Genomic DNA, 54,134 nt, shown 5'->3' with positions numbered 1-54,134 from the left:
ATCCAAATTGAATACCAATGGAATACCCATTGAATATCCAAATTGAATACCAATGGTGATACCCCTTGAATATCAAAATTGAATACCAATTGAATACCCATTGGATATCCAAATTGAATACCAATGGAATACCCATTGAATATCCAAATTGAATACCAATGGTGATACCCCTTGAATATCAAAATTTAATACCAATTGAATACCCATTGAATTTCCAAATAGAATACCAATTGAATACCCATTGATTATCCAAATTGAATACCAATTGAATACCCATTGAATATCCAAGTTGAATACCACGTGAATACCATTGAATATCCAAGTTGAAAACCACGTGAATACCCATTGAATATCCAAATTGAATACCAATTGACATTGTGTTTCAATTTGGAGTTCATGGAAAGTGAAAGGATGGGTACCCATTGAATATACACAAGATATGATTATAAAGAAGGGGTGGAAGGAAATATAATTCATATATCAGAGAACAACAATGGGGACGAAGAGTATCATGCTCAACATGCTTAGCAGGAATATTTAGATTCCTGAGAGGAAAATATTGACATGTCTAGAAAAAGAATGCGATCTATGCAGGAACAGATCTGTACAGCAAAACATTGCTTGTAAATTTTACACAACGCTTTCACAATCATATAATACAAATCAAACTTTGTTGTTTGGTATTTTAAACACTTGTTAAAACTGTAAGGTTCATAAAGTAAACAAAACGTTGAATCAAAATTTCAAACAGCGTTTTCTTTATAGGACAGAAAGACCCAGAGGAGACGGATAAACATGCTTAGGATTAGAAAAATGATCAGATATCAAGAAATAGAAGGAAGAGAGGGTGCACATAAGAAGGGAAGACAATTATGAATGAACGAACGGGCGACGACTGCCCTCTTATAAAAGGAGAATGATAAACTGTGGCTTGTGTTAAAGCAGAAAATGTAGAATAGTATCAACGAAATATTCAGAAAAAGTGAACAAACAGGAAGAAAATAATGAGTATTTGAATGAAGAGAACACCAGGACAATAATGTCATGGCGATCCTCATATTGCCCATGACTGTTGGCTAAGCGAACAAGACCTGTGATGCCATTTATGTACAGCAATCCCGATTGCAAATCTGAAAACATAACCTACCCCGAAACTTCGCACTTTTTGCTCATTCTAATAGGCAAACAGAGCATCCATGATGATGCCTTGAAACCTGTATATGGCCTCTCATTGTATAAAAACAACATCATTCTGATCTTGCGACAGACTAAATTAAGATAACAGAAAACAATAAATGAAATACGCATTTAAGTAATGGGAAAAGATGACATCGCAGTTCTTGGTTGCCTTGCCAAATGGAGGATCTATACAGCTGCAGCAGTGATCTCAATTATACAAATACTCGGAACTTTCGTATCCTTCATTCAATCTTATGTAAAACCTCATTTGGGCGATTCCATACGTGCCGTACGGGACATTTTGTCAACAATTTCTAGTCTCTTAGCTGATCGCTTGAACAAGGAAAAATTATTTTTGGTCAATAATAAAGTAATAGTGGGTAGTCATGTGAAAAAGTAATTACCAACAAAAAATATTTGATTATGGCTGAATTAAGGGCGAAAATGTTGTGTGTCGTACGGGACTCAGAAATGTCCCGTACAACCGGAACATTTTCACCTCTAATCCACTCATGTACAGCATATTTTTGTTGGATGTCAATTTTTCATATGTCTACCCAGTAGTTCTCTATTATTACCACAAAACAAATTTTCTCTTTTGTTTGTTTGGACAATAGGTTGAAAAAATGTTGCAAAAATAGCTGATTTTCTAGCATCGAATCGCCCATTTGTCTACTTCCTTGGTTTTTCTCTTTTGTTTCAAGTGTTTAATTCTCCTCTAAAGTATTGAGGGAAAATGGGGGTAAAACGGTCACTGAAAAATGAAAGTAGAAATAAAAAGAAAATAACTAATAAACAGTTTGGGCTGGTTCACCATTGCACCGCTCCCTCCTCAGTCCACACACACACCACGCAAAAATTATCCTGGCATTACCACTGGAAATAAAGAGAAAAAACTTAATTCAGATTATTTTGATAAAGATTTTTTTAAAGTAAATTTAGTCTTTCTCCCTGATAATGTAACTTTAAGAGAGATTTCAACCTGGGGAGCGTTTCATGAAAGGACTTGTCGGACGTTTTATCCGACAAGTCCCATTTTATCCGACAGTTACCATAGTAACAGTGCCTCACAGCCAATCAGAGTCAGAGAAAGATGTCAGATCTGACAACTTGTCGGACAAAAATGTTGATGAAACACTCCCCTGGTGCCAAGTTGGAATAACCTTCCCATCTCCCCAAGAATAGAAGAGCAATAATTCATATCAATCCAAAAGACAAACAAGCAATATCGTTTTCAACAAAATTAATGTTTTGATCCATAAAATGCATTGTACAATGTTCTATATTTCCTTTCTTATTTTGGTTATACATTTATCATCTATCTCCATTTTATTACATCTTTTGACTCTATATGTAATGTATTTCAATTTTGTTAGGATTATTTCCTCCCGCCAAAGATATTCGTTAATACCGTGTTCGTTTGTACTTGGGTACTAGATGTGTTTTTATGTTGAATTATGAAATAAATGAATTGAATAAAATGTGCGTGTGTGGGTGGATGTGTGATTAATTTGCCCCTAGTTGATCACGGGCGTCAATACATGCATTACGTTCTAATACGATATATATATATATATACATGTACATATATATATATATATATATATATATATATATATATATATATATATATATATATATATATATATATATATATATATATATATATACACATATATATATATATATATTATATATATACATATATATATATATATGTATGTATATTGCTACTTTCAAAAAAAATATTACTGATACCACCATCGTCCTAACAAAAAGTTAGGCTTATCAAAAAATAAGTCCACTCCAATTCAAAAGTTGATTTTGAATAAAAAGGAGAAAAATCCAACAAGCATAGCACTGAAAATTTAATCAAAATCGGACGTAAATAAGTTATGATATTTTAAAGTTTTGCTTAATCTTACGAAAGAGTTGTATGCACATCCTGGTCAGTATGCAAATGAGCAGACTGATGACGTCATTAACTCACTATTTTTGTATTTTATTATAAGAAATATGAAAATTAAAAGTTTCTCCTCATTGGCATGTGAAAATTGTTTGTATTCCTCCCTGAACGTGTGGATTGTGGAATGACCATTGTTTTAACAGTTTATGATTAAGTCAAGTTGGTACTTATTGTCAAATCTGTAAAAATTGAAACATTGTATAATTCAAACAATAAAAACAAAAGAACTAGGAAGTGAGGGACATCATCGACTCTCTTATTGGCATATCAATGATTCGTGCATACAACTGTTTTGTGAAAAATAAGGGAAACTTAGAAATGTCATAAATGTCTTTTTTTCATCCAATTTTGATTTTTCAGCGTTATGCTTGTTTGATTTTTCTCGTTCATTTCCATTCAACAATTTCCTGGGGTGGACCTGACCTTTAATACAGTAAACAGCTAGTATTCCAAATGCGTTTTCTACTCAATAGCGTGGTTTCCATTGAATACACAAAAAGCATTATGATATCTTCTAGGGACATGAGCTGTCTTTTCCGCCTCCATTCACAAACAGACGTCATAGGCTATTTTAGGTCAAGTGCATGCGATATGTAGACAAAAAAAAATCGAAGCCAACGCGTTATTCACTTGTCTATTCTAAAGCAGAAGTGTGTTCATAACGGATCGGTTTTTTATTGGTAATGGCTGATCAAGGAATGGCAACGACAGCCAAGCCCGGTCGCATAGGATTATGGTGTGTGCCCAGATCTACCTCAACGTTACTGGCGAAATGTCTGAGTGCCATCGAGGGGATCGAAGTCCACTTGGATGTCTACTCGTATGCCTCGACGTTCAGGGGGTTGTATGAGACATCAACGGGAAAGGAGTTACCTTCTGATCTGATTGGCAACGAGTCGGTGTACGAGGAGGCCAATGACGTATGGGAGAAAAACGTTGGCAATAGAGACCTGATCCCGAGAAAGACTTCGTAAGTGCCTTGTAGGAATCTATCCATATAACTGATTTTTTGTTTATGTGTCAATCAAAATACAATATTTTGTATATATAGCCTATAGCTAGGCCCTATTATTAATTCAATAGAAAATTATTTTCAAAGCATACAGCAAACATGAACAGACAAAATTGGTAATTAATTAAACCTATGCTCTGGTGTAGGGCAACCTGTCAATGTCAAGTATAATATAAGTAGAGGGAGGTAAGTGTTTTTATACATAAATATGTATGTATGTGTATGTATGTGTATATATATATATATATATATATATATATACACATACACATGCACCCATACATACACCTATAAACACATACATACATACATACATATTTATGTATACAAACACTCACCTTCCTCTTACATTATATACGACATATGAAGAGCTCACTTGCAAAAGGGGTTAGGTCCATTTTTCATCAAATTAGTTTTTTGTCTCAATGTATAGATAATTAGTAGCTCTATAAGATGATACCAAAGAAAAAAAATGAAATTCTGATTAAAAAATGATCTAAAATGGCAAAGAAAATCGATTTTTTTTCAAGTTGCAAAAGGGGTTAGGTCCACACAATTTTTTGGAAAAGAACATTTTGAAAAATATGAAGACAGATAGATTTCTTTATACCCAATGTTATGTTCTCATGGTTAGGGTAAAAAATTAATTTCACATAAGAATATTTCAATAGGGGAGAATAAAAAAAAAATATTTTCTTGGAGTGGACCTAACCCCTTTAGCAAACAAACTCTTCTGAAGAGCTCATTTGTCAAAGGGGTTAGGTCCATTGTTCATAAATTTTATTGCTTTCTGTCTCAAAACCTCTAAATTTTAAGTCGCTCTGATGAAAACGAAGAAAATTTGAAATTCAAATAAAAACGTGAATAAAAGTGGCAAAGAAAAATCACAATTTTAATAACAATAGATTGGAGTCCTTTCAGTTTACTTGCAAAAGGGGTTAGGTCCACAATGATAATTTTCAATATAATATATGGGGAAAAATAAAGACAGGTAGAATTCTTGTATACCTAATTTTATGTTCACAAGATAGGGTAGTAGATCATGACAATTTAGTTTCTCATAAGAATATTGCAATAAGTGAGAATAAAAAACATGTTTTTTCTCGGAAGGATCCAAAATGGACCTAACCCCTTTTGCAACTAAACTCTTCATATATGGGAAAAAGACGGACAGAGAGGGAAAGGGGAATCGGGAGAGAATCAAAGGGAGAAAAAGAGGAAAGGGAATGGTCGTTTAATTATTGTGTCTTTTCAGCGTTGCCGCACCCAAGTGCACATGAATAGCATGATTGTCCAAGTGAAATAATTTGAATAATCCTGATTATTATTTTTTAATTCATTTTTCATTTACTAATCGTTTCGAGTAAAAAGCTATCTAGCGCCCATTCCACCGGATTGTGTAGACATAATAATGTACGTTATCTCTCTTAGAATAGACTTTCTTTAATAGGGTACTGTACTCCCCGCTCTACTCATGACATTGGCAAAAGATTGTTACACAACTTTATGGCGCAGTCACATTCCCTCCTTCGGCGGCCGTACGACGAGTCGAAAACAGCCAGCTACATACAGGTGGTTTGAACAAAAGGGTCTGTTGTTTTACTCACCGTTTGGCTGCCGTAGGGGAAATGTGACTGCAGCATACCTGCTAGAATTTATCCAAGTATTTTCAGAGCGTCAGGAAAGTCACGTTGAGAATTTCTTGTTGATGTTGGTTAATGTTTGTATTTTATTTGTTATTCATCATTAATTCACCCCTCACACACTTAATATTTACAGATATCAAACTATCAAAGAGGACCTAGAAAAAGCCAGTGCCAAGTATGTTCTCATCAAAGAAATGGGAGTTCTCCCCATTGACCCCAAATTCTACCCAGAAGGCTACAAATTCGCTTTTCTGATCCGGGATCCATCCCGAGTCTACGTTTCGGCTCGTAAATCGATGGGGGCGAAGTATGTCGAAACGGGAATGGTCCCGTCCGAGGCCGATTACGATCTCATCCGAGATGACCAGCTTGATAGTCAACCAATGAAATGGTTCGAAAGGGAGCATGCGCTGTGGAAGCATGTCAAAGCAAACATCGACCCGGATCCGATTATAATCGACACGTCGGATATCATGTCAAGACCGGGACCGACTATCAAAGCATTCTGCGATGCCGTTGGCCTTCCATACAGCGATGGTCTTCTGCAGATGAAGCCACTAACTGAAATGCCCAGTAACTTTGTGACTGCAGCAGAAAATCTATTCACTGATATGTCCGCATTTTATGAGAGAGCCTTCAAGAGTACACAGATTATTCCGCCGAAGGATGTTGGTCCTATACCGCGTGACCAACTTTCCGATGACGTCGGTCGTTGTGTGGACTACTCCATGCCTTTTTACCGTGAAATGTTTGAAAGTAGACTCCACATTCCATAATGACACTGTAAAGGCTCATAATTTGACGTATGATATTGTTATCGATCATTGAATCATTAAGCTTCTTTAGAACGACAACCCGTAACTGTCTTATCATTAATATGCGGCAATGAATGAGCCGAAAAGGGAAAGCAAGGCAAAGATGAAAATGCAAACTAGTAACTATATTATATTCGGAAAATGTTGATCAAGCATGAAGCATTTGATTAATTAACAGAGAAACGAAAAGTAGGTAGAGACGTTAATTCTTTATTTTTAAAACGGTTGGACACTAATCCATGAGTGTGTTTGTTTATTTGATGCAATAAAGGGGAAGTTCACTCTCCTGACCGACAAAATTATTGTACAAATAGCAAAACAAATTGAAAAAAATACTGGTGAAAAATTGAGGAAAATCAATCAAAGATTAAGAAAGTTATCGGAATTTGGAATTTCACGTTCCAATGGCAAGATCTTGGATCCGAGATCTTGCCATCTGGTCATCTCTCCCACAAGATGTAAACATGACGAGATCCAAGATCTTGCCATCTTATCATTTTCCCTAAGAGATGTAGATATAACGAGATCGTTATATGAACATCACGGGCCCGTTTCATAAAGGACTTGTAACTGTTATAAATTTTGACATTATGGCAACTACCATGGAAAGCTTGATTCTGATTGGCTGATGAGCCCTGTTGTCATGGTATTTGCCATTATGGCAAACTTACAACAGTTGCAAGTCCTTCATGAAACGGGCCCCTGGATGGCACTTTTAGGCTTCCATGAAAGCTAACGGAGCTCCGTAACACAAAGGCTTGCAATCAATCGCTAAATACCAATGACCAATCAAGATCATCGTTGCATGCGCAATCAATCAATGCTGTTCTTTCATATTTGGAATTCATCGCAAACCTTTGTATTATTACGGTCTTACGGAGCACATGGGACCGTAACACAAAGCTTAGCAATTATCGTAGAACTTTTCCCTACGATTAATTCCATTGTCTACAATGTACAATCAATCGTAAAAATCAAGCGTACGATTAATCGCTAGTGTGTTACAGGACCCGGATGTTCATTTCTCCTTTCGTCTACCGCAAGCGATCAGGTATTAAAACTTACTATCTGAACCAAAAATCCGATCTATTTATTCATCACTTTTTAATTATGGAATATTTCAAACACCATTACCATCATAGCAATTTTTCGTTCATACTTGGGCGAGAAATCGACGTTTTTGTTGAATGTATGAAAAGACGATTATTTGCCTGAAAATGCAGAAATAAAATGAAAGAAAAAAAACTTCGAGTTAAATTTTCGATCTTTTATTTAGATCATCGATCTGCACTGTAAAAAATATTGGGTAAAGTTTTTACCACCACGTGGGTGTCCAACCAATTTTGGGCAGTATTTACCCAATGCGGGAAGCATATTGTCCAGTAAGGTTTAAAAAAATTGGCAGCAATTACTTAAGAATGGTCAAAATTTTCATTACACTGGATAAATAAAATGCCCACTGAATGAAAAGAAATGCCCAATGTTGGTAGGACACATAATTGCCCCCATGGAGCACTTTTACCTAAGCAGAAACTAAATATGTAAAGAAAACAGGTTGTATAAACCTGTAAACGGGGTTTCAAAAGAAAATGATCACACTTTTACAAAGATATCTAGTGCTGAAACTTATTTCGTCATAATGGAGGCAGATCATTGACACATACATGAAAAAATTTAAAGAAATATGATTTCATGTAAAAACAAGAAAAAGCAGTGGGGATGTGACATCACAGCCCACCTAATGAAAATTCATGACAACGTGCCTATGACTGTTTTCACAAAATATTGCGAAAATTTAAAATACATTAACTTTGTTATCCGATTAAGATGAAATTTTCAGCATTTTTCTCTGTGAATTTTACGTTACTCTTTGAGATATGAATATCCTTTAGCCCAGAGCATCCTGATTTTTGGTGTACAATACTTTCCTGCATCAAACAATAGAGGGCGCGCTAATCCAAATAGTAATTTCTTGCAAGCCTAAAAATTGGAAACAGTGTTTCCACTCTTCCCGAAATTCGGGAAATTTCAGGAAATTTTGACTTTTTCCAGGATAGGTTCGGGGAGTGAAAATATTCCAGGAAATTTCGGGAAATCCAAAAATTACAAGTAAACAATTCAATGTAGAAACTATCAATATTCATGATATTCAGGTTACATTTTAATGTTTTTTTCACAGCCATACGTACATGTAGCTCAAAATTTTCGTGATACGATTGGCTCATTACCATTTATTTCGTATTATTTTATTTGTTTACTTTATCTCAATGATCCCTGAAACGAGAGTGGATTCAGATTAACATGTGATTTTTCTGCGCAAATCGTTTCTGATAGGCCTCAATATTTATTGTAATCTGCCATGCGTGAATGATTTGCTAAGCTGTTGGTCTCAAATTAAAGACGAGATTCCATCCTTACCACAAGTATCGAAATCATAGTAAAAACATGGTTAATAATTTAAGTTGTGAAATCTATGAAAAACGGGTTTCCTTTTCAGTGGAGACACTTTGATATTATATATCTCTTATATAGGCAGAGATTGCAGAGCCCACTCTTTCTTAGGTTAATTGGACTTCTTTTCTAGAAAAGAAAGGATAAAAAAGAAGTTAATACTAGCATATTTTTCCTTAAAACTGGGGATTTTGGAAAGTGTCAATGTATTTTTTTTACTCACATGGTATATAATCATATGAAGACCTATTTTAGACCATTTCAGAACGGATTTAGATTTTTTTATTATGCCCCCTCCCATTTCCCTGCCCTTTTGACTTCAAATAAGTTTGGATTTCAATTTCATGATCAAATACCTAAATGTGCCCTCATTTCTAGCCTGGCTTGTTAAAAGCTCTTTATTGAAGGAAATATTTTCATGTGTGGGTTCGTCTAATATAGTCGAAATTGGACATTTGGTTTCATCTCAAAATCTTGACTTTAAAAAGAACACAAATATTGTTTGATATTTATTCAAATAATTACTTTCATATTTTATTTGCACATATGCAACAAAAAACAATATAATCTGTGAATTCTTCAAACACCTGGGGCCCGTAACACAAAGCTTAGCAATGATCATAGAAACATATTTCTACAATTGATTCCACTGACTACAATACACAATCAATCGTAAAAATCAAGCATATGATACGATTAATCGCTAACCTTTGTGTTACGGGTCATTGAACATCTTTTTTCACAAACTTTCATAAATCTCGAACAAATTTCCATTAAACCTGAACACAATCCTTCTTTATATGGAGTTACATGACAAAGAGAGAGAAACACCGTTTTCAAAGTGTATTTTGATACAAAATACAAACGTTAGGAAATTTGGGATCTTACAGCCTACATGTATTTCCCTGCAATATCCAATATACTATAGAATCAATCTTCCAATTGGATCCGCTGTTGTATTGAGAGACCAAACATTACAATTTACATCATTGTTACAGTGCAAGAATGCCCTTAACACCGCACTATCGCGCATCTTACATGTGCAAAAACGGCCATAGCATCATGCACAAATTGGGGCGTTTCTGCACCGCTGAGGTGAGCAAAAATGTTTGGCTCAGGGCATTCTTACACTGACACAACAACGTGTGACTGGATGTTTATTTTTTTTATAAAAAGCCTTGTCAACAGACGAGTTTGGACATTACATTTGCAGTAAAAGGTCACTTGAGACAATCCACCCCTCCTACAATGTACATTGTGGCATATTCATGAATATGAAGATGTTAGCAAAATTTGATGGTTTGTTCTCAAAAGCTTATATTCAAAATTAACTTTTTATACATTTTAGCTTAAAGTGCAGATTCAAATATATATGTTTCAGTATTGATATACTCAAAACTGGAAAGGGTAGTATTTAAGAGCATGTACTCAAAATAAAAAAAGACCTTTATTGACATGTACTCAAAAGGGAAAAGGGTGGGTGTTTTCCAAGCTCTTAGTTTGCAAATATCTGTTTTTGACATTTTTAAAGTAAACATACTTTTCAAATTGCAAAAAATAGGGGTATTTGGCAAAAAGTGTATCTGGAATGAAAAAAAGGGGTGTTGCTCAGGCCAAATTGTAATATTTACGTGCAAAACAGGACAGTATATAAATAAACCAACAAGCTTTGAGTAACAAATTCTGACCGGCGCGTTCGAGAGATTGCATGATCTGTGACATTACAGAATAGTAAATTTTCTTTATTTGGTGTTTTGTTTCATCAGCATTGCTAGAATATCTTTGGCCACGTGTTGCTATTTGAACAAATACAGGATTTAACCCATGTAGGATATAATGGTAAATATTGCTGAAAATGTATAAGAAACACATCTAACAGTAATACATGTACAGATACATTCCTGGGTAACAGAAAAAACTCTTTCAATACCCTAGACCAAATTATGTATGAATCCTTGTTAGATAATAATTTGTCCTTGCATTTTGCATTGGTTAAAATGACCATTTACAATTTGTGCCATTATAACAAATAGACCAAAATTATCCAGAACTCCCGAGTGTAACGTTATATTTCCTTGCACATTGATATCTACATGCAGACTCTACATGGAAAGTTTGACAATACCCTATCAGTTCCAGATCAATTTTCAATTTAATGTTTTAACTGGATCTGAATTTTAATCAACCAATTCATTCAGTGACTATCATTAATTACTGGTATAATTACAGATATAGAGCCTGTAAACAGGGCTCAACAGCCAATCAGAATCAAGGTATCATGGTATTTAACATCATAGTAAAGTCACCATGAATGTAAATCTCTATGAAACCAACTCATAACGTTGGTGAAGTCTCGTAACTAAATATTCAGCAATTCAGTATAATGTTAGGACAGAGGGGACACTCAACATTTTTAACAGATCAATTCAACATTAGACTGCCTCTTTATCTGCAGAAATCAATTCTCATTAGAGTTGAAGAAGATGTACATTCCAATACAAAAATCACTTCTGTAAATGCTCTTTCCAATCCACAATCAATTCCTGGATCAGCTACAGTGGTTGTTCATATGACCAATATCCCTGACAATCTCTCTTTCAGTACATTGGTCACAGCTCAATTGCGCACTCTGATAACTATCCTGAGGGAAGAAATCCCAAAAGTTCTACGATCTCTGCTGCGTTTCAATCTTTCCAACCTCACCGTTTGCTCATATGAGTGTCGCAGTCTGTTAAACTTGACTTCACTTCCTAGCTTGGACCAGAGATTTTGCAAAGCCACCATTATCTAACAACCTCCGAAGTCCATTTTCTTTAAACGTTGGCTGATGCAATCACAAAGTATTCTCACCCCGAGTCTTGTTTGGCTTTTTTCTTGGCCTTCTTAGTCCTTTCGTATCGTATTGTATCACTTTCAAGTGAGGTAAGCTCTGCAAGTCTTTGGGTAAAGTCAGGGGTGGCCCCCGCTACAGGATCATGAAACTGGTACTGGCTCTCTGTTAAAATGAAATAAAATAATAATAGAAATTCAACACTGATTCCCTCTTGGTGGAACTAGGGTTTGGGGCAAGTGGAGCAGCTGCAGGAATGCACTGTGTCTACTGTCCACTTTTTGAATGAATATGAAATCCTTATTGACGGAGTGCACTAGATAGCTGATAAATCAACTTTTGATTTTTCAAAAAAATAATAACATTTCAAAAAAGATTCTACTGCCACAAAATGTTGGTAAGTTTGGATATTTTGTTGGATGACATTCAGATGTAATTCACAATAAGTCTTTATCAAAGCTTTAGGAAGGCTTTAAGGGTATGCATGCATTGAAAAGAGATCACCAATAAATTATTCTGAAATATAACTAAGTAGACCTTCTACAAATCACTGCAACTTACAGCAGCTACAGGAAGCTTCTAAAATAGAATAAAAGCATTTTATTATGCAATGAGCAAGGTGCATTGCTATGTCCATGCATAAATCATATAATTTGTAAGGAGTACTTGAAGAACCCTACTTCGAAATTCCCAATGTAAAACAGCTTACAAACTGAATTGGTCAGTAAGTTGGATAATCGCCCTTGTCAAACTATTTTTTTTCAGACCAGGGGCCCGCGGCCGCTTCATAAACAGTTCCAACTATGGTAACTTTGCCATTATTGCAATTCCCAGAGTGACATGGCTCAGCAGCCAGTCACTATCAATGTTTCCATAGAATAATGGTAAAGTTACAATGGTTACAAGTCTGTTTAAAACAGTTAAGACTATGTTCGCATCGATTCTGCAGATTTATATTATCAAAGGACTAACTCTGTTTTGGAGACTTTGAATCAGACTTGTTTGAGGCAAGGTTCGAACCTCGGTCAACAGAACAGAGTAAACTCGTAATTGCGCATTGTCTTACCACTCACGCCACACCAGTGGAGCTGACCAAACATTGGATTTTACGCAATGCGGTTGTCCATGAATATTCATGAGGCAGAATCTGACTAATACTGAGTCTGCAAAATCAACACTCATTTAGTCTTAACTGTTTGAAACAGGCCCTTGATTGAGGAAAGCATCTGTCTCTCCCTCGCCTTCCAGTCAGATCTCTCTGGTCCCAAGACATATGGACCACAGACTGATTCACCTTTTAATACTTACGTTTGTATCTATCACTCTGCCCTGCCAAGAAAGATGCCCTTGTTCTCGTCTTCATGTTGCTCGTTCTTCCCTGACTTCCCATGGTGCTTCCATTGAGCCCTCCTCCGCTGCTTTCCCTATACCCGAACCCGATGCTCTGACCCCGTAGCGCCCCTGGAACCCCGGAGGTGGACATCGATGCGGGGGGCCCCGAGTTTGTGATGGATAACGAAGCCATGGGATCAACGGGAGGTGGGGCGTGGCCGTGGCGGTAGGCAGTGAGATGAACGTTGGGTTGGTCTCTCATGAAGGAGTTCTTCGACGTGGGGCGGAACCCATTCCTCCTGAGGTTATTCAGATCGAATTGTGGTCCACTTTCACTAACCACTGCAAGAGTAAAGGAGGCGTATTATCAGCAAATCATATGAAGAAAATAGCCTTTTTAAAAGAAAATTTGAGTACAAGTAGGTGACCAAAGAAAAGGGATACATGTATACTAGTCTAAATCTAAACAACCAACACACTGAAAATCAAAATTAAAAGTAGAGTTTCCAAAATTTGAATTCTTGTATTTTGTTTGTACATGTATCGTTTCACTGTACATGGCACATAAAAATATATCAATCGGATGAGCTCATGTCATATCCGCAACTTTATCTTTTCCATTTACACATTTTCTTTTCATCCTTGTGCATTAACAACAAAAATATTTATCAATTGTAACAAATAATGCAATGCTAATTTATGTAGAAAGAGAGGGATCCAAAGTCCCATGTTAACCCAGCAAGTAAATGTAATTAACAATTGATTTTCAATAGTAACTGGTGCATATTGGTCAATGTCATCAATCGTACAAACATATGACTTATGATCATCGGTTAAGATTTTTGTTACCGGCCACTAGTTGTTCTTTGTTGTGTCATTATATCTTCCTATAAAATGAAAAAAATTTATGCATCATCATCAGCTCCACCAATGAAACATGCAATTCGCATAAATGCATGAAAGGTGTACTGGTAATGCATTAATTAAACAATCTTCAACAGATTCATGTCCTGAATTAGTCTGCAGACTGTGCAGACCCAACTCAAATCATGAATCAAGAGGTGGATCTTGAGACAAGTCTAGCAAATGCTACCTGTCACACCGCAATGCAGAACTCCATTCAGCCACCGTAGTCTTAAAGCTTCAGACCACTTTGTGTTTCAACAATCTGAGGAACTTTGTGGAAGAGCACTCATAGATTCATTACCATTCTAATTAGTTACCAAATGTACTAGTAAACAAAGAGTCTTCAAGAAGGTATCAAATTCATTAGTAAACCAGGAATAGCAAAACACCCTTTAGGGCTGGGACTAAAACCCGGGTACCCGGGTCCCGCCCGGAAGCCTCGGGTACCCGGGTAGAAAAATCAATACCCGATACCCGAAAATTGCTCACCAGTATAACGTACATTTGATTTGTATTGCGTAGTGTAAGACATGATTGTAAACTCATCACAAAAGTACACAAGTCTCATTTTGAATCTCACCAATTACCCTCAGAATAACTAGTTTTTCAAGTGATGATGTGACTGAGATCGTTCAATCGTCGCCATGTTTCTTTTGCAGCGCAGTGACGTCATCCAGCCACTGCGACGCAAGCCAATTTATGAATGAAAATATAGTAAGTATGCGCATTGCAAGCCCCACGCAGTATTCCGTCCAAACAAGTCTGCAATACTCTTTCACCTCGTACCAAAATCGACCTAGAATTCCACTTTCCTTTATTTCATATGAATTATGAAAGGTATTCTCAGAGGATCTATTTTCTCACTGATAGCGCACAGGTAAGCAAATTTTTATTACTTCTTGCTTTTCCGTCAAAATCGTACGAAGTAGCGTTGATATTACATCGTGTTCGTGAGTTTGTAGAATCTATCGCTACGTGAACAAAGTCAATTGATTTCCGGGTTTCGGAGCGTCAAACGCGCCGGCCAATCACGATCGTGTTACCATTTTCGGTTTATGATGGACTGAAAATGGTATCAAGAACGTGATTGGCTGGCGCCTCGTATGCTCCGAAACCCGGAAATCAATTGACTTTGTTCACGTAGCGATAGATTCTACAAACTCACGAACACGATGTAATATCAACGCTACTTCGTACGATTTTGACGGAAAAGCAAGAAGTAATAAAAATTTGCTTACCTGTGCGCTATCGGTGAGAAAATAGATCCTCTGAGAATACCTTTCATAATTCATATAAAATATAGAAAAGTGGAATTCTAGGTCGATTTTGGTACGAGGTGACAGAGTATTGCAGACTTGTTTCGATAATGCGTGGCGCACGGGAGGCTTGCAATGCGCATGCTTACTATATTTTCATTCATAAATTGGCTTGCATCGCATTGGCTTGATGACGTCACCAATGGGGTTTTTCCACCAGTCATATTTCGAGCGACATGATTTTCGGGTACCCGGGTACCCGCCCGAAACCTGCCACGGGTACCCGAAGAGAAAAAAACCCGAAAGTCCCAGGCCTAACACCCTTGAAGAATAGAAAGGAAATATTGATATTATGTCTCCATCCAAGGAAAGCAATCACACTGATAGCATTAGCCATGGGACTATACATTAAAAATTGATTATTATATTGAGTAGGAACACACAACCGAAGGAAATCAACAACCACAAACAGCATTGGAAAAGTCACTTTACAACATCATTGGGATTTTGAAGATCAAAGAAGATTATTTTCCTATAAATGATGCATGTAAATTGTTGGTTTTTATTTTTTTTTTACTATGAACTTTAAACCTGCTATAAAGGTGACAGATCACAAGAGAAAAAAAAGTACAAAGGACAGCAACAAATTTTAAAACAATTTTTAAAAACCCTACAAAGTGCTAGTCTAAGAAGTTAAAACTACAGATTAGATTACAATAACATTTATGTATATTATCATGAGCGAAATTTAATTGGTTGAAAATGGATTAAAAACAAAAAGAAAACTTGTATGACACCTTTAATATCTGTTGTCACTGAAAGATCATAGTTTGCCATTAATATTAACTTCTCAACACATCAGCAAAACATACAGTAGGTCGATTGGTACATGTATCACTGGTCAACATTTGTCAGATTTAACTTTATTAAAGGGGAAGTTCACCCTATAAAAGTTTGTTGTAAAATTAGCAGAAGAAAGTGGTGAAAGATTGAGGAAAATCGATGAAAGGTTAAGAAATTTATTAGAATTTTAAGTTTTGGATTGACGTCAAACAAGCATTTGCCCCATGTTATACGTATGTACATGGATATAAAATGTATAAATTTCAAATTAAGTGATGTCTCATATTTGTTTTCGTTTAAGGAACGGGTGCAAAATGATATGTTTATTGATAAATTACAATAAAAGATATTTTCATTTTTTGAGAAAATCACATTTCATTATTTTTTTCACCATACGATAATCATAAGTAGCCATGAGCACTGCTCGCATACGGCGTTAAAGAGCATGCCCCTACAGAAATTTCCAAGCTTGCGGGAAGCGTGCGACTAGCTTGCGCAAGCTTGCGGCATGCTAGTAACTAGCATGCGGTTAGCTTAATAAGCGTGTGTTATGCGTGCAGAGTAATAGTTAAGCGATCTTTTAGCGAGCAGGGACTGTTCGCTAGCATGCACTCGCTTATTAAGCGAGTGCCCTGCTAGTCGCATGCTAGTTACTAGCAAGCGGCACGCTTAAATTTCGGTAGGGGTGAAATTAAAACTAATAATTTCTTTTATTCTTTAAAGGATTTTTCTCAAAGTAACCTTCGGCAGTATTTTCAATAATTTTTGAGATATTTTTAAAAATAAACTTTTTGTCAGGGTGAACTTCCCCTTTAAACACCCTTCATAGTCAATTTCTGTACCCCATGACACTGCCACTATTAAACACTACAAACTGCATCTTAATATTATAGCAATGTTCAAACTCTAACATCTAATTTTAAGGGGAAAATAAGGTTGAACTCTTTTTAGACTTAATACCTTCATTGTTAAATTTTTCTGGGTAATAAGACAGAAGGCTTTCTCTTCTATACCTCAGGGCTACTGGGATAAGATCAATTTCCATGAATGCAAAAGGAGGTAAAAATTGATAAAATAAGTGGTAAATGTTATTTTGCATTAAAGTTCATCTATGAAAACTCAACATTGATTTCAAAAACAAATATCCCTTTTTCAAATAAATGCAACTTTAGAGAAGCATCTGGCTTCTAAATAGCAGTTAGCATTCCACACAAAGGAAAAACAAATTGCTGGAGTATTGCTGCACTCATTTTAATGTACCGGTAGCTACCCTTTGGATGAAAAGTTTATTGGAATCACAGAATATAAAGGTACATGTAATGTATGTAACTAGGCATTAAGAAAAATGTAAGAGGAAGATACTTTTTTTTAGTTTGCAAAGCTAACTTTCACATTGCAACATTTGCAAACATTCATGGCTCAAAGTTACCCCCCCCCACCAAACTTGAAATCAAGGACTCACCTCTTGAATCTAACCTAGGAGGCGGGGGCTGCTCGGTGTTGATCCTCTTCTCTCGTTCCCTCTCAAGCTTCCTCTCAAAATGCTTGAGATCCTCGCTGGACATCTGACGGCCGAGGTCCGAGCTCTGACCGCTAGAGCTGACCACCGGTGAGTTGCCTTGCACTCCATCTTGGTTGGAGAAATTTGTGGAGTTACTAGAGCTGGTGGAAAAATAATACATATAAATTTTTTTGTAAACAAAATGAAATCTTTGAGGAATGAATAATCGCGCACTGAATCAAGGAGGGTGGTCAGGGGTCTGTTTCATATTAGTGTTGCAAGTGTTATGGTAACTTTGCAATTATGCCAACTGTCATGGCAACGGCACTCAGCAGCCAATCACAATCAAGGTTCCCAAGGCAATTGACATAAACAGCAAAGATATGTTATAGTTAGTTAGCCTTTATGAAATGGGGAGTAGATCTGACAATTTGCCAAGCATCAAATTAAGAAGACATTCTCTACTTGTTACTTGGATTGAATGACATTCTAAATATAGTGTAAAAACTTATTTGCATCCATGTGGAATATATAATACATGTAATTGCACAAGAGATAATTAATTTTATTTGTAAAAGGGTGAAAAATAATGATAAACAATCCCAACAAGAATTCAAAAATATTTTTTCTGAAACCTTATACTTATAATATACACAGAATTAAAACTAAAATTTCGAAAAATATTTTAGAATATATCAATTGAAAACAGTCCATAAACACACAAAATTCAAAGTCCAACGTTTTTATATAGAAAAAAATCATAAACTTGTGGCAACATAAAAATATTCAGGAATTCAACTCTTCCACAAATCAAACAAAAATGAAAAAAAAACTGTTTGTAAACAATTTTTTTTTAAATCATTAAATTTCACAAAAACCAGCAGAATTGAAAGCAATATTGAAATTAAAATCATATCAAACTGAAAAAAAAAGTAATCAATACATGTACAAATACAAAGTTTCAACTCAGAAAGAAATAATAAAATAATTATCAATGTAATGCCATAATGAAGCTCAGGTTTTTCTCTTTTTTTACATTTACAGGATAAAAATTTGATTAAGTTGAGCAATGCAAGCATGGAGTGGTACTGACTGAAATCATGCCATTCTTGAATAGAATAAGACAATATGAAGATGTTCAAGAAACAAAATATTAGAGAATATATTAATTGCAAACACAGGCGGTTTGATAAATGAGTACATTTTGTTTTTCAAAATTGAAATAAAATCTTTCATAGGGCTTTGGGGGGGGGGGGGGGGGGGGTATTATTTTGAGGCCTTTAAAGGAGGTAGGGTAATGAGGCATTAATTCATACTTCAATTTCAGGGGCTTTCTTTTCACTGACAACGCATAGTTAATAAGTAAAATACAGGAGTCTTTTTCCCGCTTCTTCTGTTCATTCAAAATTTCTTTAATTTTTTTATAGTAAAATAAACAAACAAAAAAAATTTATAAGGGACCCTATCACCACTCAAGTTAATTTTTTTGTAACTTGTAACTTTAGGCTAAAGCCCCATGCATGCCTCCCAAAGGATGATTATTCCACAAATTCTGTAGGTCTGAGTGCAGCGTGTAAATCTTGTATTACAAACCTCCGGTTTCCCTTGGTCCATCTTTTATCTTTACTGAGGGACTCCCTGTACTGGTTGTCAAGAACATCCAGATACCATTTCTGATTTAGAATTGGAAGTTTAAGGCTCATGGCTGCTAGCGGACTCGGCATCCTTCCGACAAGCCCATCGACATGCATGCACAGAATTGAAGAGGAATGCTTCCCGACTCATGAAAGACTGTCACTCCAGAATGGTCTTGCAGTTGGAAGGATTTTGGAGAGTCAAACTGTCAAGTTCCAGTAGGAAATTAGAAGTTTAATTCCTTCTATAAATACTTGTTGGCTAGATTCCTTCCTTTTTTATTATAGCAAAATGAACATGAATGCACAGAAATAAAGAGAGCAATTCGATTCCTGAACTTGTAACTTCAGAATAGTCCTGAATTCAGAAAGAATTTGGCAGGTAAAGGTTCTAGGAGGGAGTTTAGGACTTGATGGCAAAATTCATTCCTTTCATAAGATGAGCAAGAGAATCATCAATCAGACTTCTAAAATAAAATGGGGATTCAGTGAAAACAAATAAAAATCTGACATAAAACTTTGTCCGTTTCTATTGAAATCCTACATTTCTTGTTGACCCTCCAAGTCTTCAAAGTGAATTCACACCTACATGTAATATCCTTCAAAGATGTTTCTTAGCAAGTTTTTAATCAACCTCACAGGAACATGCTGATTGAATGCCACTTTTGCAACAAACCCACAGTCCATCTTTCGAAGGATCTTTCACAGGTTCTTTCAAGCTTCTAGAATATCCGGACAAATTTACAAGAAAGGCAGTGGATTCCTAATGCTACTGATTCAACTCTATATGCAGCAATATTCAGTTTTGTTGAAGTATTTGATCTTCAGCAGTGGTATTTGGTCTAGATGTTCTTGAGCTGGAGGGAGGCTAACTTTGCATTCAATCGCCCAATCATGCCAATGGAAGCATCTTAAATTAATAAGTGAAGTTCAATATGGGCCTTTATACATGGCAAATCAGCTTTTAGATTCACAAGGCAATTTTGGTCTATTACTGAACAATTTTCTATTTACTGTGGACCATGGTAAAATGGCAACGGCTATAGCTGTTCTATTTAATGACGGCTGGTAATGAATCAGAAAGGTGCATTCGATATCCGATGAGATAAATTACTGTACAATATTCCCAATATGAGATAGCATTCTTGTTTATTAGAAAGCATCCAAGTTTCAACAAAATGCAATCAATCTCTGTATCAATGCCTAGAATGTACCGTAACTGCTCCAATCACTAAGGACATACTACATGTACAACTTCAGTACAACTGATCATCTCTTTCTAGGCATGAAACAGGTTTCAGAACGAGAAAATCATGATATCGTACATCCATTAGAAATACACCCATCTGCACTCTCACTCGCTAGCTCTATCCATGTAGATGATAATCCTGTGTTATGTCAGAAATAGACAGGCTTCCATTCACAATGGTCTTGATCAATAAACAGACAACGGTGTTTTGCTAACGGAGAAAGAAACAGTGTTACAGACACACCAACACTGTATCCAAGTATTCAGGAAGCAGCTGAAATGTGCGAGGAAACAAACAACATCGCTCATGTGATGCCAGCCGCTCATATCCCTGACATATCACAAGATGGTCTGCTAATGAGTTGCTCATCGCACCATCCTTGGAAACATACACTCCTTTGCTCTCAAACTCTGTGTCCTTGATTATGTTGTTTGCTCCCTTACCCCAACCCTCTGGCCTTTTTCCAGCTTCCGTCCTCCTCTGCAGCATTCGTATCAATAGATTATTCTCTTTCCGCGCCACTTGTCTTTGGTAAGGGAAGCCACTGATATGCTTTTCAATTATTCATGCTACACAGATCTCCAAATAGGAAAGGCATACAAACGGATGGAAGGATGTACTGACAATTGATGAAGAGATAGATCATGAATATTCATTAGCTTCATTGGCAACATGTGGTAACCAAAGGTGGACTGTTCCATTCGGCCAATAGGGGTGGATGGTCAAGCTCTTTACCCAAATTGAGTTTACATACAACATGTTGGTTGACTTGGCTATTTTGTTTTTGTTTTTTTACTCTTGTTTTTTTTATTAAGAATAATTTATATAAAGGATATAACATATGTAACCAATCAACACAAAATTGCAAATAAATCAAGAGAATTACCACAGGGGAGAGTGGGGGTACATGTAAATAAGGCCACCAGTTAGTTTTTTAGCTTACTGCTCGAGAATGGTAGGGTCAAATGGATTACTGTTTTTGTAGTATTTGAGACAGTTCCATCGCACAGATTTCAAGCATAGAGAATAGTCTGCAGGCACAGACCCCGATTGAAACTGTGATCAACAAGTGGGTCTCCACTCAAAGACTAGCATATACAAAATTTGCAGTTTCAATTGAGAGGGCCTTCAGTACACAAGGCATGAGTAGGCTGCACATTCAGACCCTTAACTCTAGTGAAGGGTTTGCACAGCAGACTACATGTACATAGAGAAAGTCTCACAACCCAGAGCACATGACCAGGAGCACAATGAACTCAGCACCTCAAAATCAAAACTATGAAAGTAAGGTTGCATTGCCACTTAAAGGACAAGTCCACCCCAACAAAAACTTGATTATAATAAAAAGAGAAAAATTCAACAAGCATAACACTGAAAATTTTATCAAAATCGGATGTAAAATAAAAAGTTATGGCATTTCAAAGTTTCGCTTATTTTCAACAAAATAGTTATATGAACGAGCCAGTTACATCCAAATGAGAGAGTTGATGACATCACTCACTCACTATTTCTTTTGTATTTTATTATATGAAATATGAAATATTTTGATTTTCTCATCATTGTCATGTGAAATGAAGTTTCATTCCTCCCTGAACACGTTAGAATTCCATTATTTTAACATTTTGTGCTTCAGGCAAGGAGGTCCTAATCGTCAAATTCGTAAAAATTGAAATATTGTATAATTCAAACAATAAAAAACAAAAGAAATAGTGAGTGAGTGACATCATCAACTCTCTCATTTGGATGTAACTGGCTCGTTCGTATAACTATTTTGTTGAAAATAAGCGAAACTTTGAAATGTCATAACTTTCTTATTTTACATCCGATTTTGATGAAATTTTCAGCATTGTGCTTGTCTGATTTTTCTCTGTTGATTCAAATCAACCTTTTTCTGAGGTGGACTTGACCTTTAAGAGAGACAAGTACTGTACCTACCCAGTAATGTGTATTAACTTTTATCTTAGTACTTTACTTGTTTAAAGGATTATTGTTCATGCCATAACTGTAGTAAATTTCACGAAAAATAAATAACGAAGTTATTGAATTGAATGTTGATCAATATTTTGTGAACAGTTATGAACATCGTCATGAATATTCATGAGGTGGGCTGATGATGCCACATCGTCACTTTCCTTTTATTTATGTTATTACATGTTATTGAATTGAAAATTTGTCAATATTTTGTGAAAACAGTTATGCACATAGTCATGAATATTCACTAGGTGGGCTGATGATGCCACATCGTCACTTTCCTTTTATTTATGTTATTACATGAAATCATAACTGTTTCATTTTTGCATACATGTGTATTAAGTCACTATTTAAGTGATGTGTCTCCATTATGATGGAATAAGATGCAGCAATAAATAATAAATGCACTTAATCAGTTGACAATCCAATCACTTTTAGTTCTTGGTAGAAAAAATTTGAATACCTAATTTCATATAATAAAATACAAAAGAACAATAGGGGATATTACATAATCAGCCCACCTAATGAATATTTTTTTTTGTCCTCATCAGAGGTATTTATTACATTAAAATCAATAATCAGACACATACAATAAATACAATTACTTTCATACTTCACGATCTTTTGATTTCATTATACGTTTTTTCTGATATTTTTTTTATATTGTTACTCTTTTACATTGAAATCAATAACCACCTAATGAATATAAAGACATGCCTAGAACTGTTTCACCAGAATAATGCAAATCTTTAAAATCTGTTTAACAATTTTGATCTGTGAATTTACCGTATACATGTACATTCGTAATTCCAAAGCTTCGTTATTCCGAAGGTTCGTTATTCTGAAGGTTCGTATTTCTGAAGGTTCATAATTCCGAAGTTTCGTAAGTTCGAAAATGAAATGAAGTTCGTAATTCCGAAGGTTCGTTAGTTCGAAAACAAAGTGAGGTTCGTAATTCTGAAGGTTCGTTAATCCAAAAACAAATGAGGTTTGTTAGTCCGAAAACTTAATGATTAACAAACCTTATTTCGTTTTCGGACTAACGAAATAAGGTTTGTTAGTCCGAAAACTTAATGATTAACAAACCTTATTTCGTTTTCGGACTAACGAACCTTCGGAACAAACTTTATTTCATTTTCGGATTAAGGAACCTTCGGAACAACGAACCTTATTTTGTTTTCGGACTAACCAACCTTCGGAACATCCAACCTTATTTTGTTTTCGGATTATCGAGCCTTTGGAATAACGCCACAAATGTTCAGAATGACGAAACCTTTTACGTTTTCGGATTAACGAACATCGAGGTATAGGCAATTTACGTGTTTCGGAATTACGAACCTTCGCAATTACAAAGTGTAACCGAATTTACTCTACATGTATATAAATATCTCCAGCCTGGACCATCCTTAAAGGACAAGTCCACCCCAACAAAATTTGATTTGAATAAAAAAGAAAAATCCAACAAGCATAACACTGAAAATTTCATCAAAATCAGATGTTAGATAAGAAAGTTATGACATTTTAAAGTTTTGCTTAATTTTACAAAACAGTTATATGCATATATCCAAGTGGGTATGCAAATGAGGAGACCGATGATGTCATCCACTCACTATTTCTTTTGTATTTAGGTATATTAAATAAGGAATAACAATTATTCCTTGAACAAGTGGAATGGGCTATATGATGTTTGTCCGTATAAATAATATTGTATAATTTAAACATTAAAAACAAAAGAAATAGTGAGTGACATCATCAACGGTCTCATTTAAAACTTAAAAAATGTCATAACTTGCGTATTTTATATCTGATTTTGATCAAAATTTCAGCATTTTGCTAGTTTGATTTTTCTATATTCATTCAAATCAAAATTTTTCTGGGATAGACTTGAGGAAATTGTATATTGATGAGAAGTGAGCCAATTATCACATCCTTAGTCCTCACAGCCCAATCCAGACATGTACCAGCAGTGCACCAACTCCCTCTTGCACAAAAATTGTATCTATGGTAACTTATCAACTTTTAAAGCCCATTTTCAATTTTGGCAAACCCATTTTGAGTGAATATCACTACTAAATTCATACATGTATATGAAAGTGTATTCAATACACCAAGATTAGAGTTAGAATGGATGAATTATGTTCTGTTTCATCAAGGAGTAACCGACTCCTTGGTTTCATTTGATAAATTTTGATATTCTACATGAGCCATGATTTTGAACCGGTGCCCATAGAATCAACATGGAATTCTAAAAAGAACTGACAGTTTGCTATATATAAAAAGTTGAGTTTATCTGAACTGAATTCTAAACATTTCGATCAATTTTCATCTGATGCACAGGCCATGTACAGTGTAGGCCTGTAATCCCGGGGGGGCCACTTACATTGACGAGTGGATACCATGCGCGACCAAAAAAACACGTAAAAAGGATGTCCTTTTCACGATAGGGCACGTTACGTACGTAACGTGAAAAGGGTGTCAAAAACACAAAAATAATGAAAAAAGGGTATCTATTTCGCTAGGAAAATTACGTGTTTAGGGTCGAATTTGCGGGGATGATAAAACAAAATTAAAATGCTTTATAAAGGATGTCCTTTTTGCCCCAGCACTACGTGTTTAGAGTCCTATTTGCGCGAGGTGTAGAAGGTGGGTCGTACTAAACCAAATAAGGTAAAGCCGACAACCAAAGGACCCGTAACAATAAAACATTCCTGTACTTGTTTAGAGGTTCATTTCAGGGAATATTTGCCAAGAGTATCGTTTTGTTTCCAATACTTGTTAAGGGTAGGGTTTCACACGCCAGTTACTTGTTAAGGGGTGCATTTTCAGAATATGGAAATTACGTGTTTAGGGTGCTTTTCGAGACCCCATGGTCGCGCATGGTATCCACTCGTGAATGGAAGTGGCCCCCCGGGCCTGTAGTACAGTACTCAATATGCATATAGCAGGAGAAAGGGATTAACACTTTTTTTAAGAGGCATCCACTATAATAGACTCAACATGATCTACTTCAAGGCTTAAGACCACTTAAACATAATAAAGATGAGATAAGAGGATTTAACTTGAAGGGCTCAAAGGGCTTCTATTTTGTCAATCAACTGAAGAGCCAAAATACATGTATACTGTAATGAGTATGTGCCAAGAACCTCTACATTTCCTTGATGTAGTAAAATGCAGCTCTGAGACTGGTATTCTAACATGCAAAAACAAATCACGAAGTCTCATTTGAATACAAAATTATTTTTACTTGGGAGGTAAAAGTCATATTGTTGTTGAGCCTACACATGTAGGCCTACTGTGTACATATACATTAGGCAATTAAGACCTCTGGCTTGGATATATTCCTATTTCTCCACTAGTCAGCATACTATAAAATGATGCATCTAATGATGTAAGTTCATGAATAAACATTTAATAGGAACAAAAAGCTGCCCACATGCAGATTTCTAAAGCAATATCATCCATTATCATTTCTTGTTATGTTATTTTTATACTTGATTGGATTCTTTCTTAAGGTACAGTACATGTGTCTCTCAATTTTAAGCTTTATAAAAAAAAACCTTGAGAAGGTAAACTTTTAGATAAAAGTGATTGGCATGCATTATACAATAAATCATATTACTTCCTACATGTTCTAACAGCATCTTCATTAATTACAAACCAAGAACACACTTACCCAATGGTTAGAGCTGGCATACCAGTAACCACCCGACGGCCTCCCTCCATGGTGTAGTATACCTTGTGGGGCGAGTTACCCGCGCTGAGGGTATCCCGGTGACGATAGGTCATACGAAACATGATACAGGGTCAGGAGGGTACTACTCGCCAAGTTCAAACAGTATTACCCAACAGGTAAACACGGTTGATAAGACCATGGATGCAGAGTACCGACAACAATCTCAGTGCTGTCTGGACACAGCGTTTGACGCTCCTGTCATGTTGGCAATCAAAGTTCGAGGTGTTAGGATTGTAATTTGCCCTGACTGATCATGGTGCATGTTTGTAGTAAAATGCCAGGTTTTTATGATTAAAATATGTTTAGCAATCAAACATTGTAGGTTCACTCCTGACAGTACTACCTACAGTGTATGGCATCTTCATGATGAAAGTCATTTCTTACTTTATGAATATCTACAAAGTCAAAGACAGGCTGAAAAGTTGACCCAGCTCACCTCACCAATAACATGGTCAATTTCTTCGAGGAAGTTCTCAACCATAGCACATGCATGTGTACACTGGCTGCATTTACACCAATTGGTCCCGCAGTACATCGAGATCAAGGTGTACAAAGTTAAAGTGTTTGGTTTTGAATTCTAAGGTGAAAAGTACACTAGCAAAGATAATCTCTGATCAAAGAATTTTGAATGATGATGATGCTAATTGTGGGTCACTTCATCCCAGCCACAACTTTGTCTCGAAAAAAATTGTCCAACTATGCTTCAAGGCGGTAGAAGTTGTATGCTGTCAAGTCATTCCAGTGATCAATGCTATATTGCACTTGCAGGGATATGAATATTGCACTATCATAACATGAAGGCAAGCAGAAAGTCAATCGATGCTTTATTTGTAGAAATACATCAACAAACTTGACTCCAATCATGAAAAGGCAGCAAGATGTCAATTTCGTCAAATAAAATGTGACATATTGCACACTATTAAAGGGAAGAACATGTCGGTACATTGAACATGTACAAGTCATTCGCTGTCTTCTTTCATGAATTATACACAACTTCACATGCGATGAGCCGATGACCCATGTAGATCCTGTATGCTTCAGCAAATTTGTCTGCTGTTTGCTATCAATGCGTGAAGATAGGATTATGTGCGATAAGAATGAGCTTAAGAAGCAGAACAATCGTTTGATCATATTCAATCAACCAGCGCCAGATGGTGAATGACTTCTGTGTGCTACGATACCAAAGCAAAGATGTACAGTAATCCAAAAACAGCAGCAAAGTTTGTTCCTCACAGGCCTTGCAGACATATCAATGTCAAGTCTGCATTCTCCAAGCCACCTGATGCCACTTCTTCCAAAAAACTAAGCATGTCTAGGGTTTTCATGCTCTTAGGTTTCAACTCTCGTGACCTAATACAGTCGCCTCACTACATTCCCTGCTCATACGTACCACGCCACAGGCAAAGACCGGTACCCCTTCCCATGTTATGTACAGAGTTTAACGGCCTATTATTCTATTAACCCTCTATTCCTTCTAGCTCTCCCTATACCTATTGTCTATCAATGGACGAGATTCAACTCAAGGGGGCAAACTCTGCCCCCCTGGGTCATGCCTTGGTGGGCACTTACAAAGGATCATGGGCTTTTCTATTGGTGATGGGTTGTCAAACTCTTGAATCCCAATTCTTCTAATGAACACACCTCAGATCCATTTGTTAGCATGTTAATAGTACAAGTATTGCATTCTGAACAAAGTACAAAAATCCTTTTTTGTGTGTTTTTGTCAGTGTTACTTTTGCTCCCTCTATTGATGGTGGGCTATGCAAATTCAAGAACAAAATTAGGCCTTACTTCATCTCTGATTGTTAATCAATTTCAGCTTTGCTGACTATTTCCAAAACTCTTCAGAGCTACCAATGAATATTATTCATAGAGAAATCAAACTAGCCTAACAATGAAAATTTCATCGAATTCGGATGTACATGTATAAAAACAAAAGTTATTAATTTGCACATTGAGGAATGGCATCATATACTTTATCATTTCTGCATGCAAATACAAAAAAAAAAAAAAATATATAGAATTTTATTTCTTCCAAAAAATAATAATAATGATGATGTCATGCATGATGATAACAATAACAAATAATGTCAACTTTCCTTATTTTTTCTCTTCAGTGTATTTGTACAAGCACCTGTTGGCTGTAAAAGCTACATATATGTAGCTATCACTGGTCTCAATAATTCATTTGAATTATTCTCATAACATTATCACAGACACTACATATAGATCATTACGTACATGTAAGACAAGTGCTTCAGAAAACTTGCATATATAAAATCAATAAAATTTGATACAAAATGGGAAGGCCTCAGGAAACATCTTAAATGCTATCTACAATTGTGTGGAGAAAATAAACCTAAAAAAAAGTTTTGTTGATTGTATCACTTTAAGCAGGAGGAATCTTTTAAATTAGTCCATGTTGGAACGTTTCACAGAAGTGTGAATCTATTTGCATAGCTCACAGAAATATCACCTGCTGTAAGTACTTGTATTGTAAAGACCTAACGAAACTAAAGATAATGAATATCAGGGGAATGACAACAAATTTTTATTATTTTAGATATGAATGATGATGCCTGATGATATTCTTAATACTGTCCTTGAAAAAGACATTGATTTGTTTAAAAATGTGACAAATTAATCTATTGAAAGGCAACTGCTACATGCAAAACTAAATCAACAATCTGTTATTTATGGCTATTTCCACCCACTTATCACTCTGATTTTCCTCTGCACCTGCTGTTACAATATCCGAAGGATGCCACAAAAAGAGATAATTTTACACTGTCTCCTTGGAGAAGAAGTGTTTTCATTAGCCGTGCGCATCCAAGCAGCCTTGCCATTAGAATTGGCAGTACCTAGAGAGCTTGGGTGTACATGTTGGGTGAATGATCTGCACATAGCCACACGGAAATCTCCTCAAAAATGGCCAAAGCAAGGAAATTGATGAATGAAAATGAATGGATGGATGAATGAATGAATGAATTTTATGAATGAAATATCAGTGATTGCACTGGTATAAAAATCGACTCCATCTTCACTGTAGTTCAAACTTGTTTTCAGTAACTTTGAAATTGATTACATAATAAATCCTGCTTTTGTAATGCTACGAATTCGAGATAATAATACGGATATTACACTTTGTCCTTTTACAGTCACACATACAGGTATGATTGCATTTCTAACCTACATGTTACTTGTATGTCAATGACATTTCATGTATAATAGAGGCCGTTCTCACTATGCTTTTTAAAACTAGCTTACTGGAAAGTGGAAACCGATTAAGGAAACCAGTTTTCAAAATCACTTCACATAAAGCGATCTTGTTGCTATGGAAATGCTTTCTCATAAAATTCGAAACCGCAGCGTAGGCATTCTACTTTTGCCGTGTGGAATAGCGCTCTCACAATGTGCGAAGATCGCTTTCCGAAGAACGGATGTGTCCTCACTTACGCTACCAGTTTAATGAGGCAAAGCAATCTTGAAAATTACATCGCGAGGTGGTTTTCTGAACCGGTTTGGAAGATCGCTTCCAAGACCGCTTTGACCATTCTCACTACGCGTTAAACTAGTTTCCAGTAAACTAGTTTTAGGAACGTAGTGAGAATGGTGTCATAGATGCAATGTACATGTACGAGTAATTTGTATTTCTACAACCAATTTGTTAATGAAGCATACATGTAGGTTTTACGAAGAATATTTCTGCATGATTTTTTCCATTGAAGAGTTCATGATAAGGAAAATATTCATTAAACCAAAATTCAGTAAAATATCCCTTACTTTGTCAGAGCTGAAGGAGAGCAGTTGGAGCAAGGAACTGCAAATGAAATTCAAACGTTTGGTAAAGCTTAATGATATTGAATATCTATGCATACATGCGTATGTTGGACTCAGAGTTTCTGTCTCTATGAAGACAGCATTGAGTCTCCTATTCTGATGGGCCATCTCTAATTTCTTAGAGACAGAAATCATTGTATGCATTTAAATACAATATGCACATTAAAGAGCGCTCACAGCAGTGGAGCGAGCTAAGGTTGATTCTGTAAATGCATTCCGTGTGACGGTGTAAGAAGGGCCATCTGCACCAGCCCGAGTTTTCAAATTAGCGCGCTATTTCTGATCAGAATTCTCCAGATCTGAACAATCTTGAGATTATTTGTAATGGAGACACAATTATCGCGCTAGTTCGTAGGATTAATCTCGAGATTGCAATCCCAAGTCAATTTGGATTATTTGCAAAATAGCATGCTATTTTATGAATTATCCTGCTAGTTTGCAGGTGCAGATGCACTCAGGATTATTTATTCACTGTGTCCGACCATAAAGCATCGATGCCTCGCTCGAGCAGAAATCGCACTTCTTGCGAGGGTGGAGACGGGTTTCTTGAATCGCGATATTAATCACGAAGAAGGCCGATTGGGCTAAAATCTTGAGACTGAGCAAACTCAGGCTGGTGCAGCACTGCACAGTGACCCTTGCATCCATGGACGTCATGTGTATATATACAACGTATGCCTCGGCCAAGTTCAAATTATTTGCCATACTGCCTAGGGTAAATTTATCACAACCGGGATGAACTTACTTGTTACAGTTGTACTCTGCACTTTTGGACGAGGCCACGATCGGTAAAACAGTCACACTCCTCTCCAGCTTCGGGTTCTCAATCTGAGCCTTGGTACGACGATCCCGAGCACCGATAGACGAGTAGTTGCGGGTGATCGTAATATTGCTCTCCCCGACAGTCACCACGTACCCCTTGAAAGCCCCACGGGTGACAACACTACTACCACTGTTGCCGGAGTGGTGCCGGAGGTTGGTGTGGTGCCTGCCGCTCATGGTTGCCACCATGGTGTAGAGATGACTGCAACAAGTGGCACCTAGTCAAAACTGCGGTTGCAATTCGGGCGATACAGCACTGAAGCGATACAGCACTGAAGCGACTCAAACCATCATTGATCAATATCTATAGGATATTAGAAAACAACCTACATTGGATTGCCACACTGAACATATTGATTTCTATAGGAAAAAAAAATAACCAACTGGTAAATTCAGTCTGTACAAAAATAAACACAATGAGCACTTTTTCCAAAAGAAAATTTTCCCAAGACAAAGAACATTCCAATGACAATGTCATTTACACAAGAATTGTGCTATTTTAGTGTATACGCTGTGAACAACACCCTTCCATGACAATTCCAAGCTGAAAATAAGTTCAATTATTTCTAAATCCAAAGATCTCAAGTATAAATCAATATTGACATCTGAGATGCAACTGATATTCAGCACATATATGCTGCATCAAAAGATGGGAATAAGATATGACAAAACATTTCTATTGAATACTCCACTCATTCAGTCACATTTGTAAACACTAATATCACGATTGTGATATTGTGAGAACAAAGTTCCAATCGAACAGATCAAAAATCAATTCTGATATTGCACATGAATCAAAGTGCAAATTGAAGCCACTTGAAATGAGTTTTAAAATAAGAATACAATAAATTTGGCTTTTCGAGCTGGTATCTAGACTAGATCTGGAGTCTCCATAAATCATTATTTCCATTTGCCATTTACAAAAATAAATGAAAATCTATCAGCTACATTGTACGACTACTTGTATTAAGAGTTTCTAATTCTTCTGGTCAATGTAAATAATGAAATCAGGGGGGATTTTTTTTTTTGGCTTTGAGTTTGTTTTTAATTTTGTCTGTGGCTACTTACCAGCCCAAATTTTCTATCTAATGCAATTTACATTGGACCCTGTCTAAATTTCAGGGAGGGGGAGGGGGATTGTATTTTTCCAGGGCCTTTGGCTTTGGGCTTGGAGCATTTGAGGGGTAAATTTGCTAATCAGTATACCAGTTTGTTTTCCATGAGTGAAATGTGCATGATTATGCAAAAGTTCATGCGCCACAACAGCAGAAGGCAATGAAATATCTGATTTATATGGAAAATATCCATGCTCAGGACTATATTTTGGGGAAAAGTATTGGAGACATTAGTGATACAGGCATGTTCAATAACGGACCCACTGAAGCTTTAAGTTCAGAATCTCCAGGGTGAGAGATGAGAATTTTCCTATTTTCTTAAATTCACTTTTTTATTGATTCACTGTATTAAAAGCAGTCACTTTAAATGTACATGTAAGTTCAAAAATTAATGTTTTTAACATTTGGCCAATAAGTAATTGATGAATACAATATCTTTAAACATCTTCTAAATAGTACTTCCTACTCAGTACTTACTCAGGTTGGTGACCTACTGTATGGATGTCGTTAATATTGTATACTGTACTCTATAAGCACCCTCACATACCATGCAAACGGTTAGGCCATACCACTGCAAATGATTACAGATCTCAAATCTTGCCTCTCTTTGGAATGGGAACAAACAGAGAACTAATTCGCAAATCAACACGGGGAAGTATCTATTCTTGAGCCGCTCTCATTGTGTACCTACTGACCAGTTAAGCTGAACGGCTTCCATTCAAACAAAGAACACCTTCAAAGACAACCTGTGGTTAAATAAAAGGAGCTGGAATCATCCATGAATGGACATTACCATGCATGAGAGACAGGTACTGAATAGATGAATGAAGCCATAAAAGGGAACTTGGAGGGGGGCACAAAAGCCCACAAAGCTACCTAAACAACAAGTGGTTAGCTGGTGTTGTATAGGACATATTGATTTTGATGCACTGGAGTCAACTGAAGGTTTGTTTTATCAAAAGATTCACAAAGCAAGGTTGCTTCTCTCAGACATTAACCAATATCATGAGTTAATTGACCCCTCAATTAGTGATTTCATGACCCCTTCTATTCGGCACATTTTTTTTTCAGAATACAAAGGGGTTTTTTTTAGTCTGTGCTGGGATTCTACCTAATGCACCAGCCAGGTCACACCAGCATTCCCTCATTTTCTTTAAGCCCTTGCACTCCTAGCTTCTTCCATATTCCTATTATGATCATATCATTGTAAATACAAGTCCATTCTGCCACTTTCTATTTACAGTCCCATGACTAATTCATCTTCAAGATTCTATTTTGTATCCCGTTCTCTCTCTCTACTCCAATTTCACCCCCACATTCCCAACTCCCATACAGATAAAGAACATCCAGAGATCCTACATGTATCTTTTAATATGCTCTCTCTTTAATACATGCCAACTTTTTAAATAACAAATCATGTACTGAAACACAGAAAATCTAATTTGTGGCAATCACACAACGAAAGAAAAAAAATCTTACTAAATCTGATAAAACCTTCATGGTTTATGGGAGGTATGCTACCGGTATATATTGTTTCCTCTCCATGAAAGAAACAACAATGAGTCCAAACCATTGTGTATTCATGCAATCTATCTATTGATTATATCTTATTAATAGCAGGGTCTGACCTTGGGCTTGTCTTTTTTTGATTACTTGACAGACTTGTCAAAATTCATTTTGATTTCTAACATTCTTATACAGTTCAGCACTGTCCCAATGGTTTGCAATAATATCATGATTCAATTTTATGGGGGGGGGGGTAAGTTGCATGTAATTTGTTATTGATAGCTAGTCTTAAAATATACCTTTTGAAATTAATGTACAGAAAAAAAAATGAGCCAAAACATTTTTAATTTATAAATGTTAAATAAAATTGTTTTGAGAGGAAAGGTACTTGTTTTGCTACGTGTCAGATATGATCTAGGCCTATAAAGACTAGCACTCCTCTCAAGAATGTTGCATTATGGTTTTGAGTAGATGAGGACTTGAGGATAAAGGAATGCTAAGTTAAAGGGGTGGTCCATGCTGAAAGAATTTATAGCTTAATAAATAGAGAAGAATTCACTGAGTAAAATGCTGAAAATTTCCTCAAAATCGGACAACAAATAGCAAAGTTATTGAATTTTAAAGTTTAGTAATATTTTGTAAAAACAATCGTCATGTTTATTCATTAGGTGGGCTAATGATGTCACATCTCCACAAGTTTGTACTTTTGTATTTTGTTACATGAAATTAGGTTAATTCAAATTTTTTCCTCCAAGAACTAGAAAGATTGGATTGACAACTGATTTAGTGCATTAGATATTTATTGCTGCAACGTATTTCATTATAAGGGAGACATATTATTCACACAAGTATGAAATCATGAAAAAAATATGATTTATGTAATAACACAAGAAAACGGAAAGTGGAGATGTGACATCATCAGCTCGCCTAATGAATATTCATGACGACTGTTTTCACAAAATATTGCTAAAGTTTAAAACTTCAATAACTTTATTATTTGTTATCTGATTTTGATGAAATTTTCAGCATTTTGCTCAGTGAATTCTACTCTGTAAATTATAAATATTTTCAGCCTGGACCACCCCTTTGATATTGTCTTTTATTTTATTATCTTGTCATAGTGCAGGTTCTAGACCTGAAAATGAATCTCTACCATTCTCTACAGAAGTGAATTCATCTAAAGGGAGGGTACAAAATACCAAACAGATCACCAGGGGGCTTGTACATGTAGAAATATAACAATCAAATGCAACTGAACTTTCAACCAATTAGAATGATGCTTTTTGTACAAGAGTCAGTGGCATTGTAAAAACGCAACTCTTGCAGCAAATGGGGTCCTGATCTACTAGTGTATAACAATGTTGTTTTGCATTGGGAGATGCCAATTCGGCATGTCAAAAGGGAGTACTAAAAACGAAAAAGGAAATTCATAAAAGTACAATTCATACTGATGTGCTATTATGTACATACTGTACAACTTAACCAACATTAAAAGTTTTAAAACAGTCTGTCTTTTCAAAGTTGAAGTGCAGTGCATAGTCCACCCCAACACAAAGCTGATTTGAATCAAAAGAGAAGACCCAAACAAGCATAACACTAAAAATTTCATCAAATTGGATGTGACATACATGTATGACATAAAGGTTTTGCCTAATTTCACAATTAACAGTTATATGCATGCACATCTTGGTCGTATTCAAATGAGTGGATTAATGACATCACTAACTCACTATTTCTTTTGTATTTTATTATACAAAATATGAAATGATTTTTTTTCTCCTCATCGTTGAGTGAAATAAGGTTTTATTCTTCCCTGAACATGTGGAATTCGTAATGCTTTTGTGGTTTAGTCAAGTTGGGCAATATCGTAAAATCTGTACAAAAATGAAATATTGTATTCAAAGTTTCAAACAATAAAAAGCAAAAGAACTAGTGAGAGAGGGTCATCACTGACTGTCTCATTTGCATGTCACTGAGTTGTGCATAAAGTGCATATCTACTTTTTGAAAAATAAGAGAAACTTTGAATAAAAGCCACTGAACCAGGTTGGCCAGTTAGGTAAATACCTTTCAAACAATCAACAGTTTGTGATAATCTGCCTTTCACGATCTCAAACAAATTGCCTTTGAAATTAAAGCAATGCAGATCCATTTATATATCACAAATTTATACCCCAAAATATGGAAAATTAATCATAAGCGTAATAACATTCAGACATCCAAATGGTATGCGCCTTGAAACCCAAGAAAACAACAACAATGAGACTACAAGTTTTGACATCAATAGTTAGCAAACAAAATCAACAAATATCATAATATACAAACAAATAAATTTGAACAAACTAAAAAAAATTCAAGAGTAACCAAGAAAAAAAATAATAACTCACAAGAAATGAACAGGAAACACTGAAACAGCAAAAAGCTGCAAAGTCAACTGGGCTCTTTCACAAAAAAGGTTTAATGAATCACTAATTGCCAGTAATCCTAAACAAATCAGAATCATTAAACAATTCTAATTGATCATAAACCTTTGCGCTCTAGTGACGTTAACAACACATATGAATTTGATAGAACTTATTTATTACAACAACAGGTGCATGCATGATTTACCCAGGATGTGTCCTGCGATGTTCAAAGAAACTGGTCCACGTCAAATCAGGTTCAATGATATCGGGTTGACTACCAAAATCTAATTTCTCTTCATTAGAAGAGGAATAAAATGGGAAGAAATCTTTCAAATCACACACTTTTTCCCATACACAGTAAAAGTCAAAGTGAAAAAAACAATCAGGGAGGGAGTGAATCACTCTTACTAAGTACTGGAAAGATGCAATGGGCAACTTGGTGAGCTTGAGCAACTATTCTTGGCCATGACGTGAGTTTTATACTAGCCAGTAAGGACATAGATGCAGTTGAATCCCCACCCCCTCACCAACTTACATTATTTAGTAAAAAAGACCTAATGAACTGGAAGCTAATAATAATCAATTTCCTTTTCTTGGGAGCTGTTACAAAGTGTGACTGAAAGTTGAACTTCTTATAGACTATAGTTTTCCAATAATGTAGACCTAGTGTCAATAATATAGACCTAGAGAAGAGCTTTAATCAACACTGTAAAAATCACTCACTGGCTGATAATTATTCTGTAATGTGTGATTTGAGAGAAGTTCTGATCATTTTTTTTTTCAATATTGGATGATAAATCAATTCAAATAGATTTTGTTGACTTCTCAGTTCTCTCATCACAGTATGTTCTTAATTTTTTCTTTTATATAACCTTTTTTAAAAAGTCTTTTCACTGCTTTTAGGCTTTACAATGGTGGCGATGTCTTGTTTGAAAGGAGAAAACTAGTAAGAAAATCAGACAGATCACGACTGAAGGTTTTGAAGAATAAAGGGAAAGGAACAGGGCAGTTGGGGCCGTTTAAAAATGACATCAATGAAGATTGGGCTTTAGCCCTCACATAAAAAGTTAAGCTACATGTTGGCTAGATCTTAATTTAACTTTGTGAACAGACATGCTCATTGTCGAATCATTGCCAATTAAAGTGTTAAGTTATGAATATGATGCAGCTGCTGCCTGCATGCTGCACTGCAGTTAATGACTTTCTCAACTCAAAGAGTCTAACATAAGTTGCATTGCAATGACAGAAACATTTATGGTTTTGAAACACTTTATTACACAGTTTATTAATATTACTTTTAAAAATTTGACTCAATTTTTTTTGGGCATAAAAATAGAACAGCTTCAATCAAGTTCAATATGCACTGTACTATTTGTAGTGTAGGGCCCACATGCACATTTCGCCACCACCCCCAACCCCCAGTCCTGCCTGGTCCCAAGACCCAGGACATACATGCAGGTCAAGGTCTTACTTACTGGTTTGCGCCTTTTGTTGGTTAAAATGCAGCCGTTTTCTTCGTTGAGCAGCAAGGATGAGGTGCGATGCAGAGGAAGCAACGCCCAATGGCAATGCCGTGCTGCGATTGCTAGGCCAATGCCGTGGAGGTGTCCCAGATGCCAACGGACCGTTCCCCGATCGGTTCCCCGAACTGTAGGGCTTGGTGTCCGTGACCGGGTGGACAGTGAGCGTGACCACACTTGGAGTTGCGACAGCAGAATCCCAAGCTGTTTGGTCAGATGATTGCTGGGAATCTTTTGATAAAGCAAAATTAGTCGATGACCACCAATCTCCTTGCATTATTATTCAACCGAGAGCACAGTTTAGATGAAGAACAACAGTAAACGAGCAGACGACACCATCAATTAATTGACAGCGTTTCCAATTTTAGATTTCTAGGCATGCAAGAACTTGCTATTTGGATTAGCGCGCCCTCTAGCTAGCGTCTAATGCAGGAAGTACAGTAGACCGAAAATCAGTTTAAAGGGACGCTCCGGGCTAAAAATAAAGTAAAATTCACAGAGAAATGCTGAAAAATTCATCAAAATCGGATAAAAAATTTATTCAATTTTAAATTTTAACAATATATTGTGTAAACGGTCATATGTACGTTGTCATGATGCATTAGGTAGGCTGATGATGTCACATCCCCTCTTTCATTTTTCTTATGTTTTTACATGAAATCATAATTGTTTAATTTGTTCATACATGTGTAAATGATCTTCCTCCATCATGACGAAATAAGATGTAGATAGATATCTAATGCACTTAATTAGTTCTCAATTCAATTGCTTTAGTTAATGGTAGAATTTCGTTTCATAAAGTCATAATTTCATATAGTAAGATAAAAAAGAAGAAGAGGAGCAAGTGGGGATATGACATCATCAGCCCACATAATGAATATTAATGAAACATGCCTAGATCTGTTTCATCGGAATAATGCAAATCTTTAAGATTCAATAACTTGTTACCCGATTTTGATCATATTTTCAGCATTTTGCTTTGTGAATTTTACTCTAATTATTGTGATGTAAATATCTTCAGCATGAAGTATCCCTTTAATTTCGGTCAGGGCTAAAAAAATTCAAAACAAAACCTCCTCTGAAACAGCGGATTTCCATTTTAGCAGAAAATGTACCAGTCCTCTGATAATGCCCCCTTTCCTAATAACCCATAAAGATTTTGGCTTACGATATAAGTGATAGAAGAAAATGAAGAAACGTCCAATTAAGACCAATTAAACAGTGCCTGTCTAGTTATAGACTAGCTTAAAGGACAAGTCCACCCCAACAAAAACTTGATTTGAATAAAAAGAGCCTTCAACAAGCATAACACTGGAAGTTTCATAAAAATCGGATGTAAAATAAGAAAGTTATGACATTTTTAAAGTTTCGCTTCATTTTACAAACAGTTATATGCACATCTCGGTCGGTATGCAAAAGAGGGAACTGATGACATCACTCACTCACTGTTTCTTCTGTATTTTATTATATGAAATATGAAATATTTTTATTTTCTCATCATTGTCATGTGATATGAAGTTTCATTCCTCCCATGATCACGTGGAATTCCAGTATAACATTGCTTCAGGCAAGGAGGTCCTAATCATCGAATTCGTAAAAATTGAAATATTGTAGAATTCAAACAGTAAAAAACAAAAGAAATAGTGAGTGAGTGACATCATCGACTCTCTCATTTGGATGTATAACTGGCTCGTTCATATAACCATTTTGTTAAAATAAGCGAAACTTTGAAATGTCATAACTTTCTTATTTTACATCCGATTTTGATGAAATTTTCAGCATTGTGCTAGTCTGATTTTTCTCTATTGATTCAAATCAACATTTTTCTGAGGTGGACTTGACCTTTAACTATACTGAGAAAGAAGAAGATTCGAGACATCATCGAGGCACTTGCACCCCCCCCAAAAAAAAAGGATTCCATGACAAAGAATGACGACATGAGCGAACGGTGAATATTTTACCTTTTTCATTCATTTTCTAATATATAATTTTTTTGGGGGGTGGGGGCGGAGTACCTTCCAAACTGCCTGCATATATAAGCTACCCCAGTTACCACCATTTTCTGAGCATGATAATGATTATGATAAGGATGTTGATAAAGATGTTGGTGAAGGTGATGACGATGGTGGTGATGATGATGGTTGTGGTGGTGGTGATGATGACGATCAGCTGGTGGCGGAAAAGCACGGGCCCGGGAGCACGGGATGCTAACTGCATGAGTTATATTAGCACTTTTTTTTAAAATCCATGAACAGGAAAGGTATATTAAACAATAAGTGTGAGCCATAAAGAAAAGCGGAATGAAAGTTGTGAACTGTGGTCCTATTTTCTGAATATTATGTCAATTAATATAAAAATTCAATGTTAGTGTAAACAAATTAACATTTTGCTCGCTCGTTATCGTCAGGAGAGGGAGCCAAACACTTTTGGTCATGAAATTCCCACGCAAATGTCGTAATTCTGCGAGGATTGTGTAAACACAAGGACAGAGGTTTCAAACCGTGCCTCAAATTACGATTATCCCAAGATTTTCAAGGCTTCTCATTACACCCTATCATAGGTGAGACAGAACTCAGGCAATATGTACTGCTTACAGTGGCTGTTACCTGTCCTTTTAATGCCGATTCCGAAGCCGAATGTGATTGCTCCTTTACTACATCACCACACGATGTTTTTTGTGTTGTATTTGACTGGATTTTTCCTGGAACGAAAACCATGCACGATTTGCAGCGTTGTGTTCCTCGTCGCAATATCACTCATCTGCTATAGTTGCTATGGAAACTGTGTATTCTTTTGCTGTGGGAGTTCGTGTGATGAAACGTGATGATATCAAATTTCTGGTGATTTTGAACAGTTCTTTTATACACTGTCACTGCACTGAAAACATCTGAACAGACATGACAGTTACGGGAGTTCGGAACATCTGTCAAACAACTGTTGGGTGAATACATGTATTTGAGAGAGGCCAACAAAAGCTGAAAATGAGACACAGACGGATAACCATCATTTTGAATCATCGACATGAATCATCACCATGAATCGGATTCAGGGACAAGAATGCAGCGCTATTGTCTGTGATTATCTATAATTTAAACGTTAATCACTTTTCTTCTTTATTCGAGATGGCTCAAACTTCTTCATTGACCCTGATTACTCTCTTGATTAATTATCATCAATCCACGATCAACTTGTTGTCCGGGGTGTGGTAAATGGTTCTTCAGTAAAGATTTAAATTTTCCTGTGATGATCCTGATGTCTTTCACTGGAAGTACTTTCATTTTCAGTTCCATTGAGATTAACATTTGGCCGGAAATTTGAAATAACCAAGTTGCTAATCTTGCATTTGATCGAATGAATACCTTCCCTTCCCATCGACCATCAGAAACTGGACATGCTTCAATGTTACCACTTGACAGTGTTACATTACTTTTAAAATAATGATCAAACCAGCTACAGTTCTGCAAATCTCCCAGAATTCTGTGGTCATGTCAGCATTGTAGCCAAAATGAAGTAGATTCTAGATCTAGATTTAGTTCAGGAATTATTTGTCCACTGTAATACATTGTAATGCCCAGTTAAACCTGAATTGTGATTGCCCTACATGTATACATGTATGATGCCATGTGCGCCAGTATGACCTGAACTCGGACAGCAGCAGACCTGCTCGCAGTGCTCGGGAATGCAATGGTGAACCCGTCAACAGTGCAGCCAAAAAGGATTTATTGCATATTACATTTCTATATAGTCTCCATGTGAAACATGATAACAATCTTAAAATAGCAGTTCTAGAGTTTGGCATGGTTCGTTGTTAAAGGCAATGCTACAACAAAAGCCACCTGAAAATATATTTTTGTTTTTTATTGAAGAAAGCTGTGATAAATGTACAATTAAATATGACTGGCCACTCGTCCAAATGAACTTTTCTTACTATTCAATTCTGAAATGTACATGTACATATATTCAATCTTTTATTACATGTATGTTTCATTTCAAGTTTCTTTCTTGATGAAATGAAAATCTGAGATGAAATCATGTTAATGACAAAATTCATTCTATCAGACTTATCAGTGCCTTTCTACAATCATTTGTCATTTCAAAGATTGCATCAGTACATCATGTTGTATGTTGTACATGTAAGTGTTAGTAGATTATTTTACACACATGAAGTCAAAAGTGCCATCTTGTGAAAAACATGAATGAAATTTGTGTTTACTTTATTGTCATGTTGGTACTTAACATCATTCTCTAAAGGTAAATGTAATGGTGATTGTTTTCCTGTGGCTTTTCTACATACCACATTTTACGTTTATTATTAGAAGATGAACTTTAAATAGAAATCTGTGAAAAGCAGTTCTATAACTATTATTACCTTTCTCAATATGTAGCGTGATGATGTGACTCCATTCGACAACAATACTGCAAGCCAAAACATAATTAGCAATGAATAATCAGTCTAATTACGAAGTAGAACTTTTTTGTTGTTCTACTTTTGGAGAATACAAAGGTCATGTCTTAGACTTCATAATGACCAGGAGTGCAAAGAAACTAGAAATTATTTGCACAGTAATTGAGGAACAAAATAAGAAATTAACAAATAGGCTAGCAGTTGCCATAAAAAGTTCTTGTGGGTGAAGTCAGGAAAAAAATGAATGTTATGTTTAAAAAAATGATCAGGCTTTTCCTTAGAAAAAAAAAATCTTGCCAAGGAAAAGGAAGGGCTCTTCACTCTAATATTTTCATAAGATAGCACACATGTACACATATGTATGTATAAATGAAGTACACGTGCTACCAACATGTGCCACAGGCCAGGATACAGACTGACACCACATACATTTCTGTGCAACATAGAGCCTAAAGGAGGGTACATACGTATAATCCCTTGTGAGTTTGCTAGAGGTGTTCTACTTGTTTTATATTGGACCTCTATAAAGAACTGGTCCATTGACTCTGAATACATGTAAAATTAATCTGAACACATCTTTTTCTTACGTTATGTTTGTACTCACAATTATTCTGCAATTTTGCACTCTGCACATTGTTTTGATTTTAATACACTGATTTCAATCCGTTGCATACATGTAGCTTATGTGTTTCAAATAGATGGATTATAATGGTGAAACAATTGTGTGTTATTGTCTACATTTGTACGTAAACATATCTAATAACCCCATTGCACACAACATCTGTAATTGTATCTGACCTGATTTGTTTCAGTATCACATCAGGAAATTACATTTACATATACATTTTTAGCATAAATTTTCATAACCTTTGTTTTTATCGACCCAGGTGAAGTAAATGGTTACCTGGCAGGAATTCATTGGTTGAAATGCATATGCACTGCAAATGCATGTATTTACAGTTGTAAAGCTAAAGCGGGAGTAATAGTACTTATCCAAGTCCTTTCGAAGCGCAAAGAGACATTAATCATAATGTGAAATGCAATGAGAAAACAACTGTATATTAATATTATTGATTACATGTACTATTGATTACATGTATTATTATTATTATACCATTTCCAATATCTGTATATGATGTTATTACCTTTGTTACAAATTCAAATCGTCATGCTATCATGATTATTGTACGTGTGTGTGTATTTTCAATTTGAATAAATTGATGAAAGATGCCAATTGTTAGATGATTCAGTAATATTTATACTTGCATGTGTTAATTTCAGCGTCTTTTGCAATATTGTTGTATCTGTTGATTTCCCTGGATTGATCTTGTTGGGTTACGTGTATATTCCTCGATTTTTGAAGAAGTGCTAAGGATTGGTCAGAATTACCAATGAGCCCTCCTTGGGGTGCTGCATGTATTATTTTCCATATAAAGTGTAGGCAGCACCCCCTGGAATTCTGGAAGGTGTGAAAAAATTGAGAAATGTAAACAAAATGACTTTTTTTGTTGGGGGGGGGGTGAAATTATCAGGATAAAAATGACCTTTTTTTGCTTTTAAAATTTCTTGAGACCAAAATGACCTCGACTTTGAAATAAAAACCCCTTTTGTATGTGTGTGTGTCCGACCGTCAAAAGTGGTCAAAATCAACCAATTTATTCGTTAAAATCTACCAGTTTTAGGTTGATATTGCTTATTTTTATTAGTCGGACACATATACACCAACAGGGACCTGTTTCAGGAAGAGTTAAGAGGTAGCTTGGCCGTTATGGCAACTCATATGAAACCCTTGTTACCATGGCAGTTGCATTAATGGCAAAGTTACAACAGTTGTAAGTCCTTTATATAACAGACACCTGATTGGCTACTCTCGCTAATCCTTTTTGAGAGTAATAAAGTAAATGAAGAGGGAGAGAGAGAGAGAAGCTCAATGTATACAGAGAAAACGAAGAGAGTAGGAGATAGGGAAGAAAGCAGAGACAAATCCATGTGAGAGAACGCAGAAATATTTTAATTGTAGCAAAGGGATGGCAAGCCGATGATGTCTAGAGTCAAGACAGATAGAGGGGGGGGGGTAAAGAGAACAATTATTTAGTGCATCAAATCATAGGTCCATGATCAAATTGACCTACATTACAATATTCAGACTCTTGTTGCTTTCCCAAGGTGCTACTTTTTATTATATTTATTAACTATTCGAGCTATTCTTCAATGGTATGTACTTGAAAGAATAGAATCTTGAAAAAAAATTACCGGTTATTTCGTTATATCAGTAATAGGCGGACTGTAACAGACTGGCCCCATCACCCCCTCCCTGACGTTAAAAAAAAACATCGGAAAAGGTAGAAAGAAAAAAAGGAGAGGGAAACGAAGAACATAAAGAGAAGAAACGTAAAACGGAAGAAAAGAAGAACATCTGAAAAAAAAGATCCCGAAGTTTACGAAATGGGTGAGAAAGGGAAAATAAATTGAGGGATGGCAAAATAGAACAGGAATTCATGGCGGGTAAGGCAAAGAAAAGATAAACTTATATCCTTCCCTCCTCCACCCCTCCCCCCCCCCCCCCCCTCCCGCTCTCTCTCTCTTCCCTCTACCTATCTCTCTCACCCTTTCTTTCTAGGTGACATGATGTCTTTATCTACAATAAAAGAGTTTTGTCCACATTTCCATAGCATGTTTTTATATGTTACATACCTCCCTTGATGATATCATGGAGCTAATGATGATATCAATGACAAGATTTCTAGATTCAAGATTCATTTATTCCACTCAAAAAAGACAATACATACGATAGCGCTGACAAGTTGGAACGCATCTGGCAGTCTCGCCTGCATTACGCGATTCGATATAGCAGCGTGCTGACTTTGAAAACACCGCTTAATTATTTACAAAAAAACATTCATAATAAAATTTTACGTCCATTGAGCCAAATTTACTTTTGACCATGATCACGTGACCTAAGATGTGTGCGAAACAGTAATTCATATTTTGTCTACGTTTCATTAATTAGATCCATAAACTATTATATGTATGTTTATGTTTCATCAACTACATGCTTTTCTAAGTTAAGATGCCAATTCACCAAATAACCCCAACACGGCCAGAGATTATTGACTTTAAATGACCTTTGATATTGGTCATGTGACTTGGAAAGATATTCAGGAATACATGGTTGCTCTTACGTCCAAGTTTCTTGAACTAGATCCATAAAATTTTAATGTTATGATGACAATCGCACAAATACCCTCCAATATGGTCAAAGTTCTTTGGCCTTGATCATGTGACTTGAAAACTCAGGCAAGATCTTTAGTGATACACAATTAACGACATTTCAAAAACTTAACCTTGGTTAAGATTTAGATATTGATTCCTCCAACATGGTCTACGTTCATTGATCTTAAATGATATTTGATATTGCTCATGTGACCTGAAACTCAGGCAGGAAATTCAGCAATACTTGATTATCCTTACGTCAAAGAATCATGAACTAGGTCCACATACATACTTTCTAGATTATGATGACTTTTCAAATTCTTAATCTTGGTTAAAATTTCAACGATTTCCCCCGAATTTTGAGTACTCTAAAGCCCTTTTGAGTCAAATAAGTATCAACTATACACAACATACATCATTACATATTTAATAAATGAACTCACACAATAATAATACATCACATTTCTGTCGAGTAAATAAGAATGAAGTGACATCCATTTAGTATTAAACTTGTTAAACAAACCCGATATAGAACTACTAAATCTCTCATCTTCATAATATTGAATCATTTTTTCTTTGCACTATGTAAACCCCGTTTTTATTTTAATATTTAGGTTTTGAAGGAATAAATGTTGTTTGATACATACCAAACCATGCAATGAGTCATTTCTTTCCTCATCAAAACCAAATATAATCTTTTTCAAACTAAACTTTAACGTGTGCCTGAGAACATTCATTTATCACATTTTCTGTTTCCTTCCAAATTTCTTCACTTAATTAACATTCATAAAAAATGGACAATATCTTACAGCTCCTTATTACAAAATGAGCATTTCTCATTTCTAATAATCTTCATCTTTAGTCAGAAATAATATTCTATTGATTATCCAATAGTGAAAACATATAAACCAATATCTGAAGTAAAACAAAATATCATGATAATGGTATTTTTCCATCTTTATATTATCAGGAGGGTCATCTAAATATCGATCCCATTTTGAATTTATTAAAGAAACACATTTTGTTGTTCCAAGCAAAGTTTTATAGATACACTGACATCCTTTTTTGGTCATCTACTAATATTTCAAATTGTGAGGGTATCAAAGGATTTTCTACATTCTTTTCACAATTTTCAACATTTTTCTCGATATCGACAATTTATTGTTTGACTCTTAGAAAGGTAAGACAAATAATTTATTAAAGAACTGCAGTTTTGTTCACCTTCATCATGAGTAAATAAATGCCCTCATCACCAATCAGGTTATTGATAAATCGTAAGCCAATAATTTCCTCCTGCTGGAATCAACAAAATGGATCTTTCCATTTCAATGTTGACGACGCCCCCGCCAACGCCGCCAATAGTCTCTCTCTCCAATGAAGGCGCGACAAAAATCACCCAAGGAGTTTACTAGTCATGATAAGAGCTGGTGATATACATTTATAATTCGTGGAGACTTTTTTTAATAGAGCCTTCTTTAGGTTTGGAAAAGTAATTTCAACAATACTCTAGCATCATCGACATCACAATATTACAAGAGCGAACTAGTTATTTGAATTCATATTTTCCCCATTAGAAAATATATGGCATTTTCCTGGCCGGTATATTTTAGGATTAAAAGTTATATCTCACTGTCTCTCTCGGAAGTGATTTTGTTATCATTTGAATAACAGTTTGAGAATTTATTTTACATTTTAGCAAGTGGATATCAGACAGCTACCACATTCACTGCAAACAACAAATACTGATATGTTCAGCCCATTCCAAGATGAAAAGATCTTTTAATAAACAAGCCAAAAATCCATTCACTTTGATCAGGCATGCGATCGAATCCAAGAATTTGATGTAAAATCAGTAAATTTATCCAATAAAACACATCTTTGATATGCACAGTAAAAAAAAAAATAAACAACGCTGTTTACTCTATGAACCTTACAGTAATTGTTTAAACTGGCGTTTTATTCTTAAGCAACAAAGTTTAATTTTCAATATCCAATCTTCAATAAATTAAACATGATTGTTTAAACGGTTAACCAAATACTGTAAGGTTCATATATAGTAAACAGCGTTGTTTAAAATCTTAAACAGCGCTTTTAGTGTGTATGTTATCCTACAACCGTTTTCGGGAACAAGCATTAATGTAATCTAGTAATGAAATGGAATATTGACATGCTTATGAGGGGAAGGGGTGGGGGTCTACCAAAGCTAAAGATGTACAAGATTTCAGTCCCAAATGTATTAGATAGAATCCCGATTTCCCTTTTAGATCGGTGCACATCATGTTCTGAAATGGCTACATACAATCCATATTTAAATGTTATGGGGTTTAGCATTTGTTTACGAATTGCAGGTGAAGAGGGGTAAAAAGAAGTTAACCGACGGCAGAGTCCTGTGGTACGTCTATTGCAAGGGTCTATATAAGTTTTGAATTATAATTGTCCGCATAAAACGTATAATAGTAGCTATCAATGTGAATAAATTCCAAACCATCCAAATACGAATTCAAAATAATATAAGTACATGTGTTTCCAAACCAAAATAAACGAATGATGATGCATTCACTCAAACGCACTCTTATCGAGATTGTTATAGATACATAAATCTAGGTCACATAAACATAAAGTAATGCAATGAAAATTAATCTTAATAATGATTTAATCTGATTTTATTCAAGATTGATTTAACTTAATATCTTCAAAGTAATTTCTCATTTTTTTCTGAAAATCAAGGCATGTATACATCATATCTCCCTCTTGCAGAATTGTAGCGATTATACTTTTTTCACCTAAGAATGCTAATTAGATTATCCTAAAAATTGACCAATGTAAAGCTAGCCAGGTACAACATTAAACCAATTTATAGGTGATTGACAATAAAAAACATCGACATGAGTGCACTAAAAAGACATTATGGTTGATTCAGTTTTAAAACGCGTTTATCATTCAATAGTATGTTTTACACCAAGTAGTTCGAACCTCATGGATGGGATTATGTTAAAGGTGACTGGATGTATTCTGATGTATTGTGCGTTGATTGGTCGAGGGAGAACCACAGTCACTTGGGAATCCATATCGAAGTTTGCATCGAATACCTGGGAACAAAATTAAGCAAGTTCATTTAATCCATAGTGTGTAGTCCTGAGATTTGCAGGGAAACGAGGGATTTAAAATCAAATCCTATTTTTCAAACAGACTTCTCCGCCCCTAATACTACTTTAAACGCGATGTCAATGAAAGAGATTTCCTTTTTAGTTTTCTCATCTCATCGAAATTCATTCTTCGGACCCATAGAGGCACTTCAAGCACACGATCTTTGGCGTCCTCACATTTTGGTGAAATCCCATTAGCATGATTAGGGCTACTTGCAGTACTACTTGCAGTAGTGTGACGAGCCAAACATTTTGAGCGGGACAGACATGGCGTCGAGGGCAACATTTCTAAAAAGCTACCAACGAGCGAGCAAAAATGTTATCTTTTTAATACAAATATCTAATTTGGTGGCAATTCTTTTTATATACGATCAGGTATTTCACCCCTTTCCTTTTAACTGACGCTAGATATCGACTTGTTTTGTCCGTCTAGCACTCCGATTTCTTGACCTGTCTTGTTGCTCAGTTCGGATTGATATAGACATTACGCAATTTTCCTTTCTAAAGTAAGGGTTACACCGGAACCAAATCAGCTGTAGAATCCATCCCACGGGTGTTTTTAGGTGTATTTTGTCCTTCCTCTGCGAATAAGAGAAGAGACCATCCGTATATCAGGCCATATTCGGGCACAATCGGTCCGAATGTATTCGGGCTAATTCGGTTCTGGTGCAACCTTAACTTTAAACGACGTAGGTTTGTGCTGGATCTGAGTTGTCATTTCAAAAGAAATCCAATTTTCCACATCCCAGGAAAAGGGATATATCCAACTCATTCAGTATTAATTGTAATTTCCCCGGCCAACGGATGTATATAGTTTTGACAAATCAGATAACAAGAAAACAAATAAGTACACTTGGGTCCTGTTGCATAAAATGGAAACTGTCTCATTGTTTTAAAACCAGATTTCTTCATTGTGTTGAGTGGTAGTGGCAGAATTTGGTATGCAAGAGTTTTTGTTTTTATTCGCCAGACTTTTGTTTTGGAAAAAATTTTATGCGACAGGCCTCTTGTATTATTATAATGAAATTCTTTTCAGCCCTTTTCACCCTTTTATTGTATTACCGTTATACCTCCTTTAATTCATGGCGAATTTGTTTAATATTTCATGCATTAATAATGACATTCAAAGAAATTCCAAATTGGCTTAATATATCTTACGTTTATAATGACATTAAAAGTATTGTAAAAGTATTTCTTTAATTCATCTACACATAATTCAGCGTTTGACTGCTAACCTCAACAAAGCAATTTTCAACTGCATATTAAGAAAGCAACCATTTTTATCACGCAATTTGTACGCTCCTTTGCACCAACCTTTCGATAACCACATTCCATGACGAAAATCCATGATACATCATCCAACGAATAGGAAATGGAAAGAGACGTAACCCAATATGGAAAGTAAGGCGCTCCTTGGGTGATAATACCAGTAACGGTAGAAGGTTCTCCAAGATCTATCTATGTATATGGAAGACAAAATAAATTTAAGTTCCAGCACCAACGTCCATCATCATGTTTGTGAAGGGACCACCTTTTTCTGCCATATACAACAAAGCACGGACCGCGAGTACGAATTCGAAATGAAAAAAAAACATGTAGTTATTTTAAGTTTTTACTAATATCGATCTCATTTTAGTGACAGTCCAAGTGTAATAAAAAAAAAATGAGCGGTTTGCGCTTACATCATCCTACTTACTATTGCAAAAAGTGGTTTACCTTCCAATTTTCAATCAGAATCTAAAAAATATTTTCAGCTCGCGCTCATATTGTGTTCATGAGTCACATCAAAACTAGTTCATATAACCCTTTTCAGGGCTGCATTAATAGCTCACCTTCACGCTCGCATCAATAGGTTATAGGCACATACCCTCACACCCACACTCACCCTTACACCCTCACACACACACATATATACATGTATAATATACATGTATATATGTGTGTATATTTATTTATGTATACACATCCTTTTCACGGTTACAAAAATATGCTTAGCATATTAAGTTTCCAGGTCGAGAAATTAAAATTTTGATGGTTCTTCTGCCCCCCCCCCTTGGAAAAAATCCGCCCCTTCAATCAACGATTAATCAGTAGGACTAGCAGTGATATCCCTGGAAAAAATAAAACGATAAATTAGGTTTGTAATCACATTGACAGAGATACACTGGTGAATGTATGATGCTGAGAACGCCTATATGACGGTCGACCAGTCTCTAATTATTGCCTCTGTGTGACGTCACAATATGGACCCAACTTGCGCACGTGTATTATGAAACACGCACATTGGTGTAGACCGATAGACATGGTTTACAGATGAAAGTATTTCAGGTCGAGCCCAGCGCTTTTATAAAAAGGCATTTCGTAACGATGCATCGCGATGAGGTAAGAAATCGGTTTGAAATAGTTAGCTTTCGTCGGGTAATCATGAAACCATATACGTATTTGCATAAAAGTAAACAAAATATTGATGTTTACCGATTGTGTCTATTAATTGATTCAGGTTATTCAAGGGAATTTGAGTGCAAACTTCGTCGTTGCATATGTAAAATCAGATATTTACCTTGACCCAAATATCAGAATCGTGACTAGCGTCAGAAGCTTCATTACACTGGCCAGAATGATGTATTTCATCACTATGATCGAGTCTCCCCATTGTAGCCTTTGACATGAATCCACTACAAGATACCTCATAAGAAGTAGTGATACTAGAGTCTGGTATGGAGCCATCTTTAATCCCAAGAGGTTCACCATGGAGTGGAGATGTACATCCTGGTGCTTGATTCACAACAGCTGCTTAGATTAAACACATTCATTTAATTGGTATTGTATACAGAAAAAAAAAACAATTATTGATTAAGAGGAAAAGTCAAACCTGGGGCCCGTAACACAAAGCTTAGCAATGATCGTAGAACATTTTCTACGATTGATTCCATAGACTACAATCATGACAATGTACAATCAATCGCACGATAAAGCACTAACCTTTGTGTTACGGGACCCTGGGCTTCGTAACACAAAGGTTTACGATGAATCGCAAATATGAAAGAACCGCACTGATTGGTCCCTTATCAGTATTTCAAACCTAATGCGCGTGTAACATTGATATTGATTGGTCAGTTCATTTCGCGATTGATCGCTAATCTTTGTGTTACGAAGCCCTGGGTCCCGTAACAAAAAAGTTAGCGATTAATCGTACGCTTGATTGCTAGGATTGATTGTACATTGTAGGCAATGGAATCAATCGTAGAAATATGTTCTACGATTGCTAAGCTTTGTGTTGCGGGCCCCATATCGCAGCCGCCACTCGACTGGAAGCATGTGTCGGTAGGCCTGCGCCTGACCTCTTGGTCACCGGGGCAATGTGAACCATTTTTAAAGAAGGTGTTGTTTTGTTTAAGAAAAGGTTTGACAAGCCTCCAAAAGCTTTTCGTTATAACTCTCAAAATATCGATAAAAAAAAAAAACTAACAAACAAACAAAAAATCACCCGAGTACCCCTACGTCCTATGGTAGTCACAGCTAAACGTCCAGTGCCGCATCTGCAAGGCACAACTTCGATGTGTAACTGAGATGATACATGGCATGGCTCAAAACGTTTTTTTTTCAATGGAACTCGGACAAATCACTAAGAATTCTGAAGGGATCTCACTGATCTTTCTAAAGGCGACCGCACACCTTACGATTGATCTGCCACCCGATTTTGGAGGGGGAAAAAACGTAGTAGAATTTGATGCTAATATCGAGACATGGAATATCTTACTGTGTAATGATCTCAATCATCATACGAATACCTCTGTTCAAATCTGTGAGTATGCTATCATCCTTCTTAGAATAAAAGCGAATTTAATATCTAGTCGTAATGACGTCATAGCAGTCGTACAGTTGGCTACAATTTGAAAGTAATTTGGCCTTTACTCCAAAATAAAGGCTTGCAACCTTTCAAATGGTTATATCAGTATTCTTTCAATTAATTTTAGCCTCAAATAAAATGATATGTTCTATTCACATTTTCAGAAAATTAGCAAAGTGTGATTTGTTCCAAATTCGGATCGCGAACAGTCGTGATGTGAGCGGCGGCCTTTACACGCATCTCCTGTTAGGAGTTCCTGAACCATACTTCAATTCAAATACAATTCAAATTAAAATTATTGTTTGTTTTGTAAACGTTTTCATTCGGATAATTTAAAGGTCATCATTTTGCACAATATACATAGAAAATATTGAAATATATGTTGCAAAAAGGTTTGTTTTTAATTCTTACAAAAGAAAAGTTGCTTACCAAATTTATTCGTCTTATTTGAGACTTCTGTTTTGGAAGTATATGATATAATCAGAAGGTAATAAAAATGGTTAGTGTTGTGATTTGAAAGAACTATGAAAGCGTAGTCAGTCAATTTGGTTGTGTGTGTATAATGCAACTGACCGTGGGATCGCATACATCATAGACTAGTTCGTTGTTACTTCATGGACAATTTTTGTCAAATGACCTTTCATTTCTTTCATTATGACAGGCAGATTTCAAAGCAAGATATTACACAAGCTTGCCTTACATAGCAGGGTGAAGAAATTGAATAGACCAGGTGACTGAACAGCACATAAATGAACAATCTATGAAGGTATTTGTTGCATTTCTACTTTGAATGCAATATAGCACGTTGTACAATGTACTTTGCAAACTGTGAAATACCAGTCGTTCGTGGACGCATTGTTGTATCTTTTAGGGATGTAAATGAAATAAACAATTCAAAAGAATATATGAAGAATTGAGATATCTAAGTTGGTGCTTATCTCATTATATTTAAACCATAATGTCACTTTAGTACCAATGACCTTCCTCTGATCATGCGCAGAGTGGAATTACGAACTGGCTTATGTGTAGGTATCCTTGGTATCATAGCTTTTCATTGTTCCAGTATGTAATTGGCATTGTGTTTTTTTAGCTTGCCTTAACTTAATATTATACATACCAATATCTTCATTTAGGGGTCCATATCCATTAAGCTCAAACCTGACATGTCTGAGAAAAGGGGAGGTGAGTTCCGAGGATAGATAAATCCTAATCACACGGCAAAGTATTGGCCTTTCGAAGATAGATAGTTGGAGCGGGTTGTCAATCACTTGAAAAACCTAAATGTGAAAAACAATATTTTTTGCGTATTTTGTCATATAGACCGGGAGCCCATGGTGTCTGACACTCTAAAGTGTCTAAATAATTTATTCGTGCACTAAAAATTTGGGGGTGAATCTTTTCTCAGCGAAGTCGCTGCTAATAAAAAAAAAGTTGAGTAATTTTATGTTGCGTTACAACCTGAAATTTCGCAAATATGGACTACACGTCCTATTTTGTCAAATGTACATGTAAAAAGAGAACTACCCACTCTTCGAGTAAAAATATCACGCAGATTGGTGAAAGGAAGGGAAAGGTGAAAGGAGAGGAGGAATGAAATATAAAAAAATATAAGAAAAGTAAATGAAACAAGGGGCTTATATTCCGTTTTAGGTAAATATTTGCACGTATTATTCTGCTCGCGGCGCGATTCCGGTGTAATTATTCTGCTTCAGCATGTTCAGCGAGATGTAGTTAGGCCCGTGTAATCTGTCGCTTCTTTCTCGCACACTATGCATGCTATGAGTCGATTGCTCTTGAGCGATAATTTTCGTTTTCTGGGCCTGCTATATTATGTTTACGTATATTAATTCCAAGACTTTACGGAAATACCTGAGTCGGGCCACGCCAAAACACCACGAAAATTATATGAATGATGGTCTTTTTCTCTTAACTGACTTTATTATTCTACGTTGTATATAAGAAATTATGTGAAAAACTTGGAAACAAAG

General features: G+C 35.9%; 2 protein-coding genes across 7 annotated transcripts; one reads left to right on the top strand and one right to left on the bottom strand.

Annotated features, from left to right (window-relative positions):
- The first annotated feature begins 3,780 nt into the window (after nt 1-3,780).
- On the top strand, nt 3,781-6,711 carry LOC121430840. Its single transcript, XM_041628260.1, has 2 exons — nt 3,781-4,115; nt 5,937-6,711. The coding sequence occupies exons 1-2, from the start codon at nt 3,829-3,831 to the stop codon at nt 6,577-6,579; spliced, it is 930 nt and encodes a 309-aa protein (XP_041484194.1). The 5' UTR covers nt 3,781-3,828; the 3' UTR covers nt 6,580-6,711.
- Nucleotides 6,712-10,131: 3,420 nt separating this feature from the next.
- Nucleotides 10,132-37,547, bottom strand: LOC121430647. 6 transcript variants are annotated; one of them, XM_041627972.1, is made up of 6 exons: nt 37,488-37,547; nt 30,911-31,291; nt 17,699-17,898; nt 17,197-17,259; nt 13,208-13,573; nt 10,132-12,064 (listed from the first exon to the last, which is right to left on the bottom strand). In XM_041627972.1, exons 2-6 carry the CDS (start codon nt 31,174-31,176, stop codon nt 11,916-11,918), a joined length of 1,044 nt encoding a protein of 347 aa, XP_041483906.1. In that variant the 5' UTR covers nt 31,177-31,291; nt 37,488-37,547; the 3' UTR covers nt 10,132-11,915. The 6 variants fall into 6 exon arrangements, with proteins under 6 accessions (XP_041483906.1, XP_041483905.1, XP_041483907.1 ...); XM_041627971.1 differs by lacking the exon at nt 37,488-37,547 and adding an exon at nt 32,580-33,515; XM_041627973.1 differs by lacking the exon at nt 37,488-37,547 and adding an exon at nt 32,580-33,514 and having other exon boundaries at nt 17,197-17,256.
- Nucleotides 37,548-54,134: the final 16,587 nt, after the last annotated feature.

Source organism: Lytechinus variegatus, chromosome 17, assembly GCF_018143015.1.
Source record: "Lytechinus variegatus isolate NC3 chromosome 17, Lvar_3.0, whole genome shotgun sequence".
NCBI classification, from domain to species: domain Eukaryota; kingdom Metazoa; phylum Echinodermata; class Echinoidea; order Temnopleuroida; family Toxopneustidae; genus Lytechinus; species Lytechinus variegatus.
Note: the sequence above shows the minus strand (reverse complement) of the source record. Positions and strands in the feature narration are given on the sequence as shown.

Excerpts from the sequence above, each read along its gene's own strand:
- LOC121430840 (XM_041628260.1), top strand. The coding sequence starts at position 3,829 with ATGGCTGATCAAGGAATGGCAACGACAGCCAAGCCCGGTCGCATAGGA. Across the intron at positions 4,116-5,936 it reads CTGATCCCGAGAAAGACTTC|ATATCAAACTATCAAAGAGG; the intron begins GTAAGTGCCTTG and ends TAATATTTACAG.
- LOC121430647 (XM_041627972.1), bottom strand. The coding sequence starts at position 31,176 with ATGGTGGCAACCATGAGCGGCAGGCACCACACCAACCTCCGGCACCAC. Across the intron at positions 17,899-30,910 it reads GCAGAGTACAACTGTAACAA|CTCTAGTAACTCCACAAATT; the intron begins GTAAGTTCATCC and ends TTTTTCCACCAG. Across the intron at positions 17,260-17,698 it reads TCCTAGGTTAGATTCAAGAG|TAGCCCTGAGGTATAGAAGA; the intron begins GTGAGTCCTTGA and ends ATCTTATCCCAG.